General features: G+C 38.0%; 5 protein-coding genes across 6 annotated transcripts in view; 2 read left to right on the top strand and 3 right to left on the bottom strand.

The window, feature by feature from the left end:
• The window catches only part of kcna10a (potassium voltage-gated channel, shaker-related subfamily, member 10a), a 10994-nt gene extending 5694 nt beyond the window's left edge, over positions 1-5300 (top strand). Inside the window, exon 2 of the mRNA XM_065286720.1 lies at positions 2524-5300. Within this exon, the coding sequence (XP_065142792.1) occupies positions 2640-4361 (1722 nt within the window). The 5' untranslated portion in view covers positions 2524-2639 and the 3' untranslated portion in view covers positions 4362-5300. The remainder of the gene's footprint in view (positions 1-2523) is intronic.
• A 24098-nt stretch (positions 5301-29398) lies between these two features.
• On the bottom strand, positions 29399-36848 carry pnpla1 (patatin-like phospholipase domain containing 1). Of its 2 annotated transcripts, XM_065286719.1 has the most exons (10): positions 36578-36848; positions 35330-35450; positions 34271-34503; positions 33234-33299; positions 32928-33137; positions 32550-32610; positions 31702-31959; positions 31295-31427; positions 30365-30487; positions 29399-30243 (listed from the first exon to the last, which is right to left on the bottom strand). In XM_065286719.1, the coding sequence occupies exons 1-10, from the start codon at positions 36608-36610 to the stop codon at positions 29961-29963; spliced, it is 1521 nt and encodes a 506-aa protein (XP_065142791.1). In that variant the 5' UTR covers positions 36611-36848; the 3' UTR covers positions 29399-29960. The 2 variants fall into 2 exon arrangements, with proteins under 2 accessions (XP_065142791.1, XP_065142790.1); XM_065286718.2 differs by lacking the exon at positions 36578-36848 and having other exon boundaries at positions 35330-35583.
• A 1380-nt stretch (positions 36849-38228) lies between these two features.
• Positions 38229-46157, bottom strand: etv7 (ETS variant transcription factor 7). Its single transcript, XM_065282442.2, has 9 exons — positions 45939-46157; positions 45082-45202; positions 44423-44587; positions 44224-44343; positions 42053-42190; positions 40489-40653; positions 39557-39699; positions 39246-39346; positions 38229-39136 (listed from the first exon to the last, which is right to left on the bottom strand). Exons 1-9 carry the CDS (start codon positions 45972-45974, stop codon positions 38920-38922), a joined length of 1206 nt encoding a protein of 401 aa, XP_065138514.2. The 5' UTR covers positions 45975-46157; the 3' UTR covers positions 38229-38919.
• Positions 46158-47813: 1656 nt separating this feature from the next.
• On the top strand, positions 47814-52433 carry LOC135769654 (uncharacterized). Its single transcript, XM_065279103.2, has 2 exons — positions 47814-47939; positions 48958-52433. The coding sequence occupies exons 1-2, from the start codon at positions 47865-47867 to the stop codon at positions 50737-50739; spliced, it is 1857 nt and encodes a 618-aa protein (XP_065135175.2). The 5' UTR covers positions 47814-47864; the 3' UTR covers positions 50740-52433.
• A 993-nt stretch (positions 52434-53426) lies between these two features.
• On the bottom strand, positions 53427-57593 carry LOC135776108 (uncharacterized). Its single transcript, XM_065286717.2, has 3 exons — positions 57470-57593; positions 55470-56452; positions 53427-53885 (listed from the first exon to the last, which is right to left on the bottom strand). Exons 2-3 carry the CDS (start codon positions 56310-56312, stop codon positions 53559-53561), a joined length of 1170 nt encoding a protein of 389 aa, XP_065142789.1. The 5' UTR covers positions 56313-56452; positions 57470-57593; the 3' UTR covers positions 53427-53558.
• Positions 57594-72089: the final 14496 nt, after the last annotated feature.

Genomic DNA, 72089 nt, shown 5'->3' with positions numbered 1-72089 from the left:
CAAACCCCAAATCTAACCCCAAGCGACAATGATTTAAAATTGAAAAAAACAAAGAAAAAACAATACATAAAATGACACAAGAAATCCATGGGAGTGACACGGAAAAGACATCCATGCTCCCGTCACGGAAAAAAGCTGTATTCCGTAACATGGACACATGAAGAGATCAAATTTTCCGTGACTATAACACAGATTTCCATGAAATCATGTTGGTTTGTCAAAGAGCTGAACCATAACTTCTGGTCCTCACTACGGCACGGCCCTTACAACATTGTTTCTGCGTCTTGTTCGCATAATGCTTTTCTTGAATGTTACAGCAATGTTACTCATTGAGCGATCCCAGAACATTTACGGGACGTGTTTGTGTCTGCCAATTTTACTGACATTTTCTGTGACCAAAGTGCTGTGTGAATTGCAGTGTTGGGAAAGTTCACTTTCTACATGAACTAGTTCAGTTCACAGTTCACAAATTTTAAAATGAACTAGTTCAGTTCATAGTTCATATTTCAAAATTTAAGTTCAGTTCCAAAATGAACTAATTTATAGTTATTTTTTCCATTCATATTATTTTTCTTAATTATTGCCATTATAGCCCATATAGAACCACAGACAGCAATTATTTTATCAGTTTTAACACTGAAGCTAAATGCGTCAGATTTCATCTTCATATCCAACTTTAAATCATTATCCAACCAGGGTTTACATTAGCATTGACTGTCTTTTCATTTTTGTATTGGCTTATACCTTGAAAGGCTAGCCGGGTGCTTCAACAAGGGGGTCGCACCCTGTGCGAGAAGCGCTGTGAGGCGTCACGTGTATGACAACTCGCAGGTAATGCACACCGCACGTGCACGTTAAATAGCGTGAGCTTAGTCAGAGCCTATTTCAAGATCCAGAATATGCGTTACCAGGCTATGTTAATCGTTAACGATTTAGGACAAATATGATGTTATTTAATGTTAAACTATGTGAGTGGCGCCGGCAGGGATTTCAGCAGCGTCCGTGTTGTTTTGATGACGCATGCAGCGTGAAACACTGACTGGTGGCGTTGTTGCCAGATTGGGTGTTTTTTCCGCTACACATTAAGGCCTGTTTACAGTGTGTTTTAGCCGGGTTTTCGACTGGAAGAATATAGAAATCTGGCACCCTATTGAACGACGTGCAACTGAGAGAGTGTGCCGTTCACAGGCACCAGAATTAACGAGTTCACAGTAACGTTCATCAGGCAGTAATACAGTACCTTTAGTTCACGTTCGCCCAAAATACGAACGAGTTCATGAACTTTCATTCAATGAACTCATTCAAGCACAACACTGGTGAATTGGGTTTTACTCATACAGTAGGACTACAGACTACTTTTTTTGTTTTATTGTCCACAAGCTGGAAACATATTTTGATTACGTATTAAAGTGAGAAAAAGCAGTATAAAGCAATGCGTGTTGGTAATAACTTGTTTTGTAAATGACTTTGCTAAAGAATTTCCTACAGACCCAATGCAGGTCAATGGAATAGTAAGTGAATTAGATGAGGGGTGATTGTTTTCATTACACCCCTGGCCAACAGTTTCTCTTTCTCTCTCCGTTTCCTTCCGTGTGCTACTATCTCGCTACTTCTCTTTCAGCTGTCTTATCCTTCCACACCGGCTCACAGGCCTGGACTGTGGTGTCGTGTTTGACAGGGTTGCACTTTAGCTTGGGTGATGTCCGGCAGACTGTTGTGTCAGAGGTGTGTCACCATAGATACTCTTCGTCTGTGTCACATTAAGAACAGTGTGGAACTCGTCCATATGACAGCGAAGGACACAGGAATTCAAATGAGCTTTGTGACTTGTTTGTTTGTACCAAAGCACAGTTATAATTAACACTGAAGAAAGACATTGAAGCCTATTATCAGAAGTTTTATTTAACATATTAACACATTACATATCAAAAAGAGCTGACATTAAGGCGTGCATAATTGCGCATAGCATTTAAATGGATAATTGAACACATGAATAAAAGAGAGAAAAAATAATAATCAACTACAAACCAAACAGAAAACAAACATCCATCTCCCACCCAAAAATTCAACCAGAAAGTGCTAATGTGTTAAACTGGCAAAAAAATTGCCTTTAAATTTGTCGTGTTTATGATTTGTCATGTTCGTTTTTGTGAGATTTAATATCAGGCATAATAATATCAGTGATAGTTTAATATCAGTGATAGTTAATTGTTATAGACTTGAAATTATAGAAATAATTTTGTTATAGAAAAATTGTTATAGAAAATTTCCCATCACACCCACATTTGCAGTGCAAAATTGATTCACAGGAAAAACAAAAATAACCCAGCAGCTGGCACCTGACATTTTTGAAAGTGTTGTGATGTTGACACCTCCCAAAATATGTCTCCTCATCATAACCAGTTGCTTTCGACAGCGTTCCACCCAGACCAAGAACCGAGACACAACGAGTCTTATTAGTTTAGCTAAACCCTCCCTCATACAGTGCATACAAGCTCTAACTCTTTGTTGTTTGTTTTGCAGGTCCAATTGGTGATTTCCCCCTCAATGTGATGACTTCGGAATATGATGACTGTTTGAAATAATTATCCAGTGCTTTGTTCCGGTGAAGGCTTGACTTGTGTAATGTCTGGAGCCACATGACGGTCCAGGCTGAAAGAATGGAGGTGGCACTTGTTGACTTTGAGAATGTGGAGAATATTGACAACAGTGTGGACAACTTCAATGATCCAGATTATCCCAATGAGATGACGGCTTTGACGCTAGACATGTTAGACTTTGGGCCGGACAGCCCTTATGCTTCAAAAATGTCCCAATTTAAAGAGAAGAGCCCCCAGAATTTGGAAGTATTACCACAATCACCAGTCATGCCCCCTCATACCAGAAGAGGGCGTGCTAGTTGCACTAGCCTGATTTCCAACTGGAAATTACTTGTCAACAGTGAAGGGACACAAAGTGAGACTATCTTTAGTCGGATGGCCAAAGAGTGTTATGAGGACTTATTTGTTGACAAGCGATGTCTTGATGATGGAGACCAGAAGGTCATCATTAACATCGCTGGCCTTCGTTTCGAAACACGCGTCAAGACCCTCGACCAATTCCCTGATACTCTGCTGGGTGACCCTGTGAAAAGAATGGGCTTTTTTGACCCAATGAGAAATGAGTATTTCTTCGACCGTAATCGGCCAAGCTTTGATGGGATCCTGTACTATTATCAGTCGGGTGGCAAAATCCGCCGGCCTGCAAACGTACCTCTAGATGTCTTCGCAGATGAGATCATTTTCTACGAGTTGGGACAGGAGGCCATGGACCAGTTCCGAGAGGAGGAAGGTTTCATCAAAGACAAGGATGTCCCTTTGCCTACCAATGAGGTCTACAGGCAGTTCTGGCTACTTTTCGAATACCCAGAGAGCTCAAACGCCGCCCGAGGGGTTGCTTTAGTTTCCATTTTTGTCATCGTCATCTCCATCATCATATTTTGTATGGAGACTCTCCCAGAATTCCGCGAGGACCTGGAGATTTTTCCAGCTGTGAGTCTTTCCTTAAACCAGACACCGGGTACGAGCCATCCCTTGAGTTCTCCATCAAGCCCCACTCCCAAAACCATCGCCAGCACCTTCTCCGACCCATTCTTCATAATTGAGACGGCTTGCATCATCTGGTTCTTCTTTGAGCTTTGTGTGAGATTTCTGGTCTGTCCCAGCAAACGGGATTTTTTCAACAACATCATGAACATAATCGACCTCATCTCCATAATTCCTTACTTTGTCACTCTGATAACAGAAATAGTGACCACAGCCGACAAGTCTAATACAGGGCAGAACATGTCCCTAGCCATCCTACGAATCATAAGACTGGTGCGAGTCTTCAGGATATTTAAGCTCTCCAGACATTCCAAAGGGTTGCAGATCCTGGGCCAAACACTCAAGGCCAGCATGAGGGAACTTGGTCTGCTTATCTTCTTTCTCTTCATCGGAGTCATTCTCTTTTCCAGCGCCATCTATTTCGCTGAGGTGGACGATCCCAACACCCAATTTGTTAGCATCCCTGATGGATTCTGGTGGGCAGTGGTCACCATGACTACAGTGGGTTATGGAGACATGTGTCCCATTACGCTGGGCGGTAAGATTGTGGGCACTCTTTGTGCCATTGCCGGGGTGCTGACCATCGCCCTGCCAGTGCCTGTCATAGTCTCTAATTTCAACTACTTTTATCATAGAGAGACAGAGCAGGAGGAAAAGCCACCCATAGCTGAGAGTGTCGATCAAACTTTAAAATCAGGAAACATCACAAAGCCTTCAAGTAATTCCTCTCTGAACAAGGTAAATGGGGGCGTGCAGAACGACAAATCAAAGTATTAAGAAAAAATAAACTAATAGGCACAAATAATTGGACAAGTACTTGACAGGCTTCACTACTAATTTCTTTTTTGCATAATTCTATTGCATTTTCAGTTCCACCATTTTGCATTTGAAATAATAATCAATAATGTTTCTATGAATCATGTGATTGCTGTGGAAGCTTAGCCAGTAAGGAAGAAAAATTTTGTTTGTTGTCCAAATTGTGTCTCATATTCATTCTGTGATCATTACAGTGCCTTTCAGTCAAATGTTAAGAACCATTATTATTTTCTCAAGTAGAAGCAATAAATTTATGGACTATCACCTCTGATGTTTTTAACAATTGCCTAAAATTTGATTACATCAAAAATCAAACAACCATTGTTATAACAGGGGAGAGAATTGGGGAGCTATGAGTCGACATCTCATTGTATTATCATTGTATTAAGTTTGCACATATGAGAAATCTGACTCAATAAGAAGCTCCTCAGGACAGTACTGGACATATACAAAGCTCATTTTCTTTGTGATGTTGATGTTAAATAACTGCTGCTATTTTTTACTTAACTGAATTTAAATGTCATTTTAAAACCATGTTTTCGAAAAGCAGTTAGCAATGTCTCTGTTGTTTTCACAGGGTAACTGGTTTGTTATTGTTGTTGATATTGTGTATCAGTGCAAGAAGAATTTATTATGCAAAATCTGACATTTTATTTGTGTATTTTACATCTATGTTATGGCCTTTCACAGGCAATATAAATGTTTCTGGAATTGTGCAAGAGAATTGAATTGAATAAACTTATTCTGTAATTTGAATTAAAATCGATGAGAAACCTGGTGTCCTTATATATAATATAAAAAGTATAATATTAAAAAAGAGGGAAATTTCAATCATTTTAATTTACGTCTGAAAATTGGAAAGAGCTTAAACAATTGATCATAATGTATGTGACTGTAAATATACAGGTATGTGACAAAATAAAACTATTTCATGTATAAAGACAATGTCTGCAGTTGCAAGTTGCACTAATTATTACTAGCTAGCTACTTTTTAGCAGTACATACTGTACATCATGTGGTTAACTGTTTTGAATACAGTGAAAGAAAATGAGACGCTGTCAACACCATAAAAAAAAACATAAAGCCATACAATATCTGTTTGTGTTATTCACTGATAATCTTCTTTATAGGAAGGTTAAATTTGTAAACATTAGTTAATGCATTTGATGTTTATGCTACGGACAATGAACAATAAAAACTAACAATGAACACTACATTTATACCGCATTTATTGAGCTTTGTTAATATGTCAATAGTTATTTATTGTTTGTTCATATAAGGTCATTGTACATGAACTTACATTATACAACTTTTGATTTTAAAAATGTCTTGGTAAAAGTGTAAATTACTTTGCATTATTAAACTCAGTAGTGTTACTGAGTACTGTTCATTGCAAGTTAACTGTAAACTTGGAAATGGAAACTTATTATAAAATGTTACCATCTTTCCACATATTTTTGTTCTCGCATCTCTGTGTGCCATATAAAAACCATAAAGCTTTAAAGTTAAGCTATTCTGTGAAACAGTTAAACATGCAGTGGTGTATGTTAGTTAGGCAACAGTCATCTAACGGGAAAGTAATGAAAGTGTGTGGAGGAGTTATATGACGGTCAGGTCTTTGAGGTCCCCCACCTCTTCAGAAACCCTTCATTTACTTTGTGCTATATAAGATATCCTCATTACAGCAATGTCAGGCTTAGCTTTCACCGTAACATGAGCTCCTCCTCTTTTTCTCCGTCATCAGAGACAGATCACAGCATCCACTGCTCTCACGTTGTTATTTGAGTACATCTTTATTGTCAGCTAAAAATTATGACTAGTCATGTGTTTAAATTATACATTCTGCTGCATTTTTCTCTTCAAAAGCCTCATAAAATGATAGACTTTATCTGATTTATTATATGTGTACTTGTAACTGGTATAACTTTGTGCTGCTTAAAGGCCCACTGAAATGGCTTAAAATTTGCAGCATTATCTGATATGGTGACATCAGTTTACTAAAACAATGAAACTATTGAGAAGACCCCTCCCCTTTTTAAAATAACCAAGCCTATTGCTATCAGGGAATAGTTTTTTATTTATGGCACAGTCCAGCAAAGACGTACTGTAACAAAATGTAGAGGGTGGGATGCTTCAGCATCTAAAGAGCATTTGATTGGACAGAAAGCTGAAGTGTAGGGTGATGTCATAAACATTCAAGACTTTTTAGTGCCCATGCCAAACTGTAAGTTTTGAATTCTTATATCTTCTGTATTAGATTTTTGTTATGTTTTGGACCACCAGTTTATATTTACTCATATTCTTAACGTATTTATACTTAAAGTAAAAAAGTTCAATGTTAATTAGGCCTGGCAAACTCGATTCCTTTTAAGGATCCGGGTTATTGTGAGTCACTCACTAAAGTGATCCGGGTTGTGTGAGTCACTTGAGTCAGTATTGCTAAATCGCCAAGGAAACTCAGGCTGTGTTTACATTAATGCGTTTATCCTTTTAAACGCGTTACTTTTGCTACGTTTACGCCTTTCATCTACACTACATCACCGTTTTCGACCCTCATAAACGGATTAGTTCGCAAACGCTGAAGACCCTGTTTTAGTTTGAGAACTCAGACGTTGCTCTGAGTGTAAATGAACGTAGACGGAGTCTTATGTAAACGAACAGCTGATGTTAACGTGACAGCGCATCATTTTCAAAGTAAAAATTATTTTATTCATGTAAATGTTGGTTTGCAACAGAGGTTTTGCCAAAAATAGTAAACATCTACCAACCAGCTATTATACACGCTATATCGGATTGTTTTAACATGTATCCTTATAGATAATGTCTGTTTTATATGAATGTTTGAGTATTGTTGGGTTTAATGTGTTTATGTTTTGTTTAAATTTAGTTAGCTTACGAAAGATAGACTGTGATTTTAAACGCCATATAGGCGTTGCAAAGGCCAATATGAAGGGAGAATTGTAATGGGTCAGACATTATTTTCCAGTTTAATGTAAGTTTTGTTTGCTACTTTAAAATGAATTTCGTTCCAAATAACTTGTCTCTTAATTTTAATCGATGTTTTGTTGATAAGTTTTGTGAATATAAATTAATAAAAACAATAAACTCAACGTCATTAATATAATGCTCGTTTAGGCGCTTGCGCTTTTAGCTCTGTGTTGCTAGCGGAGGACGTGCACGGACCTCGCACACTTTTAAAAATGAATGCAATAAGCATTTCTGGAAGGCTAATGCAATACTTCACCTCTTACTATGTTTGATTGAAGTTTGAATTTGCTGAAATTAATTTTTGCTTCAAGTTCGCTATACTGTTCAGTACTGTTCACTTGAATGCTTTCTTTTTAAATCATAAAGACCTTTCTGTTTAGTTATAAAATCAAAATTAACCTATTAATCATATTAATATGTTGTAGGGGGGAGCTAGAAGAGTATAAGTGTTTATGTTTTGTTTAACTTTAGTTAGCTTACGAAAGATAGACTGTAATTTTAAATGCCATATAGGCATTGTAAAGGCCAATATGAAGGGAGAATTGTAATGGGTCAGACATTATTTTCCAGTTTAATGTAAGTTTTGTTTGCTACTTTAAAATGAATTTCGTTTCAGATAATTTGTCTCTTAATTTTAATCGATGTTTTGTTGATACGTTTTGTGAATATAAATTAATAAAAACAATAAACTCAACGTCATTAATATAATGCTCGTTTAGGCGCTTGCGCTTTTAGCTATTTGTGTGTTGCTAGCGGAGGAAGTGCACGGACCTCGCACACTTTTAAAAATGAATGCAATAAACATTTCTGGTAGGCTAAAGCAATACTTCACCTCTTACTATGCTTGATTGAAGTTTGCATTTGCTGAAATTTATTTTTGCTTCAAGTTCGCTACTGTTTAGTACTGTTCACTTGAATGCTTTCTTTTTAAATCATAAAGACCTTTATGTTTAGTTATAAAATCAAAATTAACCTATTAATCATATTAATATGTTGTAGGGGGGAGATAGAACAGTATAAGACTTTCCCAAACACATTTTTATAGGTTCAAAAATAGTGTCTGTTATAGTTGCCAGCAAAGGACCCATGTATGACTTTTTGTCAATATCACACACCCCTAGGCTGCGTAAATGCGCAAAGGTAAGCTATTATTAGAGTAATAAGTTATTTGACACTTTTATGCGCATGCCCAGTTATGTGATTGGTCATGTTTCATGCGTTTATGGTGGTGTAAAGTGTGGATGAAGATTCTTTTTAAAATGCCAGTATAAACGAGGATCGTTTTCATTTTAAAATGCCGTTTTAAAACGCAAATGCTCTAATGTAAACATGGCCTCAGTACAGACCCACTTGTAAGTGGCTGATCCACGCGACTCGAGATTCTCAGAGCCGGAAACATTGCAGACTCGCAGACCATGGGACTCATGAGACTTCACTCGCTCGAGCCGGTTAGTGGATCTATAGAGCGACTGAAGTCTCCTCAAAAGCAAACCCACAACAAAAGCCTTTCACTTCTGAAATAACATGCTTATACGTTTTAGGTTTGGTATGTATGGACCGTTTAAAATAAATAGGCCTAATAATAATAGCATAATAATATAGAGAAAATATAGAAAAAAACTGTGTCCTGATTATGTAGCCCCCGAGCCGGAGAGTCTTGAGTCTGCAATGTTTCCGGCAGATCTGCGAATCTGCAGTGTTTCCGACTCTGGTTTGAGAGACAGTTCGTGCGGATCAGCCGGTTACGAGTTGAGAGATTCTCGAGGCAGAGCAGATTCACATGTCTCTCGAGTTTGCAATGTTTCCGGCTCTGAGTGAGAATCTCGGGTCAGTTCTCGCGCAGATCAGCCGGTTACGAGTGGATCTGTAGAGCGAGTGTAGTCTCATTAATAATGTTGAAAGAGGTTTGTGTGTGTGGTGGTGCTGTTTATGGCTTTACATTAAATTGTAGTAGGACTCAACTGATCCGCGTTAATGATACTAGAGACTTGCGACTCATGAGTTAATTTAAAGATCCGGGTGAAAGATCCGAGTGAGTCACGACTCAAACAGGTCTAATGTTAATTTCATGGGGGCTTTAAAATACTGAGTTAATATACAATTCTCCTAGCCTGGTTAGCCAGACCTACATCAAGATGTAAGGTCTGGCAACTCTTCACACAAACGGCTCAATGCAAGGGGCGGGATATAAGGTTGTCCCTCAAAATGCCTCTGCACGCAATAGGATAGCGCTATGACGGATCAGAGCAACGAAGAAGGTGACGTAGTTACCGTAACCAGTCGGCAAAACTCAAAACACATCTTTCTTGCTTAAAAAGGACTTCAGTAGGGTTTATTTGCTCTTCTCTCAAAGAAAAACATAAGTCTAAGTCCTCCAGAGTCGCGGCCAAAGCCGCTTCAAAAGAAAGCTGTTCGCCAGCAGCAGCAGCCATTCTCTGTTTTCAAGTAGGAACCGTTGCAGCTCTGTCGTCATCATGTTAAGCCCGCCCCACAGACGCTACACATGATGTGATTGGCCTGACCAAATTTTGGTTTTTGGACCGGTTAAGTGTATTGTGAGTGCCTAGACTAAACCCTGGCAGCAAATATATTTTGCGGCCGCTAGGGTGCGTCTAGATTTCTAGGCTACAATTCTCCAAAAAAGTTCACACAATTTTGCAGACTTAGAATCATTTGCAGGAAAAACCTACCTTACAAATCTGCTCAATGCTTTTGATTGTTTGTATTTATTGCTTTGTAGAAGAGTGCGTATGTGCGCAGGTGTTTCTATGCAAAGTAACATCATCATCTACTGGCATGGCACACGTAAGCGTTTTAGTTGTTTTCGTGGATCCGGCGGATTGTTTTGCAGGTAATTTTTCAAAAAGACAGGAATCTTTTCTATTTTTACTTCATCATTGTCATGTGAGCAAGGCTTAAAAGATTGCCTAAATGAAAGCTACTGTAACCAACCACCACTGACTAGCCCCACTGACACCTTGGTGGTGCTGCAAAGAGATCGCATTGCATTAATTCCCGTAAAGACCACCTACCCCCACATCATAGTGTTCGACCCACACAGGCTCATTCATAATACCTTTGGCTCATACAATGATCTGACAAAAGCTGCAGGAGTTATCACTTAAGTGGGTAACATTAGCCTAAACACTGCCGGGCACTAATACTGTTGGTAAGAGAAGAAAGACAATGACTACAAAGAAAGGACTGGAACAGTGTTGGATGGGCGCATAAAATGTGACATGCCACTTCTGCAAAAGAAACTGAGCTGTGAACAGGAGAGGAAGATGATGAGAGAGGCTGTCAGTGCATTGCTGAAGATATTCATGATGATGAAAGCAGCTTTAAAAGCTATGATGAGAGTATAATAATGATATTAAGATCTGTTACATAGTAAGCAGGTTGGAACAAGGCCTTACTAGGGGATTAGGCTTTTACTGTATGTTTGTGCGGTGTGTGTTTGTGGTGTGAGTTACAGTAGTGTTGCTTTTCACAAAAAGAATGAACAGAACAAGCATGTTTACGGTGTAAAGAGGCGAAAAAGCAGCTTTCGTTTGATCAATGATAGCCTAAAGAGCGCTCACTGCTTGTTTCTATTCTAAATAACCATAAGTAGGACACCGCATAGTCTCTGTCTAGACGTCAAATTGACTCTTGGGCGGTCTTTAGCCAATGAAAGCTCTTAGGGAGTCTAGACCTTCTGCAATCATTCTTTAAACCTGGTAAAACGAGATTAGACCGCGTGTAAGCACTTTTTGCAACCACATGCAGAGTATATTAAACATCCCATAGGCTCATTATTCAAACAGAGCTGTATTAAATAAGTACACCACTTAACAAAGTTTGACATCTAAAGAACATTACTTTTATGCTATGTGGTCTAGGAATTGGTCTAAATCTGGCAGAGAGTGAGAAATTAACTCATTCCCTAACAGCTTTTTTTTTAAAGTTGCCCGTCTGCATTTTTGTTAGAGTTCAGATTAAGATTCGGAACGATGACAGAACATACACAGAGTTTAAAATGTTATTAAATTCGTTTTGGTTCAGTTTTTATAAAATGGGTAAGAACGCCATCTAGTGGATAATAGCCGATTTACAGATTATAGTATAAACTCGTCAGGAAAGCGTCATTGGCAGGTATTCCAACGAGCTGTGTAATAATAGGTAACAATACATGGCATACTACGCACTCCAAGCCCATAGTGTATTGCCTTGCCAAATGATCAATCCCAGCAAACAGAGTCGAAGTACAAGTGGAAGTAAAGTAAGAGAGTCTGCATCTTGGCTAAGCCAAAGGCTATCCCTTCCAAGCCATACCATCTCTGTTTCTTCCAACCTGCAATATTTATAATAAATTAGATGTGATCAGGCTCAGACTGACTGCAAATTATGAGATTTGATAAATCCTTGAAGTGAAAATGTCAAAATATGTCTATTGTGTGACCAATCCTCAGGCTGGATCTGAGACATAATACAGTAAGTCTTAGCATTAAAGGGATAGATCACTTCAGAATGACATTTTGGGCATTAATTACTTTTACATGCACATTCTTACGCCGATTATGCTTAATAAACTGATAAAACGTGGGGTCATGTAAACGCGTAAAGCGGTTTTCTTTAATCGGGGAAAGCCCATAAACAGCGTAAGCAAAAACCGATCGGCAAAGGTAGTTTTTTGCTCATTACGCCGATTTCGCCTGGCATGTAAACACCTTGACCCGCCTTCTCACGGTTTTGTCCATGTGCGCATGTCTCCGCGTATGAAAGATAAACGTCACACGCGGAAGTAAGCGCAAAGTAACGCATAAAAGTCTCCGCTCGACTAAAGCAGTTGGCAGAGAAACTGTGAAAATAGAAGCTTATGTTACATTTACTGGTTCTGTAGACACGAGATACAACAGTACAGCTTAAGACAGATATGCTGTCGGCTTTTTGATCGACTATTATGTACTATAGGTGGTGACGTCACTGCCTGCGAGAAAACTGATAAGTCTTCAAATCCCATGTAAACGCATTTGTCTGCATAGCCGGCTTATTGATTTGCATGTAAACGCATGAAAACGTTTTCTATAATAAGCAGATTTTTGATAGTTATCCGCTTATTCTGTGCAGGTAAACGCACTCCTTGGTGTCATTCCTCACCCATAAGACATTTGTTCATGTTTGGAAGACAAATTAAAGACATTTTTGATGAAATGCAGGATTGAATTAAATTAAATCTGTCAGCAGAAGCAGAGAATATACAAATGAAAAAAATAATAGATAATTTGAAGTGCTAATGTAGTCAGAATGCAAATACGACGTGGTGATGTCACTGATATGCTAATTACGTAATGGCGTGATCTAGCAACATTTAGCAACTTTTCAAGGAGGCTTAGCTACTTTGAAACTAGTTGGCAACACGGGGCGTCAGGCAGACTTCTTCACCACCCAAGCAGAGAACGTGGTCCTCAGATTGACTGTCTCTCTGGACGTGTGGGTCTAAGCATGGTGCACAGTCCCTCTACTGTAGCTTTCTATGAAGGAACATGAGCAGCCACGTTAGCCTGCTTCTCTTCAAAGTAAGCAGAAAACTCAGACCAAGAATGGCTACCTGACACCAGGGGTGCCTAAATATGGTAAGGGATTAGCTCCTTGAACGTCATTATTGTTTCTTTGCTTTCTGGTGCCTGTTGACAGGGGTAAGACTTGGGCGCCCAGAGAAAGGCCTTGTCTTTATACCTGATGCCCATGAAACTGAGTTACAAATGCTTCTCTGTAACAACCAAAGCAGCTATAGCAGAGCCAATGGCAATTGGCACAGTTCTTTGACTGTCTTGGGGTCTAATCCCTCACTTTGGTCCAGCTAGGGCCCTTATTTATGAAAATCTTGCAAAGAGTTGCTTCTAGTGACAACATTCTAAGAAAATCTTTAGAAACGTGCACATTTCCCCTTAGAATTAAAGAAAAGATTCTAGTAAAGAAAAAAGTAATTCAGAAAGCATCTTAACCCTTTAAGCAACACTATGTAGTTTCCTTGTAAAAATGACTTACAGCTCCCCCATGTGGTTGAAAAGCGCAACAGTGCCTGGTATCAGACACTCTTCTGCAGGCAGGGGGAGGGGCAGGGCTGTGTGCTCTACCCTCCACCGCCACTTTCAGAGTGTGCTTGTAGCAGCTAGGAGGCTGCTCAGGTTGCAGCAACAGTACAATTTGTCCAGTTAAAAGTTGTTCTATCACTGAAATAATTTTAGAGACATTATTTAAAGGTAAAAAAAACGACATAGTGTTGCTTTAAAAGAGGTCTTGAGGTCCAAAATTGTTAGGAGTATGGACGAGGACTTTTAAGAGGTTTAAGGGGACGTCCACAACAAGGCATTTAAACATGGCTAAAAATGCCAGGTGGACGCCGACTGAAGGCACTTGCGAGCTTTTTTCAGCTGAACGCTTTGGTTGCTGTGATAATTCTGCTTTGTTTATCAGTTGTTGAACGATGCGCTGCTTGGTTGTTGTGATATTTGTTCCGCCCCTCCTCCACTGTGCTGACGAGCTGAGCGTTTCACCCAAAGTTGAACATTTTTCAACTTGGTGCCAGCGCTCAGCGTGAACAAAGGCTGCCAGCTGCAGGTGTTTTTGAAAAGAACTGCCCTTCAATTGAAAACAATTAAAAACATACGCCGCCTGTCAACGTAAATGCTTTGGTGTGCAAGCTACCTAAGAGTTTCTTTAGCAGCAGGGAAAGTGGACAAACTGCGAGGAGGGCCTGTGTTGCACACAATTAGGGATGCTCATATCAGTTAATTTCCCTGACCGACAACCGTAGCTTCTAAACCGAACATTAACCGTTAACTTATAAGATTTTAATATGAAATTGTCATTGAGTAAAAATACAGTTGACGGTTGTCTGTGAACTAGTAAAAACAAAACATTTAACAGCAGCGACAGATCAACAACAGCACCAGGATTCATACATCAGATCAGATTGAATTGATCATATCAGATATTCACGCAACTTTACCTTATTAAAAAGCACGCGATCGGTCCAGATGTTTAATATCCAAAAAGGGCAGATTGTCTCTGTTTCATCTACCACAGTGGTCTTTTCTAAAGCAAGACGCTTTTCAGAAAGTTTTGCTTTTGCGTCGTCTTTCTCAGTTTGTGCAAAAAGATGTTTTTGGTCAGGGTCAGAGGCCATCAGCGAACGTCTGTCCGGATGTGCGCGAGACGGACCACGTCATCTTGTGCGGACACGCGCGCGTCTCCGTTCAGCCTCCAAACACGCATACAAATGATTTCTCATACAAATGATTACTTTATCAGACCGTCAGGGCAGCAATAATTTGTGTCATTTACAGGACATTCACAAATTAAAGATAGAAAAGTGGCGAAATGTCTATCGGCTCATGACAACACGCACCATGTATTAACAAATATTTTTTTATTTTAACTGATAATGTTAATCGGTCATAAATTCTTACCTTCGGTTAACGGTTAAACGGTCAATGTGAACATCCCTACACACAATAGATGACAGTGAGTTAATAAGACAAGTTGCCGCCTTGACCCAGCAGTAATGGCAGATGGAAAAGCTGTAAAAAAATCTCACTACCCAGCCTTTGATTTCCTGAGCCCTAAATTAACTTTCCCAGCTGTCTTTGGCGGACTCTCGCTTTGGTACTCCTTTAACACGAGGTTATGTGCATTCATACCAGTGTCCTTCTCTAGCAAAAGTGAAACACCCTAATGATAGTACAATATTTTCACAAAACTCCCTTTTATGACACTGAATTTCCAAGAAGCCACTTTGTCCCAAACTGCACTGAACATTGGTCTTTAAGCAGAAATGACTCTACAACTGGTTAACTGTTTCAGACAAAGTTAAAAGTACCGTGATGTCCCAGATGTAAAAGTCCCTCCACATTCTGATGGCTCTCTCTCAACAAGAATTTGAATGTGAGCTGTGGCTGGTGTTCTCTCTGCATCTTCTTTGCAGAACTGAGCTGTTGTTTAAAATGATGGGTGATTAGTTTTTTTTCCCTTGTTCTGCCAGCATCTTCTCAATCATACATCCTTTGTTAGCCATGCCAGCATCCCCTGACTCCAGCAAGTCAATAATCCCAAATCGTTTTGCCAACTCTTGATTAGAGATGGAACCTGTGTTCAGGCTTGAAACAACAGTAACTGCTCCACATAGTATTCAAAAAACACTACTACTACGACCTACTACTTCTGGCAAGATTTTTAAGTGTTCATTCCATGGACACTCTAATACCCCCAAAGAGGAGTCACCCAACAAAGGCGAATAAGTAGAGCCGTCGTCAGGTTGGAAAGCAGTAACGTAGCTCTATTCAAATAAAAATGTTTAAGGTTTCTTCTTGTTAAATTGCACTTGTTTAACAGCATCCATGTTAACATCTCACTTGTTTTAAGTTGTGATGTAGCACATCTGAATTTCATTTAATAGTCGATGAGTTGGTATTTCATCTAATTCAGTACGTACTGTCACAGTATGTGATTTTGGATGCAAGGATGGTCTGCTCCCACTGTTATCTCAGGAATGATGTTGTCTTCACCGTCATTGTCATCAAAAAAAAGTTCGGAACAAGTGTCAAGACGAGAACAAGGACTAAGAGGGTTACCACCAGTAGCAGCTATATAAATGAATCTGTCAGATACACACAAATGTGCTACCTCTAAAAATGGCTAATTTTGCACTTTGTACATGTCGAATTTTAGCATAAATGAAAACTCAAACATGGTTGTCGCTTCTTGACAGAAAGAGGCATTTGTCGAGTTTATACCAAATTATTTGCTCTTACACATTTGGCCAGTGCAGACTTAACTCAACAGTACGACTTGCGGCCTCAAGCAGATCCTAAAAATGACAGACTGAGAACATTGTTCTGCCTCATAAAGGACCCCTAGTCGCAACCGGTCGGTTTTGAAAATAACACCAACGACCCTTGGGTTACAAGCCTGACTCGCTAACCACTAGGACATGACTGTTCTGGGCAGGGTGTCACCAACTTCTTAAATCCCTTACTATCCATCTATTTCCAAACTACGAGGCTAAGAAACAGCCAAACTACCCACTAATCGTCACACGGAAATACAAACAACAACTGAAACTGACGACGTTTAATTCAGGCACTTTTATGGTCTCTGCACTCATTGCTATGTCATATGACCTTGACACAAATAGGCATTCATATGAGTCAAGCCAACATAAGGTGTCCCAATCTGTCAGGAATGCCTTATTAAAACTGATCCTCACCACAGGAAGTTATTTTACAAAGCAGCTTACAGTATGCATGTACCAAATAAAACTTGATCTTGTTATATAAGCATTCTTCAAACAAGATATCGGTGTGTTTCATGTGAGAAAATAACAACAGAATTTGGGTGAACTATTCCTTTAAACACTTATTTCTCGGCAGGGAAAGATCTGAGGCAAATGCTAGGTTAGGAATTAATGTGGTTTAATTTGGTTTGAAGATTTGACGTTTTAATCCAGGTCTTTACCAGTATGTCACTGCCAGCTCAAGACAGTCATCTCACTTCAATCTGAACATTGAATGGCCGAACACTTCAAAAGTTTATTTAAAAAATATATTTTTTCTAAACTTGAAATTCTGTAAGTTACCACAATATTCTTGTAAAAACACCAGCAGCGACTGCATTGGCATGAAAACCTGTTTAAAGAAAGATGCTGGCCTGTATACCATTATAGAATGAGTCACTATATTGACACAAACATCAAGATTTGGAACGTGTTCTGCTTTACACAGTATGCAGTTTATATAATATGAAGTAGCGCAATTAGTAAGTTTCTTTCTAGCATGGGAACAATACATTTGTTTATCAATGTATTAATAAAAGCTTTAAAATAGGACAAATCTCCTGGAAATAGATCTGGTCATATAAACTATTTATTGACATAATAAATTCATGGTTATTTTTAATAAGCCCTAGTTAATGGATAGTTTTGTAATGAGGTATACTATGGTGGCCGACAGGGGTCATTGCACTGCAATGAAAGGAAACACATGCATATAAAAATAAATCAGCTAATCAAGAAAACATCTAGAAACATCTTTGATAACACATGAGCTGCAGATACTTGCAACACAAACAAATACAGAAACGCGTTGTAAATCCTTGCAATACAAACAAATACAAAAACACGTTGCAAATCCTCACAACACAAACAATACAGGAACTCCTTGCAAATCCTCGCAACACAAACAAAGACAGAAACCTTACAAATCCTCACAACATATACAAAGACAGAAACACATTGCAAATAATCGCAACACAGACAAATACAGAAACATGTTACAAATCCTTACAACACATACTAACAAAGAAACATGTTGCAAATCCTCACAACACAAACAAATACAGAAACATGTTGCAAATCCTCTCAACACAAACAAAGACAGAAACGTGTTACAAATACTCATAACATAAACAAATACAGAAACGCACTGCAGATACTCACAACACAAACAAATACGTGCTGCAAGCCGAACAAATGACCCTGGAAGTGTTTCAGGGGGGTCACAAAAAGTTTATTTTTCTAACAAACTAGGATGAGTAGTTCTCCTTATTTTGACAACTATTTAAAATCTCAAAGATTCGGTTTCACTCTACTCTGTGGCTTGTTTGTCGGACAAAATGGTGAATGGCAACGTGGGCACATAGTGTAATATCAATGTTATGATTGGTTATGTCGCTTCTCAATGAAACTCCTGACCAATTGGGGTCAATTGAATTTATACTTTTTTAACTAAACAGTACTACCTATTTGAACACGACTATCTACCATATTAATAAATGTATTATATTGTACATATTTTTCTACACACACCCCTAACCAGATTCACACATTCAAAACTAACCAGTTCCTTCTTTTACAAGAAGACAAACCAGATAAATGAGCTGGTTTCTCTGGAGATACACGTAAATTTCCATCAGAGAGAACTCGTTAAAGTTGGAGTAAATCATGCAAGTTTAACAAGTCAAGAAAAATCCTCAAAAGCATCTGAGATGACCCAAAGTTCCACTAAACCAGACAATATTGAGTAAAACACATTGTTATAACCAACGATGCTTTGGCTAAAGAAATACAAAAGAAAAACACTAAGCAATGAGCTGAAACACAACTGATACTGTTGAAAGAGAGACACCTCAGATTGAGTGAGATAGAAGGACAGAGAATCTGAAAGAAAAGACAGATGGAGAAAGAGATAGGAGACAATTATCCACTAAAGATCAATTATCACCTTACCAGCCTGCAAACCTCCACAGATCAAGACAGGACAAAGTTTATTTAAAAAAAAAATCATATACTGTATAGTTGCCCAAAACAGGAGTGTTGTAGATACTCTTAAAAAATGTATAATGTGTTGTCCAGTTTCAGCAGTAACAACATAAACAAGCGGCTTTTGTGGAACACACGTAACCTCCGGTAAACTCTGGTAAGAATAAAAAACAACAAAGTCTTTATAAAGTAGTTTATTTATATAACAAGCAAAATAAACAACACGTAGATTACCTAGGAAACCAAAACATTTGTTATTTTCGACAAGGTATTTGTGCAAGAGTTCAGTTTAGCAACTAGTCAGACCATTAAATAAACAAAGACTGGAAGTAAAGTTCGGACCAGATGTGTAATCGCGTCCCCGCATAGGGAGTAGAAACATAGAAAGTTTCATCTGATGCAAGCACGTTGTCACGGATACGCATCTGGGCTGACCTTAACCCTCTGGGGTCTAAGGGGTTTTTAGGGCCCTGGGGAAGTTTTGACATGCACTGACATTTGTGCTTTTTTCAGTTGCTTAAAACATATTAATGGCAAAAGTGTCATAACACTGTGTTCATCACAAACTGGGCTACAATATCATATAATCAACATGTATGTACATGTTTGTATTTTTGAGAGAAAAATGTTTATGCGTGGTTTTTGAAAAAGCAAAATTTTTAAGTCACTGATAAAACTCCACAAAACTCATTCTAAACATGTTTTCCCAAGACTTTCCAAACTGGATCTAGTAGTCTAGAGTTTTTTCTTCAAAATGATGTGAAAATCATATGGCCTACTCAATCACATAAAGCAAGATATTGATTTACAATTTCTAAGACACTTTTGCTTAGGAAAGGCTGTATGCGTGGAGGCGGGAAAGCTCCTGAATAATCAGTGATTGACAGCTGAGAGACAAAAGAGTTGAATAATGAGCCACATAATGAGCCTTGTGTGGATGTTCAACAGGAATGTAACTTTCTCTGTAGTAAAACCATGATAAGGTTTACTTTTCAATATAATGTAAATACACACACACACACACACACACACACACATTATGTATATATATTTCTATTATTTTCTATTAATTTCACAAGTATAAGTTACCTTTTAAAAACCATAGTAGCCTAATCATGGTAAAGGTACTGTTTGGCCATCGTAAAATGAACACACTTCAACACAGGGTTAGTGTTTGGTTGGCCAGCGAGAGGTTTACTTTTGTGCAGTAAAAAGCTCAAAAGAACAACTGCCTATCGTTGTCTGGACTTTTATTTGTGTTTTGTAATCATTATAGTAGAAACACAACAAGGGACACGCGTGGTAAACTTATCAATGAGAGTGATCCTGTGTTTAATAAACTTGCTGTGCAGAGATATGTTCTTAGACACAACTAAATAAGGATTGTACTGTTTGCAATCGCCTATTTTATAAGAATACCAAAAAGCGCGTCGAGTTTCCTGACTCGCGTGTTTGTGTATGTGCGTTCCAATCGCGTGAACTGACGGAAGACAAAGAAAACACTGGTGTCTGGAGATACTGACACACATACACATGTCATGTTTGGTGCAATCGGATGGAAATACAAGGAATGGAGAGACTGGATTGTGGATTGCATATCCATTGACTGAAGGAGGCATGCATATGGATGTTTCTGCACGTTCACTTCAATGGCGCGGGGGTGTGGCGATCTCATCTCATTAGAGATAATGAGGTAACAGAAGAAAGACGCTACCTATCCTCCTTCTCATGCAGTTTACACCGAATGAAAATATCTGTTTTCGATTTCACTTACATCATTTAAAAGTAGACATTCCAAGCATTATGTAGACATTTATCTTTCATTTCTACGACAAGTATTCGTTAAGTTACAGTTTATTTTTCTGACGCGTTTCTGAAAGGACTTCACTGAGGGAGAGAGAACAAAATGCGCATCATGTTTATTTTCTTAATTTTGCGAAAAGTACAACATTCGGTTTTTATTGGGAGTGGACAGAAAAAAACTAGACACTTTAACGTTTTAAATGATGTATAAATCATATCCGTATGTCAAAAATCAGCTGAGTTATTTAAGTCTCTTTGCGGAGTGATTGAAAAATAAAGAGTTTGCGGCGCCCACGCCACCGTCGACCCCAGAGTGTTAACTTCCGGTCTCCGTTTGTTTAATGGTCTAGATAGAGGCTAAACTGAACTCTTGAACAAATGCCTTGTCAAAAATAACAAATGTATTGGTTTCCTAAAGACGAGGAGAGACGGAGATCATGAATCACCGCTATGTGAAGGGAGGTTTGGCAGCCAATCTGTAGTTAACATTGTTTACATTATATAAAACATTCAAACATTTTACACAGTAACGTTACCTCAGTGTAGTTTTTGATACACTTTAGATTTGAACCAAGGTAATCTACTTGTTATTTATTTGGCTTGTTATCAGATATAAACTACTGTAAAAGGATCTGTTGTTATTCATTCTTTGCAGAAGAGATGACCATCTTGATTACTGTGGGTAAAAAAGAGCCATGTCCTCTGGTCACTGAAAACAACACAATACACAATTCATTGGAAAAAAGATCATTTATTTTCTCATAACAATGACAAATAAATTCTCCAATTGTGCTTAACCATTGTCACGTATATACTTAACCACTAGAGCACATCTGAGGACAGACGCAGTCATGAGTCACGCCTGCTTAACATTTTATAGCTCTCCACTTTGTCACTCTTTCTTCACATGATCATGTGTTATCGTCCATCTGTTTCCATTGTGTCTGTATCACCAGAGGTATCATTCATCATTCTTAATGGCTCTCTCTCTCTTTCTCTTTGCTCTATGTTGTATCTGTCTTTATTTCACACCTGGCTAATTCAAACAAAATTAGAAAACAAAAGCTTTCACTTGTCATCTTGCCATTTTTATACTATCTAAACCCATACACATTTGGCTTTAGACAGGAAATGCAAACAATCATGTTGAAGTGTTTATTTAGGTACTTTATTGGAAACCCCTGTTTGGACTTATTAAAATAACTTAATATTTTGTTTTATGAAGGTCAAATGAAAAAAAAAGAGTTAATAGTTAAATTTAGTCAATAATCAAATAGTCAAATTTGATGTTCTAAAATTTAGTTCATTCAACTATTATTGTTATTTTCCATTTACCATAATGTCCACTATAGAATGCTATCAAACAAAACATATCATTTGAAATGTGGGTGGAAACGCTGTTGTGGTAGAAATCTTTGTCTTTATAATAAAAAAGATTTTTTTGACAGAACTAGTGATTATTTTCTTGTCACTGTTGGTCCTCCTGTTTTGTTCCTTCACAAAAAGAAAAGTTAGTGTCTTGCAAGTTTTTTGTTAAAGCAAGCATCTCTTTTATCATACAGTAAATCCTTTCGACGCATGTGCAGCAGGCATGTATTTTGACAAGACACATGGTGCACATGGTTCACATGATGCAATGAGCACATATTTTGAAGTGATGAACAACACACATGACAAGCAACACACATGACAAATACATATTTTGAATTTGCACCCCTTGGAATAGAAGACAAAGCCCGCTCCAGAGTTCAGCCTTGAGCCCGCTCCACGAGCCCGCACCAGAGTTCAGCCAGGAGCCCACTCCAGAGTTTAGCCAATAGCATGCTCCAAAGTTCAACCATGACCTTGCTCCAGAGTTCAGCCATGAGCCTGCTCCAGAGTTCAGCCATGAGCCTGCTCCATGAGCCCACTCCAGAGTTTAACCAAGAGCCTGCTCCAGAGTTCAGCAAAGAGCCCACTCCAGAGTTCAGCCATGAGCCCGCTCCAGAGACCAGGCATGAGCCCGCTCCAGATGCTAATCATGAGCCCGCTCCACAGTTCAGCCATGAGCCCGCTCCAGAGTTCAGCCATGAGCCCACTCCAGAGTTCAGCCAAGAGCCTGCTCCAGAGTTCAGTCATGATCCCACTTCACAAGCCTGCTCCAGAGTTCAACAATGAGCCCAATCCAGAGTTCAGCCATGAGCCCACTCCATGAGCCCGCTCCCGAATTTATCCAGGAGCCCACTCCAGAGTTCAGCAATGAGCCTGCTCCACAAGCCCGCCCCAGAGTTCAGCCAACAGCCTGCTCCAGAGTTCAGACATGAGCCCGCTCCAGATTTCAGTCATGAGTCAGCTCCATGAGCCCGTTCCAGAGTTCAGACATGAGCCCGGTCCACATTTCAGCCTTGAGATGGCTCCGGTCATGATGTCGTTCTGAAGCTTCATTTAAGTCATGTATTGCCTATTTTTTCAGTTGTCCTTTGTCTCTTGTTAATGTATCTGTATGGTGTAAGGAGTTGGTTTTGTTCATGTTTCTCTCTGTGTTCCTTATAATAATATTTGTACCTGTTTTTTGTAAATCAAAGAATGTTTGCATTTGGACCCTCTCTGCCTGCCTCATTTCAATCAACATCACAGCTCCAGAGTTCAGCCAGGAGCCTGCTCAAGAGTTCAGCCAGGAGCCCCCACAAGAGTTCAGCCAAGAGCACGCTCCAGAGTTCAGTAAGGAGCACGCTCACTCCCCAAAACTCAGCCAGGAGCTGCACACATCTCCGGGATTTCAATGTCGTTTTGAATCTCTTCTCTCCAGTCTCTAGTCTGTCTCAACGTAGGCATGCACACACAGCCTGACAATTATACAATTATATTATTTTACTCCTTCTGAAATCTTGGAATTTTGCTGTTCAGCCTGTGTGTTACTATTTATATATTTAAATAGAGAAGATCACCTTTAGCTCCCTGGCTGACCAGCATCAAACAAATCTAACATGAGTGTTAACCTACTCCTAAATATTTAAACTGCTGGAGTTGAGTTAAACTTGGGTGAATTATTCACCTGATTGACATAGAGGATTCATGGTGTTTCCTGACCTATCTGTTTGAAAGACACCAAAAAGACAAAGGATCTTGGGATAAGGCTTATTTTGACTTGCTTGTGTTCTCCTTAGGGAATTTAAGTTGAATTGTACTCTGCCACAGTAAGCACAGGTTATGTTTCACTAACCAGATTGAATTCTGGTCTGATAGGCTACTGTTCTCAAGCTGTCAAGTGTTTTGATGCTATCAGAATGGAACAGAATAAGTAAATAAGATTTCCGATGGTTAGCCAGTTTAAGGGTTGGTCGGGAACCAACCGAGCCTGGAATGATGGAGCAGATTACATAGTAAATAAATATACACTCTATGTATAAAGGTACAAATGTACTGGGACAAAACCATTTTAAAAAGTGCTGATTTGTATCATTTAAGTACAGATATCTACACATATGGCCCCAATAGGCCTATGTTACTTTGTACCTAAAGAGTGCACATTAGATCAATGTAAAGGTAAATTTTAGGTAAATGTACTTTTTGAAAGTGTACCGCACCCCAGTGAAAGCTTCGTATCTCGGAGGAATGTTTTATTTTTTGCAATTCCCACTCAAATTTTTACTACAGCATACACATTAACAATTGTAAAATGTCAATTTAGTTTAAGACATATAAAGACAATATGTCACCTTTAAATTAGACTTTAATATGTTGGCGCTCTGAGCATACAAATAGCCTATGCAATCTTGCAACCATAATGCTATGACACTGAAGAATCAAGGACAAATAATGTTGCTCGTTTTAATTACCAACTGAAACTTTAAATCAAACTATGCAATAAATAGATAAGAATGCATTGATGTTTCTCTTTTGTAGTGTGACAGAAGTCTTTGTAGAGTCACAGTAAAAAATAACTTTTATTTAATTGCGCCACCATGTGGACACTTCTCTTGTGCCGTGTAACGGGACTTATTTTGTTCAGTTAGTATACAAAAAATGTCTCCACACACTTCACCATTAAAACAAACAACCTTGAATTCTATATTTCATCTGCCACAATTTTTATGTTGTTTACTTGATAGTCAATATTCATAATGTAGGCTTGGCCTTGAATGTCACATGACACATATTTAGGGCTTAAACGATTCATTGAGTTATTCAAAAAATTCCTTGAGGCAAAAGTTCTGCCTCGGAGCCTCGTTAAATTCCTATGACGCGCACTACATGCGCCGAGATCTGATTCATACGGACCATTGTTCAATGTTCAGAAAGCACATCATAGCGCGTGATACATTTTGAATTTAGTTGGCGCGATGGTGGAGAGTAAATATGTCCATAAACGGCAGAGAGAGAATGTCTAAAGTTTGGGATCATTACATTCTAATCATTACATTACATTCAGCATCTGAACTGAAAACATCCACTACTGTGTCACCAAGCTTGTGTCAAGTTTAGCTTTGATGTTTTTAAGTAGTAAACGTATTCACGTATAATTGCAAGAGAGTATAGCTTTAAGGGTTGTTAAAAAGAACCCCTTCACACATGTGTGCACCCTCGTCTCTCTCTCGCGCGAGTCAGACCGATCGCATCACACATGCTTAAACTTTTATGTAGCCACGCATACAGCGAGACGTGATGTTGTGATTTTTCGAACGGATTCTTAACCTAAAATGCACTGCAATGCAATTGATGCAAACCAAATGCAGCGTTCTATTGAAAATGAATGTATGTATTTCTGCCGTACCAAAATGCAATATAGCAACTGAATGTCTGACTGGGGTGTCACTCTTCCTCACGCACAGACACACACAACACATGCGCACATGCGCACATGCGCACATGCGCACACACACACACACACACACACACACACACACACACACACACACACACACACACACACACACACACACACACACACACACACACACACACACACACACACACACACACACACAGGTTGTTACCATAGCAAAATAGGCTCACCCCAGAAATGATATATTATTTGTTAGTAGCCTAATGGTAAATGCTGCAGGTGTAGAAATGTACATAAACCAGATATTTACTTTGATGTCAGGGCTAGATTACAGCATGAAACCTGTTGTGCATATTAATAAATTAAAGTGCTTAATTGTTGGCACTGGCACTTATAAACACTAAATGGGTAAAAATTGAAATAAATAGGCTTGTTTTTTGGAACCAAATGTCAATACCTCTGTTTTTTTTTAAATAAAAGCCAAATGCTTGAACAATTTACAGCCTCGTCATTTTCATTATGTATTATTTGTTCCGGTTGTTTAAAAACACATACAAAAATTGTATCCGATTACTCGATTAATCGATCGATTCAGTGCTAGATTAATCGATTACAAAAAGAATCGATAGCTGCAGCCCTACACATATTCATTGATCTGTCATGCTGGTTAGCTTTCCTGCTACTTTGGTTGTATTCAAAATTATTTTTTTTAGCTGATTAAATATAGCCACAAAAAAATTACTTGTCAAACGTGTTCAGAGCAATGGCGCTAGCAGGATTTTTAATCAGATGGCCTGTTGAGGGCAGTAAAAATGTTATGGGGGCACAATTCCAAAAAATGTAGCATGCCTGAATATGGCAGACAGCAATTTTTGGCATTGCCATTAACACTGGGGGCATAAAAAGTAATATGCTTTAAAATTTTAGGATCACTGTATACAAACAGCATGCCAAACTGAAAAGGGTATCCACAATTCAACAGCAAGTACCCTCATATGTATTTGGAGTGCTTATTTATTTCAAATGTACTGATCCAGATGGAAGCAGAATATTTAAATTTTTTGCTTTCTTGTTTACTCATGATCACAATCATTTTCTTGTGATCTAATTTTTTTTCTTGTGATCCCTATCTAATTTTCTGGTGATATCAACGTAAAAGAGGTTATGCTGGCGAAGTTAACTTCTCGGGCTGTGCTTCTTTATCAGTCTAGCCAGCTGATAAAAAGCTAATACCTTATGAAAAAAAAAATTATTTTCCAAAAAAACACGGGAGACAGTGACCACTGATCTACTGGCCTCCCATCATTGTGATGCCCACCCGATGTCTGACAAGCGACCATCAAGTGCTTCCATTTATTTCAAAATGTTACATTTTTTATAAATATTTTGTCAGGATCCGTCCGAAATCATGGGTTTTATTACATCTAGTCTTTGTGTTCGGGGTCCTGGCAGTACCATGTTCTATATGGGAAATGTGTGGTTTTAGTATTGTATTATTCTGACCACACATTTCCCGGGTCTTGTCACTTTTTCCCTGATCCCTTACTTGTGATTATTTCCAGGTGTATGTCATTTACTTTCTCCCTATTTAAGAGTCCTTGTGTTTGTTGTCCAGTGCGAGTTCGTCTGTGTTACTTGGTTGGTCTAAGTGTCTTACAGTAAGTCTTGCAGTATATTATCTTATGGTCCGGTTTATGTTTAGTGTTTTGTTTAAGTAATAGTGTTCAGTGTAGTCTTGTTTGATTTGTGTTTGCCCTGTTCTGTTCGCCCCCTCGTGGGTTTTTGTTTTCCATTTTTACCCTGTTTGTTTAATAAAGTCCTGTGTTTCATCACGTCCGCATTTGGGTTCTTCCTCGTTTCAAATCCCTGACATATTTAACTATATATATATATTTTTTTAAATAGATCACCCAGCCACAACAAACTGCGCTACATAAATACATTTCTTGTTTACATCACCAATCTAAGGAAGTAAACTGTTGCCTACAATCCGTGTATTTGTTGTAGTCCAAGAAAAGAGATTTACATTAGAGATGATAACTCACGTCGTTTACTTTGGGGTTTGTACCTTTTTCACATCATTAACATGTAATAACACCCACTTACACACCAAAGGAAATGTAAAATAGTGATTCGGACCATAGGGGCTCTTAAAGGATGGGTACTGTAGCTCACATTGTATACACTGTACACAGTAATGTTAGCTAAGTGTAATTATTGAAACACTTTAGTTTAGTTTAGAGCTTTATTAATCCCCTTAGGGCAATTAAGGTAAGCTTACATGGTGTCTCACAACACATAAACATATACATTAAAACACACACAAACCACACAAAAAACAGAAAAAAAAAAAAAAAATCACCTAGATTTATTAAATAACTGTATTGCTTGAGGCACAAAAGTAAATTTATAACGGTTTGTAGTACATTTAACTGCTCTTAGACGTCGCCCCAAAGGCAACCACTCAAAGTCTAAGCTATGATTTGAATTTGTTATTTATTTTGCTTGTTATCAGAACTCTAGAGAGACTCTGTTGTTATATGCGGAAGTCTAAAGGAAGTTAAGTTTGGGCCACAAACACACCTAAGCCTGTTTTTTAAACAAGTCTCGCTTCAGGTTTTTAAGGGAGTTCAAAACTTGTTTACAGTACAGTATGTTAATCGAAGCTTCAGACTCAATGATCAAGGCAAGAACCAGCAAGGGAACAACCCCGACAGCAGACAACTCCAGGCCGGATCCTCACCAGAGCTGCTGATGTTGGCACGGATACGGCCCATATCGTCTACTTGGTATCCAAAAAAGTAAAAAAAAATTTAAAGGGAAATGCAGGTCTAGTGACAGATCTAATCGCCTCCTTGCTGAGGGGCTTGAAAACTTGTTCACTAGCTATATTTTGCTTTTTTAACCGTGACAAGATTTTAAGGGAAAAAAAATCAGCTCATCTATCCCCAGGTGTTTAAAGTAGTTACACTTAACTCAACAGATCTGCATTCAGTAATGGTATTTGAAGTCATAAGACGCCCCACACAAGCCCACCCCACTACTATGATGTATAAATAGGTCATGTTAGGAAAACTCTTTGAATATCATGCAAAGAAGATTTGGTATGCTTTTCAGCTGTGGTCCCTGGAAGGACCATGATATTTGTCCTGATAGAGAAATGATTGAGGGTATGTTAGGACATACTGTTTGATTGCATTCATGTACTTTACAGAGGAAACTTTGAGCCTAAATAAATCATATTTTCCCCTTTAGTCTTTGGATTAAATTTAATTATTATTATACAGTAATACAACTGTATTAGCCAACCCTTTCATTTAAATGTGTTCAAACACACAGTTCATTGCTTATCATTATTATCTAGGTCACAAGTTATTAAGTTTAGCGGGAACAGAGTCTTGTGATAAATTAGTAAGTGTTACAATTATGCATCAAACAGGTGACACAGACACACACACACACACACACACACACACACACACACACACACACACACACACACACACACACACACACACACACACACACACACACACACACACACACACACACACACACACACACAAATATACACTGTGTATGTGGGAAAAAAGTTAAAAATCAACTTAAATTGACTAAAATAGTACTTAATAGTCATCATTGTTATTAAGAACAAGCCAACAAAATGCCTTTGCATGTTTTGTTTAAAAAATTAGACTTATTTCTATATTAACAAAATAAAAATGTGCTGCATGCAAGTTTAATAAAAAGTTTATTTGAAAGTCAATTTAACCTACTATTTTAAGTTTTTGACTAATATATAGTTGACATAACTTATGAACTTGAAATTAATTTATTATAATTATAATAATATTTAATTTGTTAAATTCAAGTAAAACAAAAACTTGTATTTATATGAATTTATTTTTGTACAGTGTATCTTTTATACAATTTTGCATTGTTGCAATGCAGTTTTACAGCAAATTCATGTTAGTACAGATAAAAAAACACAAAATTATGAAATGTAAAGAATATATAATAGGTAATAAGTATGACAAAAACTGTTTATTGTTTTTTAATCAAGCATGTCTATCAAATGTTTCATTTCAATGCTATTTTAGCTTACATGGAAATAAAGAGAAAAGAAGAAACGATATAAACAGAAATGTTAAATAATTCACCCAAAAATTCAAATTTTGTCATCATTTTCTCTATTGTGTGATATTTTATTGTTTTGTAAAGCACATTGGTCAGCTTGCCTGTATAAATGGTGCTATATAAATACATTTTGACTTTCTCATCCTCATGTTGTTTTAAACCATTATGAATCTTTTTTTATGAACAAAAAAGATATTTTGATAAATGATGGTAACCATAGACTTCCATAGTAGAAAAAACAAATAAGATGGAATTCAATGGATACCATCAACTGTGTGCTTACCATCATTTATCAAAATATCTTTTATTACAATCCTTCCATAATATTTGTTTTCCTACTATGAAAGTCAATGTTTACAATCAGCTTACCATCATTTATCAAAATATATTTAATTGTATTTCTTAAAATAAAATAAAAAACTCATACAGGTTTAGAACAACACGAGGGTTAGTTAATGATGTCAGAATTTTCATTTTTGGGTGAACTATTAGTAAGTAGCCTTTAGTTTACACAACATGTAAATTCTTTATTTGCTGACATTATTTGCTTCTTGCACAGGCAATACAGTTACACGCTTGCACGTACTTCATTTCTTTTCGCAAAAGTCATGTGTTGCAGTATTGTGTGTTGTACCTCTATCTGACGTTTTTTCCACTTGCTGCCCATCTCTAGTGATCGCAGGAGCGTGGAGAGGTTTGGGAGGGTCTGTGATATGGAAGAAGATCCTTGGAAAGGGGCAGAGTCGTGAGCATTGATACTGGAGGAGACCTCACGTCTCTCGACAAGCTGTCTAGCCCTCTGGTACTCTGCGTGCACTTGTGAAGGTACGAAACTGATCAGACCCATCATCCTTTGTAAAAGAACACAAAAAAATAAGCAACGAAACATACAAATAAACAGCAATGCATTTAATTCAAAGTAATGATAGTGTTCATCTTAATAAAAAAGAATAGTTTTGTTTGTGTGCTTACATGTCTCTTAGGCTTTTTCTCGCAGTGGACATGAAAATGTTAAATACAAAGATCACAAACAGTTTAACACCCTGCAAGACCCAGTAAGTCACAGTCACAGCGTGTTTGATCCAATTCTGATACCTTAAAAATAACAACAGACATCATCAGTTATGCTTCAAAACAATGGCACACAAATCACAACATGCAAATTCCACCTGATTTGGCCTTGCACTTTAATGACACCACACATTTGCTTTTGTTTTGCTTTGCTTGTGACCAAATAAATAAATAATTAATAAATAATTAATAATTGTGTAGAGTGGGTGAACGATTCTATTTTTTTTTTTAATTTAATGGTCCAGTGTGTAAATATTTGTAAAAAAAAAAAAAAAAAAACTATTTTTTATCTACAGTGTTTAACAACTAATAAATTTGACTGTGTGTATTTTATTTTGCTGCTTTGAAGTGTTACTCTTATGTTTTGTTTCTAATCAGAGACGATCCTCCCTAAACGCAGGCTAAGCGAGCTGCGTAGGGCCCTGCACCACTAGGGGCCCCCTTGTTCTTAACTTCATGCAGCGCTGCACAGACCAGCTGGCAAGTGACATCATTGTGCTGCGGGAGCCAATCAAAATTTTAACAAGCAGTCTGATCTTACTCAAATTTTATTCCAATTGTCAGTCCATTTATGCAGCTCCGCATGCGGTTGACGCGCCTATCAACATGCGTCTTCATTCGAATATTAAAGCAACACTATGTAGTTTCCATGTAAAAATGACTTGTAGTTCAAAAACGCAACAGTGCCTGGTATCAGACACTCTTCTGCAGGCAGGGGGAGGCGCGGGGCTGTGTTTCCTACCCTCCACCACCACTTTCAGAGTGTGCTTGTAGCAGCTAGAAGGCTCACAATGCACCTTTAAATTAGGCTTTCTTTATCGGATTCAGTACCTCTCGGCAACGGCTGTGGCACCCCATATTGGCAGTGTGAACAGGAAAAGCAGGAATGATAGTGTCCGTTGCGATAAAGAAACAGTCGGATCACTCAGAATCTCCAGCTGACCCACGATATTACACAGCAGCACTAAAACAGAGAATGGAACATGAATGGGTTTCTCTTCAGTCTTCAGTCTATGGAATACATTGTATTTAATGTATTGAGGTCACGGATTAAAACATAATATGCGTGAATAAAAAAATAATAAGCACAAATCAGAACTTTAAACATTGAAAAAACTTTATTACACAAAACTGGAAAATGAATGCAAAGTTAGTTTACACTGCAAAAGACGGGAAATGTATTGCATATTATTCCTATGTCGATTTATTAATAATATGAAATGGAAACCACACAATACCTTCCTGAACCTTCACCGTGGACTTCTGATATACTTCCGACTCCTGGCGGGATGGACCGGTGGATGAGCAGACCCCTTTGATGCTCTTCTTCTCGGTGTGACCCACAGACGTCTTCTGAAGCTCCTCTTGCTGGTCTTGTTCCTCTGCACTGTCAGTTTGCGTCAACATCCAGTGATCAGAGCTCAGAGAATCAGACGTCCCAGAATCATCAGACACATCAGATTCAATTCTATTGTCAGGGTAAAACTGCAAAGCTCCTGTTGAGGTGTGGAAGATAATTGGTAAACATATAAATCACCTGAAGTGTAAAAGGGGACATTTCATAAGACTTTTTAAGATGTCAAATAAATCGTTGGTGTCCCCAGAGTACATATGTGAAGTTTTAGCTCAAAATATCATATATATCATTTATTATAGCATGTTAAAATTGTCACTTTATAGGTGTGAGCATAAATGTGCTAGTTTGGGGTGTGTCCTTATAAACTAAAATGAGTTGATCTCTGCACTAAATTGCAGTGCTGTGGTTGGATAGTGCAGATTAAGGGGCTGTATTATCCCCTTCTGACATCACAAGGGGAGCCAGATTTCAATTAGCTATTTTTTCCCATACTTGCAGAGAATGGTTTACCAAAGCTAAGTTACTGGGTTGATCTTTTTCACATTTTCTAGGTTGAGAGAAGCACTGGGGACCCAATTATAGCACTTAAACATGGAAAAAGTCAGATTTTCATGATATGTCCCCTTTAAAACATTTCTAAAGAAGTAGGAAACTAACAGACACTAGCCAAATTTTGAAGGACTTTTGTCCCTTAAAACATTCATTTTCAACATGAGGGGTCACACTCACTGCTCCGCTGCAGAAAGTAAATGGTATCTTGGTATCCGCTGTAGAAAGCCTTCTTTAAAATCTGTCAGATAACAAGAAAAGCATTGTCATTCATTTTAATGGAAGCTGCCATGTGCAGTGCATTTCAAGTTAAATGTTTTATCGCTAGCCTGTGTTCCCTGGGGATTAAACCCATGACCTTATGCACTGCTATAATGCTATGCTCAACCAGACAACAAATCTGAAGCCGCGTGATAGCATTATGGGGATATTTTTAAGTATAAGTGAACAAAGATGACATTTGGAACAACATAAATGAGCAAATGATAACTGAAATTTAATTTTTGCATGAAGAATCCTTTATGGTCACATGTGATGTATGCATATGTCAGGACTCACTCTCCAGTCTCGTGGGAACATGGCGTCTATCAGTCTGATCAAGTTGGGCAGGGAACAATAGAAGGAGAGCTGCTGGATGATGACATCACAAAGGGTGGTGGAGGTGTCAGAGGGACAGATGTCCATCTCTCCAGCGAATGGGGAGACGGTGAGGGTGGGCGATGAGTCTTCAAAGGGCTGGATGTTTGTGAAACCGCCATCCATGTAGTGCTAGAAAAAAATTGTTTTTTTTTTATTTCAAGCTGGAGTTCTTTGATAAATTGATGACATTTGGATCATATACTATATTCAAGAGTCTTTACTCACCTCGCCTTTATACTGTGGTGGAATTGTGCCAGAGTATAAAGGGACAAAGCAACTACACAAAAGTGCCTTACAGGGAAGAAAAAGAGACCATTTAAAGCAAATGTGTGAAGTCACATTCTCAACTGAATCTGAGATCTTTTATTTCATAGCACAGTTAGGACATTGTACTTGTCATTAAGTTTATCTGAAGAAATACTAAAGATTTTTTTGTATATTAAGTACAAAGTTATTGTGTGAAAATAGTGTACTTAAACTGGATATATTATAAAAATCAGACTTTATCCGCTTTTTAAGTGCTATAGTTGGGCCCCCAGTGCTAGAAAATGTGATAAAGATCAACCCAGTAACTTAGTTTTGGTAAACCATTCTCTGCAAACATGTGAAAAAAAAAATAGGTCATTGAAATTTGTCCCTCCTTGTGATGTCAGAAGGGGATAATACCGCCCCTTAATCTGCACTATCCAACCAAGGCACTGCCATTTAGTGCAGAGATCAGCTCATTTGCATTTAAAAGGACACACACAAAAACACCACATTTTTGCTCACACCTACAAAGTGGCAATTTTAACAGGTTATTATAAATTATCTATATGATGAAAGGAAAAAAAGTAGGACGGACTTGAATTCGTCCATTGAGAACTGATTGGATTGTTTGAAGTTGAAGGTCATAATGCTAATCGCTGTGATTTTCCCAGGCCCTGCCCAGGTGCCATAGCTCGTGCCCGGAAGTAAAGAGAGATTGAGGGATTGAGGGGATGAGGTAAGCATTTTTGATTGAAGATTATGAGCACATGAATTAAAAAAAATAATAATGAAGCTCACATATGTCATTTGTAATAAATACCACATTATTACCACAAAAATAATAGTTTTTAATTTCAATTTCATTTTGTGTTCTTTGCTTGAATAATGTTCTTGTGCCATTTTTAAATAAATGCAACCGAGTTTGAAACTTTGCTGCAATTAAAGTTTTAAGTACATCTTGCTCTTTATACTGACCTAAACATTAAATGGAGGCAGTTTGATGTGAGGCTTACTTTTATAAGGTCATTGTTGGAATGAAATTCCGACACCAGAACATTTTTTCCATCTGCGATGCGCGTCATGGAAATGTGTAAACGACCACTGGCCAGGCTGTGGGCATTATCGGGAAGAGATCGTTGCAGTGTGACCTCCAGCCATCTGTAAACATCAGCCGTGGGGTTCAGAAGACCGAGTGGGAGCTGTTTTGTAAATCTCACAAATTCCAACAGATTGTCTCGCATGCGACCTATATGTACAAAAGAGAGGATTTGATGAAGCGTTGTTCATTTATAGTCAATTATAGCCATTTAACAAAGACTTTAGGTTACAGTCCATTTGGATCAGCCTTTTTTCTATTATAAGAGCCCCATTAAACCCTTAAAGGGGACAGAGAATGAAAAACCAATTTTACCATGTCTTTGTTGAATAATGGTAGTCTACCCACATTCACAAACATACAAAAAGTGCTAGACATGCTAAACATCTCAGTCTCATAGAAATTCCTCTTTTAGAAATGTCAGCCAGAAAACGGCCCAATCTGAAAACTGATGCTTATGACATCACAGGCATCTCACTGCCCCTCCACTTTAAAATAATTGGCTACATTTTTAGAGTGGCAGCAAAGTCAGCCAATCAGTAATGAGATTGCAAGTTAAGCCAGTAGGGGGAGCCAAATAGGTGCAAAACCACTTGTTTAAAATCCTCCACCCTAATAGAGCTATCTGAGAGAGGTTTTTAGGAAGCTTCTAAGGCATTACAGATCCAAACAAAAAAAATTTGTCTACATGTCACATCACAGAACAAGGATAAATACTCTGTTCAATCATTCTATGTCACCTTTAAACCAGAAGAAAGGTACAAAAGCTGTCACTCGGGCAGTACTGTTTAAAAAGTTCCTATTATGGTACAGATTTGTAACTGTGATGTACCAGTATGTACCCTTGAGGTAGTCTACTAATATGCACACTTTGGGTACAAATGTGCACTTTTTTAAAGGATTCCAGTCCAACTTTTTTACCTTTTTCTCAGTCCTCAATAATAATAATAAAAAAAGATTATAAAGTCAATATTACCTAGATTTGATCCACAGACAACAGCTGCAGCAACAAGAGATCCTGCAGATGCACCGTAGATCCGTGGAGCACCTCGTAGGATCCATGGCGCATTATCCATAAGACTCTGCGCAACGCCAACCTGATATGTTGCAAGAAAGCCAGAACCACAGAATGACACTGAGAGGTTTTTATTGTTAGACAGAACGTATAAAGGTGATGACATGTTCAGAATTATCCTGGTGCTGTCTGCACACTGCCTTGATGAACTTTTGAGAAATCACATCAATACACATGGTATAAAAACAGGCGGTCATGGTGTTATTAAACCGAAAAGATTTTAATACAGCAAAAATCCATATTCTCCCTCAAGGACACCAGTAATGATGTGTTTAATCTAATCACGACATGCTGTCTGGAGTATGCATGTCTAATGCATGTCTGTGAAAACTATTTAAGGCGCACCAGAAGCAGTGGCGGTTCTAGACAAATTTCACTAGGGGGGCCAAGGAGGGGCCAGTGTTTTACCAGAGGGGCACATAAAAAATGGCAAGAAATTATATTTAAAGATTATAGGGGTGGTTACAGGAATTAGTTTAAGATAGGACTAGGCCTTAGTTTAATTAGGAAATATAACTAGTTTTAACATACATTATACATTACTTGTGTGCATTTTGAAGCAAAACAAAGCTGTATTTTAAGATATGGCATTGCAAGTTGTTTTCAGTTTGGACAGCTCTTACATTTATTTTAGTCTAGGACTAGTCCCTTTCCGGGAAACTACCCCGTAAACTTTATTTTACTTTACAATAATATACTTTTTTATTTAATACAAGAGTGATTGCAGGTGCAAAAGGGGAGCTGGGCTCTTTTATAAAGCCCCCTAATCGAAAAGCATGCAAGCCTACTCAATAAACTTTATGAAATGCAAACTTTTATAAAGACAAACGTTTGTTTTAGTTTACATATAAACACACATTGCTAGACAGTTAGGGACCACAATCTAATCAACATTTAAAATAATATTTATTTTAAATTGTAAAAATGTTTATATGTAACATTTAATTGTATTCCTCCAATTTTATGCACGTATATGTAAGAGCATAATTACAGCGCTTTTTTACAATGTGTAAACTTTAAAAAATTAGCGAGATGTTGGTTTTGCCGGTTGTTGACGAGTAACAGCTGTAAATGATCACAACACGCAGCCACGTCACAGGAGAACAAGTGAACAGTGTGTCCCAATGTGAAGTGAGCTAGAGTCCTTACCAGTGCCCAAACCTGCATACACATTCTCAACATCGGGAGGTTGGGAACAAATTGAGACAATGGTCGAGCAGCACCCACAGGCGGCTACAGTGGTTGGGTGAGCCGCTCTAATTTGCCCGTGTAGAACGTTGCGTCGCATTAGTTCCGCTTTTGGCGCTCGCGTGTAAAATCAAAATAAATGTATACTTTTTTATTTGGTCAGCACGGGGTGGCCAGGGACATGTCTACAGAGGCACGGGCCACCCTTGGCCTCCGTGTAGAACCGCCACTGACCAGAAGTGAATGCCCACATTAATATTGTCATCAGTATTGGAATGAAAAACATCACATATAATTAAATAAAATGAGGGTTATTTTTAGAATTTGCATAATTTAGATTATATAAGTGTAATACAAGCACATGACCCTTGTACATCTGTAAAAAAAAAAAAAACTAGATTCAGGGCTGGCATGGGGCCCTACACATTAAGAAAATAGGTACAAAAGCTGTCACTGGTACCCAGGGGTGTTGCTAGGGTTGGAAGGGATAGGGGGATTAGACCGCTGAGAACATGACCACAAACACAGGTTTTTTCCCATTTTCTTATACCATTGTCGCTTGGGGTTGAGGTTACAACGACTTTCTTTAACATAAAATGACATCCTAACCCAAACCCAACTCTAATGTCAGGCGACAATTGTTTAAAAATAGGAAAAACAATTGAGTAACCAATACGTGAAACTGACACGGAAAAGAAAGTCAGTGGTACGGACACGGAAAAATGCGGAGATCGTGACAATGACACGGATAAATGAGCAAAATATTTAATAATTTAATATTTATTTATTTGTAAGATTATCATTACGATATTAATTGTAATGTGAACAAAAACTAAAATATCATTAAAAAACGTTCACTCACAGTGCCTAAGTTATCCGTATTTATTTGTCTGTCCTCATGGTGGTTGTCTTGTTTCTTTTTTTATGTCTTTTTCCTCACTTTTTCTTTGTTTCTTTCTACTGTATCTCTCTTTCATTTTATGTAGCTTCATAGCTTGTTGGTTTTTTAATCCTATTTTTTTCTTATTTGTATTTTCCTGGCTGACTTCTTCAACCTCACAAAATGTTAGATCGTAAAATTGTCAACAGCATTATTCAAACATAAGTGCATTTACAGGCTTTTACATATTGCCATTGTATAGCTGTGAGATGTTATTAAGCTAAATAAGTTCGTTGCTTTATTACCTGATATGATGAAAGGCGAATTTTTGTCAACGGTGCCACCTGCAGGCCATAACAGGCGGAGTTTCACGTTTGTGCTTGGGAAGCACCTACCGGCAAACAAGGGTACTCCAATACTTCTTACGTATTAAAATATGGTTTAAAATGATTCAAAACTATTTTAGCCTTAATTACCCAGTCTACCAGTTAAAATATCAAGACTAAACAAATACCATAACTGGCTCTTATCTGTGAGGGCAGTGCCACCCCTGTCTCCCACCCAAAACTCATACTGTATTAAATGATGGATAAGTTGGATACAATTTTTTCATCTAAAGTGACATTTTACGTTGAAAATCATATTTTTTTTAAGTGTTACCAAATGAATTAAAGTTTAGCCAACTTTTCCCTTTTTACAGTGTATATAAAATGTGCTTTTATTATCTATTACCCTATAAAAAATAAGCCATGATTTACCACAAAGAGACAGATTTTGTGTACCAGGAAAACAAATTAAAGGTAATAATAATAAAATCTATACATTTTTTTACCTTTACTGTTTTAAATTCTCAAAAGATCAGGGGCTTTACACAAAACATGATGGGCTAAAGCCCCCCAACACAATTAATTGAAACCACAAGATATTTATTAAAGCAAGGTAAATGTATTTTTCTTTAAAAAAAAAAGTCTGAATCAGTTTAAGAGTTTAGTTAATTATCAAACTGACAGATTTCATTGTACAAATTATTCAACTGAATAAACACAATATAATAAACAATATAATAATATTGTTAAATCCCAAAACTGTAGAAAAATTGCACATTTTTACAACCTGCGAGAAAATTGTTTCATCAATGTATCCCCATCAGAAAGTTGAAAATCATGAAAAGTTCATAGAAACCATATCCTTATTGCTTAAAGTTAGTGTTGTTTACTGTAGTTTTACTCAAAACAATACTCTTAGATTAACTTAAAGGCGATCTTAAGCTTAAAAAAGCTCATTTTCTGATCACGAACTTTAAACAGCTTCTAATGTCTTACTGAGTCCATACCTACAGGCTATAACTAATCACTTATCATGTAGACAGCAGTCTACACAACATACAGGACATTCACATTGATGAAAGATCAGAAGTTATTTGTTACAGAGATGAGGCTGATCCTAGATCAGATTGTAATGGGAGTGGTGATATGCTGAAGTTGTGTTCAGAGTAGGGGCTCAAGGAGGTGGGGGACGATTCAGGTGAAACTTCCAAAGCATCTTCTCTATTATCAGGAGATATGGGACTGTCAGGAGACTCTGAAGGTTCTGTACGTTCTGTCCTGCCTTGCATTATTTCATCAGGGGTTTTCAGAAACCTGTGGTAGAGAAAGAAGATTTGAGGAGCGAATTATTTTACAAACATCTGAGTAATAAAGATTTATCAGCCAGGAATAATAGTGAAAATTAAAAAAAAAAAAAACTTACCGGAAGAGTAATCTCTGCCCAGTTTCTTTTTTGATAATGTTGAGCTTGTAGTAATGGCGCAGTGCTCTTGACATTTTCTCGTATGTCATATTGACTCGGTTCTGCAATTCAAAACCAACAAATGCAAACACTGTTCATGAATTTATGCATTTAGCAGACACTTTAATACAGCAATATCAATGTATACAATTTATCAGCTTGTTTTTTCCTAAACCCCTGATCATACTGTAGCGTTCCTCCGCAAACTGACTTATGGACATAAAAATAACCTAAAAGAAAACCAGAAAACACTGGTTGGCCTCTCTTGGTACCTTGTGGTTGCCCCACAGTCTTGCCAGTCCATTGGGATCCACCACTCTGAAGGTCATTGTGTTCGGGTCCTCCCAGCGGATGAAGGCCTCATACCTGCTGTCCGACAGCAGGTGGTACACGTAGTCCCATAAGAGTTTGCAATCTGATGGAGTGATAAAATTGAGTGATGTTTTAATTTACAATATTAGACGGTTTGTGATAATGTACTTTAGGGATGCATAACGATTAATCGCGATTAATCTATAGCAGAATAAAAGTTTGTGTTTACATCATCTATGTGTGTAAACTGTGTATAATATTATGTGTGTGTGTGTGTGTATATATATATATGTACACACACATAATATTTAAGAAAAATATATATTTATATATTGAGTATATTTATATATAATTTAAATTATACATAAATATACAAATGTATATACTCATGTAAACATTTCTTAAATATATACATGCATGTGTGTGCATTTATCTATACAAAGTTATTATGCACAGTTCACACACATCTATGATGTAAACAAAAACTTTTATTCTGCCATAGATTAATCGCGATTAATCGTTATGCATCCCTAATTTCATACTGCTGACAACACAAACAGTGATAAAATCTGTGTTCTTACACATAACAGTGTCTGGAAAGTTTTTCTTCATAAAATGCAAATTTTACTGTGTAACGTACTGGCTAAACTGCAGTTTGCATTGGTACCAATAGGTTATATATGCACCTTTTTTTTTAATAACAGTAGTCCAATAGCGATATACAGTAAATGTAAATGATATACTTTATTTGTAGGTAATAATAACCTATACAAATCATAATCAAAAGATCAGTGCTGTCTTTGTTATTGTTTTAATTAAACTTCATTTCTATGAGTTAGTAAGTCTGTCTATGATTATAATAAATAAGGTGTACAACAACATGTATGAGTACCTGGAATCTTGCCATTGGCTTCAGATGTATGTGTGGTGTTTGCTGGCCTTTCGGTTCTACTTGACAAATTGAGTGGTTCATCTTTACAGTACAGATCTGAAGGATTTCTTGCCTTGTGTACAGGCACCTGCTGAACAGTTTCCTCAGGACAATGTTGAAAAGGTCCTGCAAAATGTGAATCAAGAGAGTTATCAGGTATCAACTCTCTCTCTCTTTCCGTAAGAGATTTTGTGAACCCTAAAGCTTTTTGCTATACTTTGAGGTGCTCAGTTAACCCAACAATATATTTACAAAACATTTACATTCATTTATTAGGCAGGCCCGGTACTAGGCTTGCTGGACTGAGGGGGTTGTCAGGAATTTTGGGTGGGCAGCCATAACACTCAATGTAAAATAAATATAAAACAAGAGGTTTTACTTTATTTGTCTCTCTTGAACAGAAAATGCTTGATTCTTATTCTGTGTCTACGTCGCAGACATTGATGGGCGGGAGCTAGGGCTGTAACGATTAATCGTGTGTCCCATTAAAAATGCCTGTCTGAAATCGATTCTGAATCGCAAGGCTGCGATTCTTTGATTCATGCACAGCTTGTGCGTATACTACGGCATTTGGTCAGTAGGAAGTCCTTATCAATCTGAAATCATTATGTGTCAGATTCGTTTATAACGTGCATTTAAAAAAGCAACACTTGTTAAACAAAATCATTCAAAATATTCTTTATTATCATGAAAATACCTGAAACAATCTGAAGAACGGCGATATAAATATTCCTGTAGACATTTCCTGGAATAGCGTTTGTAATGCTACTACTTCTGTGCACAAAGGGAGTTTCTTCATGAGAGTGCCCCCTGGCTTTGGGATGTGCCGGGATTTCACCGTAATTCATTCAAATTAATTTATTGAGAAAACGCAAATTTGCACGGTTAATCGTTACAGCCGTAGCGGGAGCTAATACAAATAGCGTTTGCCAACAAGGGATGCTATTTGTGTAAAGAGACACTATTTTTTTTGTGGTTGGCTGAACATTTTTATGGGGGCAGAGGGAAAATCTGGAGGGGTACAAAATCCCCCCCACCTGTAGACCCAAGCCTTGGTATTAGGTAGATACCATTTCCCAAAATGGCTTATACAATTCAATCTATTGTTTTTTATCAGCATGTGTGTTCCTTGGGAACCGGGCCCATAATCTTTTGCCAACACAGTGGTTTAATTAAACTATACAAACTTATTAGGGATGCACCAATACAAAACTTCTTTACCAATACCAATATTCGATAACGTAAAATGACATCTGCTGCCATCAAGTGCAGAGCATACAAACTGCAATTCTGTTGTTATTGTCATTGTCACACAGCACAAGTTCTGATGCATTTTTCCACTCCTTTTGTTTGCCAGGATATTATCTTCTCTGATCATTGGCTATTTTTAAACAATTGTCCGATAGTGAGAAAAATGCTTTTGTCTGCGCCGATTGCGATTATAGGCCGATACAATGGTGCATCCCTACTATATATCAACAATTTCAGGTTTTCTTTGCATCCAAAATGTAAATCAAGAACTGACCAGATTGTATGCCTTGCTGATGCCCACTCTCAACAGATAATGTCGTCTCCTGGCTATGATCTGTGCTCCAGTCAGCTGTTAATTTTCGTGAATTTACAGGACAAACAGGAACAGTTCTGTTAGAAGGAACACATGGACCTGTAACAAAGTTCAAACAGGTACTGTGGGTTAGGTTTAAGATTTATGGTTACAGTTTATTAAGATTTACAGCTGCCATTTCAAAGCAAATCGTAAACACTTTCTTATGTCAATACAATTTAAACTAGTGAATAAAAATAGGTTTTGTCCTGTGTTTTGAAAGTGAACAGGTAAGACTGATTTAGCCACACCCTTTGGCAAAAGCTCTACTTGCTTTGAAACCAGGAAATTCCCTCTTGCATAATGGCATGGGAGCTGTTTAACCCTATAGTGGCCAGTTTGAATAAAAAAGCAGATCTGTATTTGTACAGTACTGTACAGTAAAAAAATTTAACCCTACTCAAAAAAAACTAAAAAATCGAATCAAATGATGCAGGATGACTTGGAAATTCAATTAGGTGTGCTTGATTATGGGTCGAAGCTAAACTTTGCAGGACATTGGCTCTCCAGGACCAGGAATACACACCCCTGCCCTAGAATAAAAGTTTTTTTGACCAGATAATAATAATAATAATTCCTTACATTTATATAACGCTTTTCTCAGTACTCAAAGCGCTTTACATATGAACGGGGGAATCTCCTCAACCAACACCAATGTGCAGCATCCACCTGGATGATGCGACGGCAGCCATATTGCGCCAGAACGCCCACCACACACCAGCTTATCAGTGGAGAGGAGAGAGAGTGATATAGCCAATTAGTATGAGGGATGATTAGTAGGCCAATGGGCAAGTTTGGCCAGGATGCCGGGGCACACCCCTACTCTTTTCCAAGGACATCCTGGGATTTTTAATGACCACAGAGAGTCAGGACCTCGGTTTAACGTCTCATCCGAAGGACGGTTTGCCTGAGCATAGGGGAAAAAAAGGAAGGGAAATCGAGGTAGTGGAATAGAAAAACGCAATGATGCATTGAAATACTGCAATGCACTAATTTGGGAATAATAGTCGTTCAGGAAGAAAATCCAGGACAAACCAAATGACTGTTAATAGTGACATTACACATTATCTTTACTCTATATATTAAAGGTCACATTCTTTCTGTTCCCATTTTCAAACTTTAGTTAGTGTGTAATGTTGGTACAAAACTGTACCTTTTCTGTCACTGGGGCTGTACCCGAAGTTTCTGTTTGGTACCTTTACATGAATGAAAAACAGAATACAATTTTGGGTAGATTACTGTACCTTAAGGACCTACGTTGTTAGAAAAAAGTCAAAATATGTACCCTAGCTGTCAGTGGGGCAGCGCCCTTTAAGAAGGTAATTGTATGGACCATTAGGTACAGATATTCAAATGTTTAGTACCTATATGTACCTTTGAAATACTAATATGTATTTTTGAGGTACTAATAAGCTCTCTTTGGTCCCAGTATGTACCTCTGAGGTACTAAAATGAAATCCTTAGGTGCAAAGCTGTACTTTTTGAAAGGGTACAGCCCCAGTGACAGAAAAGGTACAGTTTTGTACCTTTATTTCTGAGAGTGTATAATAGCATAATACCTGTAAAATGATAAAGCTCAAAATTCACTGCCAGGCGATATATTTTCTTTAATATAATTCCTCTTTCAAAGCCTACAGTGAACGGCCGGTGTGGACTACAGCCCTCTACTTCCTGTTTAAATGATGTCACTAGAACTGTTTTTGACTAAACTCCGCCCACAGGAATACGTCAGTCGCCAGCTAAGCTAACGCTAAGCTAAACTGTTATTGAATCACAACACACTAAACAAACTACACAATCAGAACTCAATACGCATTTCTGAAGGAGGGACTTCATAGGACAGGAAGACATCAGCCCGTTTTTAGGACAGTGAAAACAGCGCTATACAGATAAGTCAACTGTGGGAAAAATACCGCGTTTTTTACACGTAAAAAATGAACACGTTATATTGCCCACTATAAAAACAATCAAAGCTTCAAAAACACAGGAAGAACAGGACCTTTAAATTTAACCTCACAATATTCTATTTTAATGGTCTATTATAAAATTATTTTAAGAGAATAACTGAAAGAAAGTAAACGATAATCGGTCACCTGCAGTCCCATGCGAGCTGAGCACCTGTTGTGGCTGTGTGTTGCAGTTGGTGGTAGGGGTGAAGATGGCACATCTTCTCTGCTGCTTCACATGTTGAAGGAGTTCATAGAGGACATCACCTACACCCAGCACACACTTATTATGAAACGGCATTAACAGAATGACTAACTATAACTGAATAACTATACTCGCACAAACCAGAGCTGGGACAGCGCAGACGGAAGTCCTCTTTGGTGAGAAGGCAAAGTGCCTTTCCATTCATTTCAAATGTCTGGTGATCAGCACGCCTCAATGAATATTCCCTCTGGGCCCAGCGCAGCCAGAGATTTACATCTTCCTTATTCCACAAAGATGGATTTATTCCTGTACGTTAAGAATACACCAATATACAGATCAAATGGTAAACATGGCCAAAAGAGGGAGAATTGAAAGATGCTGCAAAAGGAAAGATTTTTTTAGCTTCTAACCAAAATTGTGACTAACTGTGACTTTTCTAAGGCTGCAATATAACGTACAAGTTATTATGGAATACTTTTATGATATTTTTGTTGCCTGGTTTTGGACCTTGACTAATAATGTCTGTAAAATAAGTCACTCTGTAAACTTTTAAAAATACTGGGTTATTTTCCACCCCAGCGTTTGGTCAAAATGGGACAAGCCCAGCAGCTGGTTACAAATACAACCAGAAAATGTTTATATTTGACCCAACAATGGTTTAGAAGAGCCCAGTTGAAACAACCCAGCATAGGTTAAATTACCACCTATCAGACTGGGCTGGTCTCTTTTTGACCAAATGCTGGGTTGAAAATAATATGATAATAAAATCATATGTGTGAAATTTTTATGTGGGATCATACGTAGTCGTCCAGGTAGCTTGCACAGTTCATCAGGGACAGCTTCGTATAAAGAGGAAGAGCCATTTTGAGGGTCTGAAACAACTGGAGGACTGAAGACTGGGGGTCCGTTACCAGTACAGCTCTGTTCAGGGTAGAGAAAAATAACATTGACTTCAATTAAAAAGTGTGTGTTATAAAATTCATGTAGCCTACTGAATGGTGCATTTTTGACCTATAGACTATAACTTCTACTGGGTTATCTTTAACCAAATGCTGGGTAAAAATTGGAGAGAACACATTGTGGGTTATAAATAAACCTATGTTGGGTTGTTGTTAATTAAACCATGTACACGTTTATTTAATGACCCAACATGTGTTCTCTCCAAAATGTACCCAGCATTAGGTTTAAAAACAACCTAGCAGAATATATGTATGAAAAGTGTATGATAATGGATTTGTATGAATGCATTCAAATGTATATAGATCTGTACTTCTTCTTTTCCATATAAACTAAAACAGCCGTTTTCCTGTATCAAAACATGACCTCAGTGCACACAGCAAAAGTGAAAGTAAATATGAGGCACTTAGTTTTTATTTTCATTTTTGAAGTGACTCATAAATTGCAGATAAAGTAATGTTGTCAAATAACTTACTATATTTTTTAGACACGGCTGACACAAACAAAAATTTATTTTAATAACGATTAATTTATAAAATAAAATAAATATATATATATTCAAGTCATGCTTACATGAGCAGTGTTGTGTATGTATGCGTTTTACGTCGTGTTTCACTGTGGCAATGAATACAAATTTAAATAAATGATCCGATTACACTTTTAAATGCCATTAAGACTGCGTGTCTACCTCATATCTTACCTTTATTAAAGGTGGTGGTGAGGAAGCGTCACTCATGTTCTTAGATTTAGGCAAACTTTTTCAAATATTCGCTGATCAATAACTGATCGTCATAAAAAGCACGTAAGAAAGCATTGATGGACGCTTTAAAACGTAGTTTAGTAAAGCTGAGTTTGATTTTTCTTATGCGGATCGTCTGCAATATGAAGAATCCTTCCGGGAAATGAAAACGAAAGAGACCGGATCCGCCAGGGGGGTGTGCACTTCAAATCTCTTTTACACACTCCAGGAAAAGAGGATTTTACTACCGTAAAAACACTTGTTTCCATGTAGTTAAACCATGGTTACCACAAAATAAAAATGGATGTGCTTCAAAAACCACGGTTAAACTATGGTTACTGCAGTTAAACCATGGTTTCCCAATGTTTAATATACTAAACATATATAACTACAAAAAAAAAAAAATGGTTAATGTTTCCGTAAGGGAATTGGACTATGCATCGTTTTTACGTCATCAGATAACACAATGAAAGTATAGGCTACTGTAACATGCAGGTTGTTCGTTTAACTCTAACACTCTTAAAAAATTGATAATAAAGAATAATAAGAAAATACAGATCAATATGTTTTTGTTTTAGAAACTAATAAAACGTTTATTATTACATTTTCCACTCTGCTCGAGACAATTTGCTTTTTTGTCACAATTTGTTCTAATCAAATGAATATACAAAACCAATTAATTTCTAAACTTTTAAATGAACCAAGCGCGTTATGTTAATCAAAAGACTACTGTTGAGACCACAATTGGTGCTATCTTAACAAATGAATAGTTCATCCCCCCAAAATTGCCCATATTTTACTCTTAAACCATTTTAAGTTGTTTGACGGTTTTTTGTGGGCGGAGCCGTGTTGGGGAAGCTACTTGAAACTGTCGTTAGAGAAGCTACACTTATCAGTAAAATTAGTTATACTGCCAAGCTGAAAAAGTTAACTTAAGTTACTATTAAAAAGTAGCTAGCTACATTAAAACTACTCAGATTTTTTTTACAATTACATAATTATAGTACACATAACTGAATATAATTGTTAACGAACTATAAAAAGAAAAGGACTGCGGGTTTAAAAAATGTAATGTAATACAATAATGATTTCAGTATTGTTTAAGTTTGTGAACTACACATTGTACGGAAGAGGATTAGGGCCACTGGTGAAAAAAATATTTGAATTCTGACTTTAATCTCAGAATTCTGACTTTAATCTCAGAATTCTGACTTTAAACTCAGAATTCTGACTTTAATCTCAGAATTCTGACTTTAAACTCAGAATTCTGACTTTAATCTCAGAATTCTGACTTTAATCTCAGAATTCTGACTTTAATCTCAGAATTCTGACTTTAATCTCAGAATTCTGACTTTAATCTCAGAATTCTGACTTTAAACTCAGAATTCTGACTTTAATCTCAGAATTCTGACTTTAATCTCAGAATTCTGACTTTAAACTCAGAATTCTGACTTTAATCTCAGAATTCTGACTTTAATCTCAGAATTCTGACTTTAAACTCAGAATTCTGACTTTAATCTCAGAATTCTGACTTTAAACTCAGAATTCTGACTTTAATCTCAGAATTCTGACTTTAATCTCAGAATTCTGACTTTAATCTCAGAATTCTGACTTTAATCTCAGAATTCTGACTTTAATCTCAGAATTCTGACTTTAATCTCAGAATTCTGACTTTAATCTCAGAATTCTGACTTTAAACTCAGAATTCTGACTTTAATCTCAGAATTCTGACTTTAATCTCAGAATTCTGACTTTAATCTCAGAATTCTGACTTTAATCTCAGAATTCTGACTTTTATCTCAGAAGTATGGGTACCTGTAATGGACCAATGAGAGGGAGTAACTTTGCATGCTGTAGCCGCCGGAGAACCATCCATACACGCTGAACATGTCGGATTTAAGTGAGTTTTTGCGTAGTCGAGGGGTCCCAGATGAAGCAATTACATTACTGGAAGAACAAAAGGTGGGTAAAAGAGAATTATACGTTGGTTTGGTGCTTGGTGTTTGTAAAACTACGGAAATGCTACGGATATGAAATGAACACACGAGTTAGCTAGCAACTTTACCATGTTGTTTAAACTAATTGCATGTTTATGACGTCCAGTGTCCGCTAATGAGACACACTCGTTTTAGTATAAAGCTCCGTTCTTTAGTGTTTTTAATGTTTTAACGACCGTGTTTTGTAAAGTAGACGGCATCGGTGATAATGTGTGGGGGGGGATCAATATATGTAACCAGCTGTATAGGCAGCCAGTGAGCATAACAGCGTGAGCCTTAGCGCTTCTTATATTCAAAGCTCACTTCAGTTTGTCATTATATATTTGTTATGCTTCAGAAGTAAATGAGTGTTAACATGTTAGCATGATGAGGGCCAGTGCCAATTTGTTCCTTGTGATAAGGGCGAGATTTCTGCGGCGGGTCTCTACGCCAACTCGTCCCCAGCGAACGCGGTTTTTGATGTTATGATGCTTCATCCATACACTGTATAAACAATGGCCAGAGCGGTCTCCGCACTGCGATCGAGTTGCAAAGTCAACAAACACCTCAAACTATTTCTTGTTTGTAACGTTAAACACTTTAGAAACGAGTATGCCACACATCTGGGATTATAACAAGTTAATTCATCCACAAATTAAAATGGGCTGTGGACAAATAGAAGTTAAATTAAGCAAATAAATGAGTATAACAAAGAGTGTACGAAGTTACTGGCAGACATTCATTGTATGATTTCAAGTTTATATAAATATATGTATAGATATTTGCTCCTTATAATAAATTAACCTGTCAATTTGCTTTTGAACCATTGTATTTAAAATGATTGAGATATCTGGTGACTCTTGTCAAACTTGTTAAAAAGTTTTCGTTGGATTGACACAGAGCCTACTTTGAAAAGGGTTGATTTATTATGAGGCTTAACCTTATTATTTACGGAATGTGCACTTTGGAGATCATTGTCTTTTTTTCTTTGTTGTTCTGTGCAGATTGACAGCGACGTCATCATGCTCATGGATGATGCAAAGCTGGCAAATTACATCCCCTCCTATGGAGACCGAATCGCCCTCTTCAATTACTGCAAAAGTAAAAAGCCCATCTCAAAGCGAAAACATGGGCTTTTAGAAAAACTTCGTGAGAGCATGAAAGTCAGAAAGGAAGGCACCAAGGAAAACATATCACATGCTGACACAAGAACAACACAAAGAAAGAAGCTAAAAACAACACGAAATGTAGAGATAGGATGGATTCACAGTGACGGTCACATTGCCAAACAGGTGAGGGCAAAGCAGGGAGGTGGCACCAGAAAAATTCAATTGGCAGTTGATGCTGGATTAAATGACATCCTTCAAGAAGGAAAGAAACTTTTTTTCCCAGATGGAATATCTCCTAAAGGACCAGAATCAGATTTTGAGTTTGAGGTGTGGGACTTCAAACAGAACCACCTTACTGATGACACACGCCTGTCCATTGGCACTATGTATGAGACTGCAAGGCTCACAATGTTGCGCTTTTACATTGCAACAAAGCCAAAAGATCTTGAAGATGATGCCAGCGAGACATCTGAAGTCATTCTTGTATCTGCACACAGTGGCAATGAAATCAATACAGCAGAACTACAAGTGGGAGAGGTCATGCTTGTTTCTGAAGAAGTCCAGTCTTCTTTAAATGTGCCTGTGGACTCTGAAATTACTTTTGGTTCTAATTACAGCACTGCAGATGACACAGAGGACACATTGATCTATGAGGGATTTCTTATGCCCACCAGTCCAGCTCGTCCAGAGGATGTGATTATTATCACCATATATCATGCTAACACTTTTAATGACATGATTACAGCTTTCTCGGATGAAGAGATTTTAAACAAAGCACTGCATGTGAGGCGCATACTTCCAGACAACAAAGAAGAAGCAGGCAATGGATCTGGGGTCTTAAGAGATGTCCTCAGCTGCTTTTGGCAAGAATTCTATGATCGATGTACACTTGGTACAACAGTGAAAGTGCCCTTCATTCGCCACGACTTCCCTGCTGAAAAATGGAAGGCAGTTGGCAGAATCCTTGTGAAAGGTTACCAAGATTGTCAATATTTGCCAAACAAACTTGCACTCCCCTTCCTTGAACAGGTGCTTTTCAACAATGTGTATAGTGATCTTAAAGCACATTTTCTGCAGTTTGTGAGCAGCCAAGAACGTGAGGTTTTGATGCAGGCAATGAGTAATTTCTCTGGAGTTGACTCTGATGATCTTGTGGAGGTTCTAGACAGCTATGGCTGTAGAAGAATAATCACAGCGGAGACTCTTCCTACAATAGTTGATGAAATATCGCACAAAGAACTTGTCCAAAAACCCATGTTTGTCATTGACTGCTGGAGGGAGGTCACCCATCATCAGCTCTCTCTCAGTCAAGAAGCACTGACAAAGTTGTTCTCTGACCTGCAACCTACCACAAAAAAGGTATGCAATCTGCTGAAATCTGGCACTGATTTGACTACAAAACAGAAGGAAGTAATAAATCATCTGAAAAGATTCATCAGAGAGCTAGATGAAATTAAACTTCAGAAATTCCTGCGGTTCTGCACTGGATCTGATCTCATAGTTACAGACAGCATCTATGTGGAATTTGAAAAAATGACAGAGTTCACAAGAAGACCAGTTGGGCACACATGTGGGAAGATTTTGCATATAGCTGACACCTATGAGAACTTCCCAGATTTTCGCTCAGAATTTAATGCAGTTCTTGAAAGCAATGTGTGGGTAATGGACATTGTTTAGATTGACAAAACCTATCCCACAACAAGCCACTGTTAAGACTTTTCACATTTGAAGTTTGAACTAATGCAGGATTTCAAGGATAAAAATGCAAGGAAGTGTGAGGAATAGACCCTTAAAGTCAGACATGTTACTCCAGCTGTGCAGAAGGAAGCCCATCTTTTGCTACAAAAACTATATTATCCCTAGTTTCATGTGTTTTGGTGGTGCATTAACATACCACAACAAACTGTCATACTGACCATTACCAAAGCCAGTTTCATCTCCAACAGACCAAGTTATCTAACTGTACAACCCAAACCTTGTTGCTGGACAAAAACATGTTTTGTTTGTTTAATTGAGGTTAAGGTTTCCATTCCAACAGCAGCAACAACTGTGTCATGCTTCAACACTGCACTCTAAAAACAAACGGTGCTATATAGCACCAAAAGTGGTTATTTGCTCGTAATCATAGAAGAACCATTTTTTGTGCCATATAGCACCAGTGAAGCACCTGTGAAGAAACATATAGGGGCAATAAAGCAGCACATATGGTTCTTCATAGCACTATATGGTTCTACACAGGTGCCTCACCAGTGCTATACGGCACTAAAAATGGTTATTCTATGATTACGAGCAAATAACCATTTTTAGTGCTATATAGCACCGTTTGTTTTTAGAGTGTGCTTTATGCAGTCAGCTATATCAGCTATAGGATTTTTGTAAGTTGCAAAATAATGACCCATGTGAATGTTGTGTGTAAACAACCATTCAATTTCAGCCAGAAGTGTTCCGAAGCCACAACTGACTATTGGCTGAAATGTCATGTTGGACCAGCAAGCGCATTGTTCTAGTCAGACTAGTTCATCTATTCAATTTTTTTTTAAGTCTGCACTAATTACCATACATAATCTAAAAGTAAGGCTGGCAGTAACACTATTGTTAATTTCCCAGTCTATACAATTTTCCCATGGCTTTTGCATTAGCCATGTTTGTGTTTGCTGGATTTAATTGAATTCAGGTCTTTAAGGTTTAAATACTTGATTATTGTTAAAATACCACTTCCTAGTTAGTGAAAGCAGGTCTGAAGTGTATGTTTTTTTTTTACTGTTTGATATTGCACATGCACTATACAATGCAGTCTGGTAATTGTGCGTTCTTACATTACTTTGTGAATCAACACATTTGATATTAGCAATGCTAAATGGCTGTAGTTGTTTAGGAATACATGTTACAAACTCTCAGGATCTCATTTTAATTAAATACGAGAAGGTATTTCTTTGTTTGTAAGCAAGTCTGGCATATAGCTTTGCAGGTTGTCATAAGCATTAACACTTGCCTTAATTCTACACTACGTGTATGATTTTGATTTTATGATAGGCTATAACGTTTGAGGTAACAGGCCATGGTTGAATAGCCAATGTTGACCTGAGGTGTTAATGATCTTTTACATTAGGTTACTGTTGTAGAAGATGCATCGATAGAGGCTATACGAGATGTTAAGGCATTTTATTTTTTTAAAGCATCCATATAAAATTGCATGCTTCATATACTGCATTTATTATGTAGAATTTGTCATGTGGTGTTCATGCACTTTTAGCTTGTGACCATCTCTTTAGTTAAGATTTCTTTTAAGCCTCTTTACTGTAAACATGTTAAATGTTACTTTTAATAGTCAAATGTTAGTTTAAAAAGTCATGTTATATGCACTTTACAGACCAGGCTATGTGGTTATGAGGTTTAACCATCTTATTATTATAAAATGTTTAATATGTAGTTTTAATGTTAATAAAATGTTACTTTCACATTTGTATTCAGGTATTTAATTGAATGTTGATGAAGCTCTCTTTCCATATGGGTAAAAGTGATGGGGTAAATGAGGTTTAAAATACGGTTCAAGAATATTACAAACTGTTTATTAGTCATTAACATTTGACACAAGTGTGAAAAAAATCATTCAACTGGGATTAAAAACAAGTCACCCAGTGCAAGGTGTCAACTAGTCACAATTAAGCAAAGCTAGCAATTTACTTGGAAAGAGCTGATCTTACACAAAACCTAAAACAGTTATGCTGAATGTTTTAATAGATGCACAATGATCAGATAAATACATAAAAATTGTGTTGCTGGGGGTCAAACATTTCTTAGGAACACATGGAATAGCAAGGCCAGTTTTTGATACATATTTGGAAAATAAAAACAACTTATTATAAGTTGGTTATTTAAGTTATTATAGGTGGGTTATTTTAAACCATCTTAAGTTCTTTAACTGCTTACAAGCTCTGGAACCCAGTTTATTCATCATATGTCCTCACTGCATATAATGTACCCAACACTTTCATTTGTCCCTATTTTTTGCAGAAACAAAATTAAACTGACTAATTACTTTGTTAAATAAAACTGTAACTACAATTTAGCTATTTTTATTAAGGGTCTTGTAGTTTTCTAATTTCATCTCTTAAAGGGATAGTTCACCCAGAAATGAAAATTCAGTCATCAATTTCTCACTCACATGTTGTTACAAACCCGCATACATTTCTTTGTTCTGATGAACACAAAGGAAGATATTTTGAGATGTGTTGTAACCAAACCGTTTGTGGACCCCATTCACTTCCATAGTAGGAAAAAATAATACTATGGAAGTAAATGGGGTCCACGAATGGTTTGGCTACAAACATTTCTCAAAATATCTTCCTATGTGTTCATCAGAACAAAGAAATGTATGCGGGTTTGTAACAACACGAGTGTGAGTAAATGATGACAGAATTTTCATTTTTGGGTGAACTATCCCTTTAAAAGTTGGCACTTTGTTTGCATCCAACATCCCATTCACCTTAAACACATCAAATTATTTTCTGTATTTCCTCTCTTAACATGATGTACAGATCAGCTGCATCAAGTGGATCTGCTGGAACATCCCATCCTTTCTCCTCCATTAGGAGACAACACAGTTCAAAAACAGTTTCGTCACATGGAAACTGGCCTTTAGGAGTACACTCTTCCATACACAAAGTGACTTCCTCCATGACAATTGGTTTCAGTCTATCCTCAGCACTGTGTAACTCTGGAAATGAGTACATCACAAATGGTCGACCCGATGCCGCATCATCACTTGATCGTGCTCTGATTTTGTGTGAATTCCATGTGTTGACAACTTCATCAAGTTCATCCTGCAGAGAAACAAACACAGTAAATACAGACTACAAACATGTGATATAGTTGGTCTTAATCTATGCAACTGCTCCCTAAACTGAAACCTAGGTTTTCTGCATTTCATCAGCTAAGTCAACGGTGAATAGATGCAGCATGCCACACTAATCACTGTAAAACTGAACAGCAAGAGAATGTCATTTTCTCAACAAACAGCATGAGCATATAGAACAATGCTGCACTGATACTGTAATACTTTACTAAGACTTTATGTCAGTGCATACAGTAACTGCATCCTAACAGGAGGCTCTGAATGAAAGTCTCGAATGTTCACTGTACATGAACAGAAAACTAGAGATGGATCATGTAAAAGCGCCAAACAATAAGTGTATCTTAACAGGGGGATAGTGAGTTTTACATCAGATATGAATACAAATTTCTTTGCATTTTTATGGCATTTTATTTCTCCTTATTCAATTTCAATTCAACTTTATTTATAGTATTAAATCATAACAAGAGTCAGATAGAGTAGGTCTAGACCACACTCTATAATTTACAAAGACCCCAAAATTCCAGTAAGTCCCCCAAGAGTAATCATTCAGTGTGACAGTGAAGAAAAAACCCCTTTTAGCGAGAAACCTGGGACAGACCCAGGCTCTTGGTAGGCGGTGTCTGACTGTGCCGGTTGGGGGTGTGGCAATAATAGTCACATAAATATAATGGTTCAGTGACTAGAAATAGTAGCTGTAGTAGTAGTTTATGGTATAGCAGGGAACTGCAGCGTGTCACAGGACATAGCAGGACTTATATTATGTGCCATTCAGCTGTGTTAACAACATGTTTCAGCTGTCAAGTTCTTCTGCTAATGTAATTGAGCTGTCAGCTCCAGTTTGACATTTCAGCCTCCACCTTTTTAAAAAAAGTCAATGGAATCTAATAAAAAAAATTCATGCTTCAATAATTGCAGCATAAAATCTTGAGATAAATATGGCCAAAAATGACTGCCATATGCAAAGACTAAAATGTCCTTTAACACTGTGACTCTGTGAGTCGACATTAAGACAAAATTTGCTGTGAAAAATTTACTGTGGGCTACATTACTACAGTATCACTGTTTAAAGCAAACTTATCTGTATGAAGCTGTAAATGATCAATGATCAATCATCTGTCATATTGTGAATAGTAGCACTAATTGAACATTCATAGTTATCATGTTACAGTATTTCATTAAATGCAAAATAAGCAAGATGTTTTAATGTAAAATAACCTTAAAATGTTTGAACCGAGACACTGCAAATCACTGGTAGCTGCATGGCTAAGCTTGATGACCGAATATATTTTTTAGATTTCAAGGGAGCCTTCTTTAGACTTCTTATCTAAACAATACAGTTACATCTCTCGTGTGTGGCATGATGTCCGGAGGGTTGTGACATTATTTTGGGGCCTACATGGCCCAAAAATACTCTCGCTTAGCCCCTTAAGCAAGAGTTTGAAAAGTGAAGCTGAGCAAAACCTGCAAACAGTGTTGTAACCAATGTAACTGTTATTATTACTATACTCCATTTATTACTGACTCATTTTATAAGGTGAAGAAAGATTATTACCTGAACAAGATTAAGGAAACAGAATTGGATGAGACTTTTGTCCAAAAAGTCTCCTGTGAAGTGGCCATCATCCTGAAAAGTTTGAAATAAGTTCATCCAGAACTGTGCACTTTGTTTGCGGAGGGTACCCCACCATCCCTCAATGCGCTGGTTTGCTGTGCTTCTTCCATAAAGGAAACTTCTCTCCCCTGCAAAACTGTCTGGGTGGTTGCGCCGCAAAAATATCTGCATTTCTTCAACACAAACATTTTCTGTTCCCCTGTCTGCACGAATCCTCTCTGGACATCCCCCTATGCTTGAAACTGTTTTGATGAAGTAACTTGCAACTACTTTAGGATCACTGTTCGTAGTATAGGCCTCCATCCATAACACATAGCGACTATAGCCATCTATACAGCCATTGATGGCAATGCCATAGGGCTTTAACTTATCATAGCCATCCATATGCCAAAGCGCATTTGGCCCTCTGCAGCTGTATTGACGTCTTCTCAAGCGTCTGGCTCGTCTTAATTCCACACCTTGTGGATCAACCAATTTGATGATGCGTCTGATGGTATCTTGTGATACAACAAATCCCCGTTGAACAGCACGAAGATGTAGCCAACGGTAACCCTGCATCTGTCCATTAGTCATGATCTCATGTTGAACAAAAGCCAGCACTTCATCCAAGTCAGACTGGTTCTTCCTTCTGAACAGACCAAGTCTTCTACAAATTCTCTTTAAAGTCCGGACACTTATTACTATTTGATTGTTGTGTGCTAAAATTGCAAGTATTTCTTTGTTACTGAAAGAAAGTCTGAAGTAGAGTTTGATATATTCATCCAAATCTGACATAGCAGGCATTGTTGTGAGTAGCAAAACTGATCAAATCCTATTGAGGGGAGGCTTTAACAGTAATTGAAGAGGGTGATTCGGTCTCCATAGGAGGGGATGTTATTTGCCAGCTTTGCATCATCCATGAGCATGATGACGTCGCTGTCAATCTGCACAGAACAACAAAGAAAAAAAGACAATGATCTCCAAAGTGCACATTCCGTAAATAATAAGGTTAAGCCTCATAATAAATCAACCCTTTTCAAAGTAGGCTCTGTGTCAATCCAACGAAAACTTTTTAACAAGTTTGACAAGAGTCACCAGATATCTCAATCATTTTAAATACAATGGTTCAAAAGCAAATTGACAGGTTAATTTATTATAAGGAGCAAATATCTATGCATATATTTATATAAACTTGAAATCATACAATGAATGTCTGCCAGTAACTTCGTACACTCTTTGTTATACTCATTTATTTGCTTAATTTAACTTCTATTTGTCCACAGCCCATTTTAATTTGTGGATGAATTAACTTGTTATAATCCCAGATGTGTGGCATACTCGTTTCTAAAGTGTTTAACGTTACAAACAAGAAATAGTTTGAGGTGTTTGTTGACTTTGCAACTCGATCGCAGTGCGGAGACCGCTTTGGCCATTGTTTATACAGTGTATGGATGAAGCATCATAACATCAAAAACCGCGTTCGCTGGGGACGAGTTGGCGTAGAGACCCGCCGCAGAAATCTCGCCCTTATCACAAGGAACAAATTGGCACTGGCCCTCATCATGCTAACATGTTAACACTCATTTACTTCTGAAGCATAACAAATATATAATGACAAACTGAAGTGAGCTTTGAATATAAGAAGCGCTAAGGCTCACGCTGTTATGCTCACTGGCTGCCTATACAGCTGGTTACGTATATTGATCCCCCCCACACATTATCACCGATGCCGTCTACTTTACAAAACACGGTCGTTAAAACATTAAAAACACTAAAGAACGGAGCTTTATACTAAAATGAGTGTGTCTCATTAGCGGACACTGGACGTCATAAACATGCAATTAGTTTAAACAACATGGTAAAGTTGCTAGCTAACTCGTGTGTTCATTTCATATCCGTAGCATTTCCGTAGTTTTACAAACACCAAGCACCAAACCAACGTATAATTCTCTTTTACCCACCTTTTGTTCTTCCAGTAATGTAATTGCTTCATCTGGGACCCCTCGACTACGCAAAAACTCACTTAAATCCGACATGTTCAGCGTGTATGGATGGTTCTCCGGCGGCTACAGCATGCAAAGTTACTCCCTCTCATTGGTCCATTACAGGTACCCATACTTCTGAGATAAAAGTCAGAATTCTGAGTTTAAAGTCAGAATTCTGAGTTTAAAGTCAGAATTCTGAGATTAAAGTCAGAATTCTGAGTTTAAAGTCAGAATTCTGAGTTTAAAGTCAGAATTCTGAGTTTAAAGTCAGAATTCTGAGATTAAAGTCAGAATTCTGAGATTAAAGTCAGAATTCTGAGTTTAAAGTCAGAATTCTGAGATTAAAGTCAGAATTCTGAGATTAAAGTCAGAATTCTGAGTTTAAAGTCAGAATTCTGAGATTAAAGTCAGAATTCTGAGATAAAAGTCAGAATTCTGAGATAAAAGTCAGAATTCTGAGATAAAATTCAGAATTCTGAGATAAAAGTCAGAATTCTGAGATTAAAGTCAGAATTCTGAGATTAAAGTCAGAATTCTGAGATTAAAGTCAGAATTCTGAGATAAAAGTCAGAATTCTGAGTTTAAAGTCAGAATTCTGAGTTTAAAGTCAGAATTCTGAGTTTAAAGTCAGAATTCTGAGTTTAAAGTCAGAATTCTGAGTTTAAAGTCAGAATTCTGAGTTTAAAGCCAGAATTCTGAGATTAAAGTCAGAATTCTGAGATTAAAGTCAGAATTCTGAGTTTAAAGTCAGAATTCTGAGAATAAAGTCAGAATTCAAATATTTTTTCACCAGTGGCCCTAATCCTCTTCCGTAACATTGAAATACACTTCTTGAAATACATATTTATCTCAAACTGACAGCCTGCAAAATTGCCAGAAAAACATTTTAAATGACAGGTCAACTAACACTTTTATTTATAACACTTTTTATTTATTAATTTATGGTAGTGGTTAAATGGATTACATTGCGTTTTTTAAATCAAAGATCAAATAATTTTCGGATCAGCAAAACTGGGCGTGGTAAAATAAAATAAGAACAAATTAAGAAATTATGAGAATATAAAAATAGAAGTTACAAATAAAGTACGATCTAACAGTAGTATTTAGGTATGAATAGAAGAACCAAATGAATAATAACACTGTCTTCTTCATTAAATATAATTTATCTTTTTAAAGATACAGAAGTGATTCTCATATGTTGCTGTTGTTGAATTAATATAAATTACACAAACATAAGCAGATGCTACTATCAGACCAACACAAAGATCTGATTTCTTTCTGAACTGTTTGCACTAACTTTAAGACATAACTGAATGTTTTTATGAGAATAGGTGCCAAGACTGTGGTATTTCGAGACCATTTTGTGTTTGCATGCTTTAGGAAACGCGTGTCTCTGTGTCCGCTCAACAGTGTGCGTCATTGTCTGTGCTCACTTTAACATCTTGCGCTTAAATTGTTTAAAATTGCTTGCATGTTAACATTTGCAAGGTTTAAAAACACACATGCAAAAGAAAAGCTTTCTATAAATAGTTATTTATTTCTGAATGCAAGATTTCTTTTGCATTCCCATTTTGTCTCTTTTGACTCGTAGGACCAGCTCGTCAATCTGAATGGGTAGCATCGCCACTGTTATGAAATAATAGTTTGAGAAGAATAAAAAAATTCTAATCCTGAAGATTTCTACAGATTTGTCAATGAGGACAAAATAATCCACAACTCGTCTGTCAATTCCTCCAGAAAACAGCATGAGGCGCACTTGAGAGTTTATGTTTGACAGAAATCATTTGAATTAGTTTGTTGGGAAATTGGAACAAATAATGGACAGTATCGCTTTGTGGCACTCAACATGAGAATTAAAAATTTTATCATGTAGTATTTTAATTTTAATAAAACCAGTGGAGCCCCAATAAAGCACAAAAATATAAATTGGGGGTCCCCTGGTTTTTATTAAAAATAAAATACTCCATTAATTTAAAATTCTCATGTTGAGTTGCCACAAAGCGATACCTCAAGGCTTATAGGAGATCCGGGACCCCCCAGACCCCTCAATTCGAACACTGCATTCCCCTAACGTTAGTTTTTGGTTATTTTGTGGAACCAAATAATAGTTCTTCTGGGAACGTTCTTTTTGTGTTGATTTTTGCATCCATAAATATTGTTTCCATAACGTTTCATGGTATAAATAAATTAAAATTAACTTATACATTACGTCCTCTTGTGGGTTTTTTGGGGGGGTTGGAACCATAAAATGACGTTCCCATAACATTGCAGGGTGGTTATTTTTAAATAACCTAACAATATCTTACACAAAACGTTCTCTAAAAGTTATTTTTGGAACCATAAAATAACGTCCTCATCACCTTGCATGTGGTTATTTTTAAATAACCTAAAAATAACTCAAACAGAATGTTCGCTAATGGTTATTTTTGTGGATATTCTGGAACCATAAAATAACTTACCCATAATGTTGCTGGATGGTTGTTTTTATATAACCTAAAAATAACTACAGAATGTTCTCTAATGATTATTTTTATTTATTTATTAATTTTTGAGGAAATTATTCCTTAAGTGTGCACGTGTAATATGCGCTTGCTCCCATGCGCTCACCTCTTCACGAGTACCGTTTTCTCTTGTTCTCAGCAAAAACGTTCAACAAACATCAGCAGGATGTCTATTTTCAACACATAAAAGAGATAGATACAGCTCTCTTAAGCTGAGGATCAGCTATGGAAGGCAAAAAGAGCAAATATGTCCAATCAGCTAAACGCCGGGAAAAGTGTGCTTCTCCAGTACAGAGGACCTCGTTTCTGGGCGTAGTATGGATTTCAACGACTGCAGGCACAGTTGTCTTCTGCTCGTATAGAATTTATCCTTTAACCATGGGGTTCCTTGAGGGGCAACCCATTTTTCATGATCAAGGTCACACGCAGATGCTTTGTGCCTTAGTATTATGGAAGAAACCATAGTTCCTTTTGGCCAGTGTTGGCCTTTTCTACATGTTCAGGGTTACGCGTGCATGTCTTCGTGCCCTAAGAATATGGAATAATGTCGGGTTTCTGGCTAAAGGCCCGGAGTTAGGTGTGGTCTGTCGTTGCATGACATTAATGACAGATGCATCTCTATTAAGCTGAGGATCGGCTATGGAAAGCCAAAAGGACAAAAATGTGCAATCAGCCAGACGCCAGGAAAAGTGTGCCTCTCCAGTTCAGAGGACCTCTTTTCTGGGCATGGTATGGATTTCAACGACTACAGGCACAGTTGTTTCCTGCTCGTATAGAATCCATCCTTAAACCATGGGGTTCCCTGAGGGTCAACCCGTTTCTCATGATCAAGGTCAAATGCAGATGCTTTGTGCCTTAGTATTATGAAAGAAACCATGGTTCCTTTCTCAAAAAGGCAAGTGTTGGCTTTTTCACTGTTCAGGGTTATGCGCATATGTCTTTGTGCCCTAAGAATATGAAAAAACTTTGGGTATTTATTTACAGGCCCAAATCTAGGTGCAGTATGTCGGCGTGTAATATTAATGACAGACGCATCTCTTTCTTGCTGGGATCAGTTATGGGAAGCCTAAAGGGCAAAAATGTCCCATTAACTAAATGCCAGGAAAGTGTGCTTCTCCAGCACAAAGGACCTCTTTTCTGGGCGTGGTATGGATTTCAACAACTGCAGGCACGGTTGTCTCCTGCTCATATAGAATCCATCCTTTAACCATGGGGTTCCCTGAGGGGCAACCCGTTTCTCATGATCAAGGTCACACACATATGCTTTGTGCCTTAGTATTATGGAAGAAACCATGGTTCCTTTCCCAAGAAGGCCAATATTGGGGGCTCAGGGTCATCACATCAGGATAACAATGGATGCATCCCTCTAAGCCGGGAAGTGGCTTTGAGGGATGCTCGTAGCCCTGTGTCGGCCAACCCGAGTGTGGTTTTCGAACCTGGTCTCCCTTATAGATGGCTCCCAATTTCAGGGGCTGATCTGGAGGGATCTGTAGTCTCAGGCAAGGGGCACTGTGTTTCACCCCTGCCTTGAGCGAATGAGTTTGCCGAGGTTGTGCAGACTATTTTACATTCCAGAGCTCCCCCCACCATGAAATTATACGCATTTAAATTAAGACTTTTTATTAAATGGTGTCAAGAGCACTTATATGACACAGTTAACTGCCCCTTGGTACAGTTCTGGAGTTTTTATAGGAGCAGTTCGCAGCAGGGCTGGCTCCTTTGACCATTAAGGCTTATGTGGCAGTTATATCTAGCCTGGCTCCATCCTCCTACGTGCTTCTGCTTAATTTTCATTATGCTTCAGTACTACGCCTGGGACTGCTAAGTAGAGTTTCATTTTCTCCTGCAAAAATCTGCAGGTCCAATCAGCGAACAGAGGGGGGTGGCTAAGAACAATGACTTTGAGGTTGTGTGTCAGTTTGAGTTGTAGTTCAGTAATGGCAGCAGAGAAAGACGTGAGAAAATCTATTCGGTCCATTGTTGCAAAACTGCCGAATATACAGAAGTTAAAGCCGGAGCAAGAACCAGGTTTGCTAAGTTTTGTTAGTCTGATTATTCATATTTGTTGTTTCTGGCCGGTTTCGGCGCATAATATACGTCACGACCACACGTTAGCGATCGCCTATGGCAAATCCTGAGTGACTCTGGGCAGATCCAATAGTTTTAAACTTCAGAGGATTCTCCTTAACGGAAGTAACCCTTTGCAATGGAGCGTGGCCAGGCTCTCTGTACAAATGAAATGAATGTACGAGAGTCTGGTTGGACCAGGCTAAGTTATATCTGCCTTTCATACCTTAGTGGTCGGTCCCTTATTAAGTAAAACCATCTATTCATGCGTTTCCTGTGTGGCACTCGGAGGCTGAGGCTTGCGGGTCATTTTAGGATCCCTGCGTGGGATCTGTCTGTGGTCCTGGAGGACTTATCAGGGGCACCATTTGAGCCACTGAGGGTGGGAGTTTATTGGCTCTCTCGGTTTCACTCACCTGCCTCGAGTTCGCTCCAGGCATGGTAAAGCATTTCTACCCTAGGTCGGGTTACGGGTTATTTAGCCAGAGGCCGCTTAATTTGCTATTCCCAGTGCATGCACTGGACATGTATGTGCATAGTACTGCCCGGTTCAGGTGAACAGAGCAGTTATTTACATGCTTCGGTTTGGCCCGGAATGGGTTTCCAGCCACCAAGCAGACTTTGAGTAGATGGATAGCTGAAGCTATCCCATGTGCTTATGAAGCCTCTTGACGGCCCTTTCCTTTAAGCTTCAGAGCGCATTCAACTTGAGGTATGGCAGCATATAGGGCCCTGTGTGTGTATAATTACAAGGTGATTAGGTTGATTATTTGAATGTATTCCTCCTGAGCTTTGTTAATACAACAAAATTTTAGTTTAAACTTACAAATAAGTCAGATAGAGTTATTGGAATGCATATTTTGCATACTGTCCGAGGAAAGGACTCTGAGCCCGGTATCACAGTGGGGAACTTTGCAGGTGCCCCGCAAAAATTGTGGAATGTGAAGTGGGAGCTAAACGGGGCTCCTGCAGAACCGTAGAAATCGTCACTTCTGTTGCAGTGGAGACATTTTGGAGAGGAAAAAGTATCACTGCGGCAGTTTAAAAACAGGGCTCCTGCGATACCAAAGGAAACAACACAGCTGTGGCAGTGGAGATTGTGAAAAGCAGAGCTCCTAAGGGGGCAGAGGAAATAATACAGCTGTGGCGGTTAAGAAACAGGACTCTAGCGGCAGCATATATTGTGAAAAGCAGGGCTTTTGTGAGGCAGAGGAAACAACACTGCTATGGCAGTGAAGATTGTGAAAGGTAGGGCTCCTGCGGGAGCAAAGTAAACAGTACCCCTGCTACTGTGAAGAAACAGGGCTCCTGTGGGAGTAGAGAAGCATCACTGCTTTGGCAGTGGACAGAGTCTTATAGTTGTATGGGATCAGCTGATAAAGGTTCGTTGAGCTTCTCTGATGTGGGTGGGATTTGATCGAATGTAGGTATTGAAAGCCTTTGATGACCAGCGTCCAAGTGCTTGGATCCTTATTTGGAAAATGACTTTTTTAAGCAGCTGTGGTTGCCATACCTATGCGGAAGGAATGGCTGGAGAAGGGGTCTGCTGGGATGCCAGATGGGAGTAAGACAGATTTAAGGTGTTTAGTAACCAGAACTTGTAACCGTGCGGTTGGAGTTGTCTGTGAAGAGTGGGTCTGATATGGATCTAGCCTTGGAGTTTCTGGAATGTAGGTAGGCTAGGAGAGTCTGGTATGGTTGAATTGGTGATGGGAAATTGAATATGTAAATGAAATGGCCTTTGGTCCGTCTTGCTTTGTTTCATGAAATAAAAAAATGGTGTTGTTGTCCAGAAGGGATAGATCTGAAACTGTGGAGTGGTTATTTGGATTTGAAGTGATGGAGAGTTCTGAGGATCTGAGGAACCAGATAAAAGCCAGCATGAACATTGCGTAAAGTGTGTGGGTGGTGTAAGTGGTAACCTTGATGGGGGGGTGGAGATGCATTTGGTGAGTGTTTTTAGGGTTATTGGCTCTCTTGCATCGGTATGGGTGGGGTGGCTTCTTTGGATACGAGCATGGATGTCTGGGTGTTGGCTATTACTGGGATGTGTGAGCCGAAAATAAGTTTGTGGAAAAATTGAATTCCACTTAGGTATCTTTTGATAGAGCTGGCTTGGAGGTTATTGTGGTGAGATATGAATAAGGGGGTGAGTATAGAAAAGTCAGAGAAAATTAGGTTGTAGGAAGAGTGGAAGTGGAAGCACTTCCAAGAGGTTCGGTAGGATTGTAGGGTCCTGGGGGACATGGCTTGGAGAATGATATCTAGGAAAGCATTGAGGAGGGGTTTATGGGAGTATTATTTCTGAATAGTGAGTTACTGGAGTTGTTGTTGCAACGGACAATGTGTAGGGAGATTTAATGTTGGGTAGGGTGGAAGCTGAAGCAGGGACCATTTGCAGAGGAAGCCTCACGTCAATGCCTGGGGCTTGAGAAGTGAAAAGGAGGGGGGATTGGGATTGCTAGCGGAGGCAGCCTCACGCTCGAGACCAGCTTCAGGCCACGGACAGGGAATAGGGTTAGAAAAAACTGAACGAAAAGCTTGTGGAAGCAGGGACATTGCCGCTGGCTGAAGCATGCTTGAGCTGGATGGGAGACCTGTATCGCTGAAAAGTGTTGTGGCGTGTGGTGTACAGCAAATTTGGCAGCGGAATCTGGAGCATGGCCTAGACTAGCTAAAGGCCTGCTGGTGTGGCCTGAAAAAAACGCTCCTGTGAGAGAGGAAGGATGTCCTTTTGGTGAGTGTATTTATGGAGCTTTATGATCCTTCCTTGTTTAGTTTGTGGCTTTGCGGCAGGGGGTGGATTTTGAAGAGAGATGTAAAGTTTGTAGAGCTCCGCTTTATTCATTTTCTTAGAGAAGATGTCGGCGTTGGTTCATGCTTGTCTTAAGCTAAGCACTGTCCATTTCTCTATTGCAGGGATTGCCAGATGTGCTGAAGCGTAGGACGATGCTGGGGAGATGGCGGATGTCTTGATGGTAGAGGTGAAGGTGATCTGCGTAAGATTAGCTTAGCTAATAATATGTGTCAGTATAAATCCAAGCAATTTCGTGTGGAATTACTTAATGTCTTTCTTGTAAGTAAATTAAAAGCCTATTAGGAAAAAAAATTTTTTTTTAGGTATGGTTATGTTCTACAAGTGTTTGACTGATTTAACACTCACGAATTCAGTTAAGCGGATTTTGTTCATTAAAATAATAAATATGGGCATAGACCATTATTAACATATACAACACATTTGTCTTTAGCACAAATATATTTACCATGCTTTAAAACGCAAAGCAGCACAATGTCACTTAAACAATTGAAGTTACATGGTATAAATTGGATATACATTATTATACTTTATTTAAATCAGGTGGACGAGTTGGTGATATACATTATCACAGGCTTGTGACTGACCTGAAAGTGAAGCATGGGTTTTATTTTGGACAGTTTTTTCCCATTTGAATACAGAATGCTATCTTCCTGTGCATAGCTGTCCATCAATTTTCACATGTGTTACAGTGCAAACAAATGGTGTACGGCATGAAAGTATTGTGAGAGAAGACTGCTCCGGATGCTTTCTAATCACTCTTGCGGTACTCGCAGATGTTTTTCGTGGGTCGTTCTGCACAGTGCCATTGAACACACATTTGATCATCTGCAGTCAGGTGGCAGACCGCCCCATTTCATCCAGCTTTAAACAAACACACTCCGCTGCTACCTCAGATAAGCAAAATATAACCATTGTTTCCATAATGCTGGGTTCATTGGAAAGCTAAACAAGCTTTTCCCTCACAAACAAAAACACTTCTCTAGTGACGTTGATTTCCTGACGGCTCTTAGTTGGTGTGTGTGTGCGCTATTTTGGGTGAAGTGCCCATATAAGCACTTATAACAGTGCAAACTTAAAACTGAAATCAGTGTTAGCTAAATGAAACAAATGGCAGGTAGGCCTAAGTCAAACACTGATGAGGCATGCCCATCTCCTCACTTCTCCAGAATATCCTCTGTGAGTATGTAGGTCTAGGTGGTCTGGATCTAGCCTACTACTTAACATCCCACTTGTCAATAGTGCAGGGGATTATAAAATTATGTTCCCTTCTGGCTGTACCACCAAGTTTTTGGGTTGTGGGTAGTTTCTTGAGCACATCACCTCTGGCCAACTTAACCCAGGCCCTTTGTCACAAATCATCCCAGACCTACAAGTTTAAAAAATTAGCATGATCCGGCAGTCAAGAGCTAACATTATGCTAACTGTATTGAGTCATTGTGTAGCCTACTTAAACACTAAAACATGCAAAATATTTTCAAACCTGTCTATAATCGTTCAGACACTACAATCCAAAAACCTTAATCATAGAAATTTTACTTTGAAAGGAAAAAAAATTGAGCTAAAATGTGCTTACCTCTCATGCCATGTGTCTCTCTATTTTTTGAGGATGAGTAAAATTGATGGCTTTTTCAAAATAACGTGGTCACATGACCAATTTCTTCTATAGTATTCAAGAAACAATGGGTGGAACTACATCCACCCTGGCAAAAATTACCCCACTCTTCCCTACGTCAGCTGAAACTGTGTAGAAAGGTGGGTGATGCAACAGGAACACCGGAGCACAAGTCCACAACAGAATGGCTTCAGAAAAACAAAATCTGCCTTTTGGAGTGGCCAAGTCAGAGCCCAGACATCAACCCAATAGAGATGCTATTGACTTGAATAGGGCCATACACATGAGACGTCCAAAGAATATGACAGAGCTAAAGCAGTTTTGCCAGGACGAATGGGATAAAATTTCTCCTCAACGATGTGCAGGTCTGATCCACAGCTACAAGAAGCACCTGGCTTAGGTTATTGCTGCCAGGGGGTCAACCAGTTATTATTTATAAGGGTTCTGTCAGGACTGTGAGAGTCTTGTTTTATATTTATGTTTTATCATGATGGCAGGGTTCTGACAGTCTCTTGTTTTATGTGGAGGCTCATGGCCTTGTATATTGGGTCATGTGCCTCTGGTGTCTCGTCTCTAGTCCCCGCCCCCTTGTTCTCCCTGTTAATTATTCATTATCAGTTCATCCCTCTCACCTGTGTTGCCCTCGTTATCTTGTTTAGTTTCCCCTATTTAATCTCCTCTTGTCTTGCACTGTAAAAAACATATTGTGAAATTCACAGTAATTAACTGGCAGCAATTGACAAGTAACTTACTTTAGAAAAAGCACAGTAAGTTACTTGTCAATTGCTGCCAGTTAACTACTGTGTTTTTTTTCTATAGTAAGTTACTTGTCAATTGCTGCCAGTTAAATACTGTGATTTTGCCGTACTGTAAGTTACTTGTCAATTGCTGCCAGTTAACTACTGTGATTTTTCCGTACAGTAAGTTACTTGTCAATTGCTGCCAGTTAACTACTGTGAATTTTCCGTACAGTAAGTTACTTGTCAATTGCTGCCAGTTAACTACTGTGATTTTTCAGTACAGTAAGTTACTTGTCAATTGCTGCCAGTTAACTACTGTGATTTTTCCGTACAGTAAGTTACTTGTCAATGGCTGCCAGTTAAATACTGTGATTTCTTTTCCACAGTAAGTTACTTGTCAATGGCTGCCAGTTAACTACTGTGATTTCTTTTCTACAGTAAATTACTATTGTCAATGGCTGCCAGGTAACTACTGTGATTTTTTTCCACAGTAATTTACTGGCAGTCATTGACAAGTAACTAAGCAGAGATTATATGTTTTTAATATATAGTTCATTGTGGTTTTCCCTACAGCATTTGATTGGTTAGTTATTTTCTGTAAACATTCATCAATGTTAAAATAAAGTTGTAACGGCCAGCCTTAAAGGTTGAGTTACAATTATTTAAAAACTCAAGACTGTCAAAAGGTGGAAATACAAAAAACAAATCTAAAACAATATAAAAGTCCAAGCGTGTTAAAAGTCCAAATGTGCAAAGTTTCCACTGTGTATATAAAATCCAAGAAAGTGATATCCAAAGTCCATAACTGGACAGGTAAGCCCAAATACACAAACTCCACAACCCAGCAACCGCTTGTTTTAGCTATAGCGTCAGCTAACCATGTGCTCCTGCTCCTTCCTTTTATACAAAGTTCCATGTCATGTGACCCCTCACATGACAGGCAGACGAAGCAAAATAAAAGACATACACACATAAAATAGCAAAAGGATAAAATGGCTAAGAAAACACGTAAGTAGTTGTATGGGGCCACCATTCGTCAAACTTTTTATGACCCCCTCCCCCACCCGCTGACAGGTCGTGTTTTATGACCCCTTGACAGATGGCGTTTTATGACCCCTTGACAGATGGCGTTTTATGACCCCATGACAGATGGTGTTTTGACAGGTTGTGTTTTATGACCCTTAACAGATGGTTTTATGACAGTTTGTGTTTTATGACTCCTTAACAGATGGTGTTTTGACAGTTTGTGTTTTATGACTTCTTTGACAGATCGTGTTTGGCAGGGGGCGGGACCATCAATCAAAATATGTACAAGTTGTCAACTTTAGACAGAAAGTATTTAATGGTTTTATTGCCGGTCATTTAGAGTGATTGTTTTTCCTGAGTGTGTTTTATGTCAAGCGTATGGTGTCATGTTTAATGACGGCTCGTGTTTCGACATTTTGCAGTTTATTGACATTTGATGTCAGATCTCAAACATCCTCACTCCTTTCGCACAAGACATGCATTCTTTCACAGGGGTGCGTGTTGTAAAGCGATTAAAGATTTCTAAAACTCAATGTTGGTAAAACAATCCCCCATTACGGTGTCAAAAAAGTAAAATGTTTATTTTAGATTTAGACAAATCATGAACAATGCTACGATTAAAACATTTGTTTGTAACATCACAAGTTATTTAATGAAATATTCCGTATACGTGTATAGTTTAAGCAATGATCTGAGCCATAACCTTCGGAGCCGGCAATACTACAATCTTTAGACGAAAGTCTAAACTAAATACAATTTTAAACGATTCATGAGTTCCGTGAATCTTTTCATAACCTGCACTATAGTTTCACGCGTATTAAAGATCCGGCGGTGTCTGACAAAGCGCCGGGTGAGCGTTCATATCTGCCATTTTAAAATAATGTTAATAAATGTAATGCTGTCCACTATGGCAAAATAGGATTTTATTTTAGATTTACGGGAAACTTTAACCAAGTCTCTGATTAAGACATGTGTATACACAGATGGTGACAGAGAAACTTATATATGACGTTAATAAACTTTTAAATGTTTTTAAGAAGTATTCACCCCATTTTGGGGTTTTATTTTTAATTAAAGGCTTCTTAAAACATGTGTGAATATGTGTATATTATACAAAGAGTCTTATATTGTCTGCTCTGACAAAAATAAAGTATTTTTTAGATTTAGGGGAATTGACTGCGTGTGTCTTATAAATACAACTTGATAATACGTTTGTTTTGTAAAGAGACTTCTTTAAAGTCACGCAAGAATAAAATATTTTAGTTGTAACTGGTTAAACTTAAATCTGTTATTATCTATTTAACTATAAGCTGTATTTTTCTGATAAGACACAAAGTTTTTGATGATGAACTTATGACCGTGTGTGATAGATATTTCACAGCAGGGTCGGTTTGTAATCTAGGTAGAGTCTTTTAAAACTCTAATGGTAAAATGTAATATGGACACTCTGTCAAAAATAAAGCATTTGTTTGTAACAAATTATTTAATGAAATATTCAGCAGTGGTATAGCGATGAACAGTGCCAAAACCACCGGGGACACCAATAACACATTCTTTAGACTAAAGGTTATTTATTTTAAACTAAATAAAAGTTTAATCTTTTCAGACATAGTATTCTGATCACACCATTAGATCGCGCTCCGGCGTTTACAATATAGAACATACGCGGATGAGTGTTCATATCCACCGTTAAGAAACTTTTAAACGATTAAAAACACTTTCATATCATTTTCTGAGGTTGTTTTAAATTAATGACATCTTAAACTGTGAATATGTGTTTATTACACAATAAATTGTAATTCTGTCCGCTCCGGTATAATAGGGGTTTTATTTTAGATTTGGGACTTTCTTTAACCAAGTCTCTGATTAAAACATGTGAATGCGTGTACCAACGTTGCCAGAAAACGTACGCTGATGCGCTCATATATCTGTCGTTAAGAGCCTTTTAAACGTTTTAAGACATTTCACACCCTATTCTGAGTTTAATTCATTAATGTCATCTAATATCCAAGTGTGTACGTCTATTTACGATAAATGTAACACGGTAAACATTGTCAAAATAAAAGGGTTCTTGAACATATTATTCCAGTGGGTGTTTCTTGTTTTGCGAGTGTTCGACATATTTATTGATGTGGAAAAAGTTTGTTGTTTGGACGAACAGTTTCAGTCTCTCTCTCTCTCTCTCTCTCTCTCTCTCTCTCTCTATCACCAGTCCGCTATCAACCAGCAGACAACCCCCCAGATGTCTGGACAGAGGGAGTGTTGGTAAAATAAAAGAAACTCAGCCCCCATTGACAAAAAGTAATAGGTTTATTTAGATTTCAGGCTTCATTACTCAGATACAGATTAAAGCATGTTATTTCTTATTCGTAATTTAAAGAAACTTAGAAGTTTTAAGACATTTCATCACACATCCTATGATGACATAAACCCTTGTGTTAGCCCTTAGAGGACAACAAAACGGGTGCAAATATTATTTATCAACGTTTGATGTTGTTATAAACCAGGTTGTCACATACGTGACAACAATCATTGCTTTAAAGACAAAACATTTAACAAATTTGACATTTTGTTAAACATGGTTGTGTGCGTCCACAAACACAACATCAGTTAGGACATGGTTCTACATAATATTAAAATCACGGGCTTACGTTAAATAGGTAAACCTTAATTTTTACTAAATAAAATAAAAATAAACTATTTTAACATATTATCTGATATTAGGTTAGGTTTAAGATGAATTAGTGTCTATAGCTTTACGAATTACATCGTAAAACCCCCAGCGGATATGGTGTGTGCGTGTGCGCGTGTGCAATGGCTGTTATCACGTGGTGCGGACCGAACGACCAACGCTGCGGGGGTTGTGAAGCGAAGAATGAGTTCAGATGAGAAGTTTTTCCTTCTGAACACAGAACCTTTACCAAAAACGTAACCCCGGATTAACACATCACAGAACAATTTGAACAACCGTGTCGGATTCGTACACACCAGAGGTCTGTTTTATGTTTTGCAGAAACTGTGGAAGCTTTTGATGCTGCCAAGGTGTCCGAATTCGCAAACAAACTATCAAACGCAACGCGGCGGAAACAGTGGACACGATCCTTTTGTTGCTGAGAAAGCGATTGAACTCAGAAACAAACAAGCAAGCAAAGTTGTCTACGAAACTACAGATTCTTGAAAAAGATGGCACAAAGATCATTCGAACGACTACGCAATGGCCAGATGGGGTATGTGTACGGGACCGACCTTTTTAAAGATATGCTTAAAAAGAACTACAAGCGCGAGATGTCCAATCTACTATGTACTGTGATATACAAAGAGGCCAATGTGTGCATGCCTCCAAACTATTGCGAATCTAACGCCGGTCGTGTAACCAGACTCAAGGAAAAAACAGATGGTGTGAAAATTATAGATGCCTCTTTCAATAACATGGTACAGACAGTTGTACAGGCCCAAGAGGAACCCCGTGTGATTATTAGAAAGGCCCTAGAGATATTTTATGAATGTGACGAGGCCGAGTTCTACATCATCAATATCATACTTATGTCGGCCTTTGTAATTGACGTATGCATTGATATCCTTGTAAAGAAACGAGAAATTAATGTGTGTGAAATCATAGAAAATGCCGTAGATTTCATGTTTGAAAAGGGTCTTGGATCATGCATGCACTTTCTATGGTATCTAGATAATATCATAACGGTTAATGATGACTAAAAAACCAAACCTATGAGCCAATGGTATATTTTACGCAAGTTTTACAGTTGTTTTTTAGTTTTCCAAAAGTTTCATTCTGTTTTATTTTTACTCAACATTATGATGGCAAGCCATGTCC

Source organism: Paramisgurnus dabryanus, chromosome 21 (genome assembly GCF_030506205.2).
Source record: "Paramisgurnus dabryanus chromosome 21, PD_genome_1.1, whole genome shotgun sequence".
NCBI classification, from domain to species: Eukaryota; Metazoa; Chordata; class Actinopteri; order Cypriniformes; family Cobitidae; genus Paramisgurnus; species Paramisgurnus dabryanus.
The sequence above is the reverse complement of the archived record's forward strand: the minus strand, read 5'-3'. Positions and strand labels throughout refer to the sequence as shown.

Excerpts from the sequence above, each read along its gene's own strand:
- pnpla1 (XM_065286718.2), bottom strand. The coding sequence starts at position 35,534 with ATGTCATCACCTTTATACGTTCTGTCTAACAATAAAAACCTCTCAGTG. Across the intron at positions 32,611-32,927 it reads TGTTCCCACGAGACTGGAGA|ATTTTAAAGAAGGCTTTCTA; the intron begins GTGAGTCCTGAC and ends GTTATCTGACAG. Across the intron at positions 31,960-32,549 it reads TTACTTTCTGCAGCGGAGCA|GAGCTTTGCAGTTTTACCCT; the intron begins GTGAGTGTGACC and ends ACACCTCAACAG.
- etv7 (XM_065282442.2), bottom strand. The coding sequence starts at position 45,974 with ATGAGTGACGCTTCCTCACCACCACCTTTAATAAAG. Across the intron at positions 44,344-44,422 it reads TCTGCGCTGTCCCAGCTCTG|GTGATGTCCTCTATGAACTC; the intron begins GTTTGTGCGAGT and ends TGCTGGGTGTAG. Across the intron at positions 39,700-40,488 it reads AGCCAATGGCAAGATTCCAG|ATTGCAAACTCTTATGGGAC; the intron begins GTACTCATACAT and ends TCACTCCATCAG.
- LOC135769654 (XM_065279103.2), top strand. The coding sequence starts at position 47,865 with ATGTCGGATTTAAGTGAGTTTTTGCGTAGTCGAGGGGTCCCAGATGAA. Across the intron at positions 47,940-48,957 it reads CATTACTGGAAGAACAAAAG|ATTGACAGCGACGTCATCAT; the intron begins GTGGGTAAAAGA and ends TGTTCTGTGCAG.
- LOC135776108 (XM_065286717.2), bottom strand. The coding sequence starts at position 56,312 with ATGCCTGCTATGTCAGATTTGGATGAATATATCAAACTCTACTTCAGA. Across the intron at positions 53,886-55,469 it reads GTTTCCTTAATCTTGTTCAG|GATGAACTTGATGAAGTTGT; the intron begins GTAATAATCTTT and ends GTTTCTCTGCAG.